General features: G+C 39.8%; 2 long non-coding RNA genes across 2 annotated transcripts; both read left to right on the forward strand.

Annotated features, from left to right (window-relative positions):
- Positions 1-22,729: 22,729 nt before the first annotated feature.
- Positions 22,730-31,306, forward strand: LOC103556738 (uncharacterized). Its single transcript, XR_546279.2, has 3 exons — positions 22,730-23,207; positions 23,856-23,931; positions 30,539-31,306. It is a non-coding gene; the product is annotated as an uncharacterized lncRNA (long non-coding RNA).
- A 15,483-nt stretch (positions 31,307-46,789) lies between these two features.
- On the forward strand, positions 46,790-55,533 carry LOC139080420 (uncharacterized). The gene is made up of 4 exons (XR_011534928.1): positions 46,790-47,016; positions 52,753-52,868; positions 53,519-53,665; positions 54,844-55,533. It is a non-coding gene; the product is annotated as an uncharacterized lncRNA (long non-coding RNA).
- The last annotated feature ends 16,556 nt before the right edge of the window (positions 55,534-72,089 follow it).

Here is a 72,089-nt window from a genome sequence, read left to right on the forward strand (position 1 = left end):
GCTTTGCTTAAGCATTTTAAAGACTCTTGCAGGTCTTTTTCAAGCTGCCAGCTCTAGCCTACGAATTATGGTAATGTGCCACTTCTGAGCCCTCGGCGGGATTTGCAACAGAGAAATCACATCAGCCTATGCTGATTAACAATTCCATTCCATCCAGAGATTTATATAAAAAAACTATCTTACATTTTGCTTTTTAATAAGAATGATCGCTATCTCAAATTGAGTCCCAGCAAATTTTAATAAAGGCCCAAGGTTGAGTGGCATTTTGCATGCTGATTTAGCTGTGATTGCTCGCTTTTGATGAGCACTAGCCTGGCATGTATAGCTCTCCTCAGAGCAGGTTTAAAGACCAGGAGTAAGGAAAAGGATAAAAATAAAAACTTCCAACTAAATTCTAGGTCTTTTCTTTCTGTGATTGATTACTGAATAAATACCAACACGTATCTTTGGATTCAGCCTAAGAGTGAAATTCCCTGCAGCTAAACAGCTGTTTTTTAATGACTTTTAATATACTAACCTGTCAAAATACGTTAACTTTGATGACGACAATTATTATTTAAAAGATATTATCAATCTATTTATCTATCTTCTGCCCTGATATTTCTTACAATATAAATTCTCAAATAGAATGGAGAGCCACAAACCAGTAGCATTTTTGTTTCCTAAGTCAATTGCCAACAAATGAATATCTCTTGGGGGAAGCACTCTTCTTTGTTGAAATAGAAGGCACATTAATTATTCTGAACAATCAAACTAGCTAAGATTTTTCAGCCTGTGCCAAGGGTTGATGACAGAGGTCTCCAAGAGGGCAAAGGTCACATGGGCATAGCACAGATGGATGTTTTAGGGGGTTTCATGTATCTTAAAAAACTAACAAATCAGTATAGTTTTATGGGATGGTGTTACTGGTTGTTGTTAGATGGTGCTTATCCCCATTGTCATTGATTTCATTACCATATAGATCAATGTACTTAATTCCGTGCTACCTTGAAAGTCACTCCAAAAAGTTAAGAGATCATTCCACTCAAGCTTGCCTGCCTCCCAAAGAAAGGTTTGATTGACCAACACAAAGCAGAATTTAAAAAAAAAATAGCTGAAGAATGCAAATGTGATTCAGTTAATCAGCTAAAGATCACCGAATTTCACCAACTAGGTAGGCCATGAGTTTCCAAAACAGAATTTGACCTAGAAAAGCACTGCAGCTAAATCACAGAAATAACTAAATCTCAAAATGCGTAAAAACAGTTTTCAATAGAATTTTGGCAGTAAGAAAGTTTTTTCCAATAGCCAAGTACTTCTTAGATATAGCATTTTCCCCCACAGAAATCCTTGTTTGGTTTCCTTGTTTTTTAAGGGGCAATAAAGAAAGAGTTAATATGATGTCCACTACAAAAGAGAGTAATCATATGAATTATTATACAATAACTTAGCTAGCCAATATTGTTAAGAAATTTTCTAGATAATTGAAGTCTATCCCTTTATATTATTTTAACCACTTGCATCAGAAATTTACTTATAACTATTTTTTATTTTTACACTTGCTTAAAAAATTCTGCACAATTTAACTATTTTTGTTTCAGTTGCTCATATGAACACCTTGTGATATAGCAAATATTATAGTATATTTATAAATAGTAAATAATGATAATATAAACACAAGTATTATATATTATAATTTATTTTTTCAATAAGTATGCATTGAGTTTTTGTGATGGGCCAAACACATTGCCAAGTCCTGGGGATACAATGATAAATAAGACATATTACACAGATAACCGTTTTACATACTATTGTGTATCCTGTTTTTTTCACATAATGTTCTATTGTGAATAGATACCTGAAAGATATTTGGTTAAAATTAATATCTATTTCTGATTTTATATACAAATAGTGGAAAAATTCTTTAATATACCAAATAGTGAAATATTGGAAGAAGTCTCATTGAATGACAGTTATTTAATATTTTTCTGAAAGTTTCAGACAAGTAAATAGGACAAGAAAAATAAATGAGATATGTATATTAAGGAAAGGATAAAATTTTTATCCAGAGATGGATGTTTCTCTACCCAGAATCAACTCAAAAACTGTTAGACCAAATGAAAACACTGAGTAAGAAGAATGGTTAAAAATATGGACCACAAGACAAAACTGTGGAGATGGTAAAAAGATCAGTGGTTGCCACCATGGATGCGGATATGAATAGGCAGAGTATAGAGGACTTTAGGGCAGTGAAGTTACTCTGTATGATACTATAATGATGGATACACGTCATTATGTATTTGTTCAAACCCAAGGCACAACACCAAGAGTGCACCCAAAGGTAAACTATGGACTTGGGGTGATTATGATGTGTCAATGTAGGTAAAAAATGTGCCATTTTGGAGAGTGATGCTGATAATGGGGGAGACTATACATGTGTGGGGGCAGTGGGTATATGGGAAATCTCTGTACCTCCCTATCAATTTTGTTGTAAACCTAAAACTGCTCTAAAAAAGTAAAGTCTTAAAAAAAAAAAAACCCAAAGCCTTCGTGTGGCTTATAAATACCAGTTAGAAAATATAAAGGAAAGAACTTCCCATTCACAACAGCAACCTCAGATACAAAATAGTCATAAATCAATAAATGAAAGATCAATATTCCAATAGAAAAATGGACAAAGAGAATGAGCAGGCAATTTACAAAAGAAAAAACATGAATGCCTAACTTATGTATAATTTTGAACATCACTAATAAAGATATAAAAAAAAATACCAAAATTAGATGCCGTTTTTCTTCTATCCAACTAAAGTATCATTTGGAAATTATAAAAATTTGATAGTTGTCAATGGTGAAAGAGCAAGAGGAAATTAACAATTCTATACATAAGCAATGGTGGTAAAGAGTCATATAACCAGTTCAGAAAGTACTTTTGACAATGTGTTTCAACTATACCTTCTTCACAATAACTATAAATTAAATTTTTAATCAGAAATCAACAAATACCACATAATGCACCTGTCTTTACTTCCAAAAGAATGGATTTTCTCCAATCCTTGAACTCCCGGGTCACTTTTCTCCTTTTAGTATTTATATATAGTCTGGTTTCATGGTGCCTTGCATCTTGTTTTTCTGCTAGATCAGTGTTTTACTTAACTTCCTATGTTCAGCTCCTAGAAAGTACTTTGTACATTGTAGATACTTACTAAATGTTCTTACAATTGAATTTCAAATTATAGAAAATTGGAACAACCTGATATTTACAACTGATAACCAAAGCACATTACAATTGACCTAAGATTTTGATACAGATCACATTTTTCAAATGTCTATAAACTGAGCATTACTATTTCTAACATTTATGTTTAATAGATTTTAGTAACTTAAAAAATATATAATATGAACCAAAAGTTAATATATGATATACAAAAAAGTTGTCATAGAATATATGAGTGTGTATATATTTATGTACCCATACTGGAATTATAATTACCCCACAGGTAACATCATGTGGAAATGATACATTTTCAAGTGATAACTTAGCAGTTAATAAATCACCTTGGTGAATTAAAAATATTCACCCATTCCCTTCCATTGTTGCATCAGATGTGCATATGTTCCATTGGATGTTCAATGTGCTTTCAAGAGATTATGTTGTTTAACATCTTCCCTTTAGGCAAATGAAGTATCAGTGGGCTCATTTCAGTCAATAAAACTGAGAACCAGAGAGGACATGACTTCCCCAAGGTTGCTCAATTAGTTAATGGGAGACTTAGAACTGAAATCAAATTTTCCTAGCTCCAAACAAAATGCTCTTCCTGCTAAACCGTGAAGAATTCGATGCACTCACTTGCCAAGTACAGAAAATAAAAATATAGTTTCTGCTGGTTTCCTTTCCCAAGTCCTGTCATCCAATAAAATATGTTTATGTGTTTATATGTAAGTGTGAGAGAGAAATGCCAGAGACACTGATAAGGAAAAAGAGTGCAATGTAAAGGAAAATGAAAGGAAACTATCAAAGATGATGCCCAAGTTTCAAGTTTGGGTTACTTGAGAATTATAGTTCTGTCTCAATATCCAGAAAACTATTTGGAAAATAGAAAAATGTGAAATGAGAAGTCAGATGTAAAGAATTCTGTAGGAAAAGAGAATAAAGAGGAAATAGGAGAATCCCAGAGACTGAATCTGGGGCAATCCCATAGATGGAGTAAGGGAAAATCAAAGAGTGAAAAGGAAACCAATGGCTCACGCTGTGACTTGGACTTCCCCTCCTCCCCCCCAAAAAAGAAGAAACAAAGAAAAAGCTGAGTGGAATCAATCAGATTGTCTTTCTCAAGAACACGCATTGGGACCCAGAGCAAGAATTACTCAGTCAATAGTGGAATCTGAAGCCAATAGTCATGATGGGACTTTTGTAACTGGCAAATATGAAGAAAGAGAATCCTGGAGAACAGAAGATTGTGAAGGGAGTAGGGAGGAAGAGGGGAAGTGGTAACAATATATAAGATTCTATTAAATCTATGAGCAAAACAGATTGTAGCTATTTCAGTCCCTCTAGGCTTTCCAGTCTATTTCTCATCCACATTTCTTGACAATACACACAGTGAAAACAGACAGACAGACTTACACAAAATTTGCCAGTCTCTATTCTTTGAAAACAAAGAGTCAATATTGACTGAAAACAAATTATGAATAGACTAATAAGTGATGAAACACAGTTTCAAGGGTTCAAGAGAGAATACAATTATGAAATGACAGCCAATCTGCGCTTTCTTCATTATGCTTTCAGCGTTTTCTGATTGTTAGAGTAAACATGCATTATAATTTTTAGAATCAATAAATTCACTCCAAGAAAAGAAGTGGTGAAGAAGACATGGAAACAAATGGAATAAACCAGAAGTTTAACTAGGAAAGTAAGAGAGGAAATGTGAAGAAATAGTAGGCAAGAAGGACACCTGTCGGCAAAGAAGGATCCATAATGGTTTGAAAACAGAAGGGAGGAGCCCAGGGATAAGCGATGAAAGAGAATAGGGACCCTTGCAAGGGGCCAGCTTCCAAAGGATGCAGGAGGGGATAAAAGTGAGGCAAAAGCATCAGGAATGACTCAGAAATAAATGAACAGACACCTCCTGCGCGAAACATGGGGAAGGTAAGAGGATGGATACAAAGAAAGAAAAACTGTAAGAATCGGAGGAGATAATAGACCTTGTCGAGTGGATTTAATTGTCTCTGTGAATAGAAATGTAAGAAGGTAGTGAATCTTGCTCGCTCCATGAACACACATACCTATAGACACGGAGCACAGAGAAAGTTCAATATCAGCAGCGAGTGTTAGCGAATAAACATCAGATGATCATCTGAATGCTCTCAAAGCCCAGTTCAAGTTAATTCGGAACAGGCCAAATCTGTACCTTTCTGTGACTTGACCTCAGGCCTGACATCCATTCATACTTACAGAGCCTACTGCTTATAATACTTTTAGGAGTCCAGGAAAATGTTTCAACTTTTTTTTTTAATTAAAGGGGAAAAAATGAACTTTTAGGGTGAAAGATTATATTCGTCTTTATACAAAAGCAATCATAAAATATGTTTTAATATTTCTTAATGAAGGAAAGGATTCACAAAGGCAAAATCACCCAGAGGCCATGGAATTATGAAGATGCATGCCTTTGGGGCAGCAAATGATAACGTCAGTGGTGGAGACCATCAGGAGATAGAAACAGTATGCAAAAGAAAAGAGGATGGAAGAGTCTAGAATTTCAGTGAGGGTGTCACATAAGTGGCTCATGGTGTGGATTTTGAGACAGGGAAACCTAGTCAAGAGAGAAGAATTGAAAGGGGACAAGGCTGAGAAGAAGTGAGAAAGTGAGTGGGTGCAGAGAAGCACAAGAGATGACAAGTGAAAGGGTGGGTTTGGAGATTGGGAGCATGAAACGCAATGGGAGCATTACTTAGAAAGGTAATTTATGATAACAAGGCTAAAGAAGTTGTGCTGGTGTGAGCCAATGATTCAGGTAATGAGGTTAAGCTAGAGAGGAAAAGGAAGTGTGAAGCGTGGAAGCAACCATTAGATAAACAAAGAATCCAGAAGGTCTCAAAATATGGGGGTTGTGGGGGCAGAGGGGGCACCAAATCAATGATTTCCCAATGAGACTCTTGCACTGATATTGCAACATTAGGTCCTTGTATGGTAACAGGAAGAGTACTGAACTAGGGTGAATGAGATGACTTGGTTCCAGGTTGCTTTATCACTAAGCAGATGTAAATTGGACAGATGATAAACTCTGATATGTGTCATGTCTAGAATTGGTTCTATTAATACTCCATTTGCCTGAAAGCAATAGTCTGGACATTCTTGATCTCTTGATGTATCTCCGAGCTCTAATTTCTGTTGCTCCATAGTTCTACCCTGGGTGCAATATTGATTGCATTATGGTAGTTGTTTGTATCATAGTCACGAGTCCAAAGGGTTAAGAGGTAGACAAAGAATGGATATAAATATACAGGTACAAGAGGAATGGAGAGTCCTTCTTTTGTTTAAGAGGAGAAACCTTTTTGTTATCATTACATCACTTCTCCCTTTTCAATAATAAGCCATGAAAGAATAAGCCTTCACTTCTCCATTTCTCGCCTTTTGAAGTTAATTTCCAATCCTAACTGTAAATCAGAAATGGTGCAATCTTTTGATATGTTACAGAGTAATGAAAATGTAATTTATATAACATCCTCCCTTTTTTAAGTGCCTTGTTCGATTGAAGCAGAAGCAGCTGTGAATGATGGCGAAGTTAAGAATAAAAAGTAACATCAAAGTAATGTGTGTCATTATGATTTCAGACAGCATGTGCCACTTGGAAAGGTTTGGGTAAAATATAAAACAGGATGTGGTCGACCAGCTGAAATAGAATATAGGCATTCAGAAAGTGAGATATCCTGTAAATTTCCGAATTACTCTGCCATAAAAAGTCTAAAGGACAATTTTGAAAATGAACAAGCCCATTGGACATGAAATTCTTGCATGACTACGTGTGTGTGTGTGTTTTAAAGTTGGGGCATCACTGTTCAATTAAAAATGCCTCATATAGATTCTCAGCTTCAACAATAAGTATACTTTTTCATTACTGGAAGCACTGAGCTCAGGAAGGATTCCTGCCCCCATAACCTCCAAAACGCTGAAGTGGTACTAAAGTGCGGGTGGGAGTGAGCTGCAGAGAAAGAAAGTGAAGGCAAGGAGTAGCTAGGACAGGACAGATTGCCCCTCACATGCCGGATCTTCATGCTCCGCAAAGCACCTTGAACTAATGTTAACCTATTGACAGAGGATTTATAAATTCCTAGAATTGATGTTAACTTGGAGAACACTTGATGGAAGTGAGATTTCTGTGGGGATAGTGGGCTTTTATTGGAAGTGAAACTGGGCTATTTGGACAACAGCCCTCAATGCCAATAAGCTCTAAGCGTGGATATGAATAGACTTCTGAGGAGAAGAGGGGGCTCGTTTGCTGCCAGCAGAGTAATTTGTTTAATGTCAAAGGCCTTGTAGAGCACATACAATGAGATTCCTCACATCGCTGGCTTAAGTGGCGAGCCGAGCCTATTCTACCTCAGTGAACCTTGAAAGCCTGGAAGAAGAAAGGACAGCCATCCTCACCTCAGACAGCAGGGAGGCAAGTCCGACCCATGGGCCAACCCAATCCAGTGGCCATGACACCCCAGGACCCTTTGTCAAATTAAACCAGCTTCAGGAGAAGCAGCTCCAGCGCCTGGGTGCTCTTTGACACTGCTGCTCAGAGCCCTGATAAGATGCTACAGCGGGCCCCTGTAAAGACTTCAAGCACTTTAAGCAGATCACTGGGACAATTACCATAAAGAGTGAAAGATATGGGCCTTTACTGATGGGAGATTAAAATTGACCACAAGGCCATTGATTTTTCTCTGCTTCTTATTTCTGATGGTAAATTTGTTCTGTAGCCACCTGAGGTCGGCTGGTTGGTTGGTTTGTCATTGTATCCAAGAGTGAGTGAGAATGTATTGAGATACAATTATTTCAATGCATAATCCTGCTTTTAAATATCTGTGTCCTTTTGCGTATTTATTTTTCTCCCTGAAGTGTTAGCAGACTCTGCGAGCATAAATGGTTATAGCCAAAGATTCTTATATTCCGTATAATAACTATCATTTACTAAGTACCTACTATATTCCAGGCACTGTACTAATATTCAACATAATTCAACTCTCACAAAATTATACCCAAGCAGGTACACTATCCTCGCACTTCAGATGAGGAAACTGATGTCAAGAAAGATTGGGAAACTTGCCTGAGCTCACTCGGATAATTAGTGGTGAAGAGAGAATTGGAACCCAGTATATATTAGTATAGTTCTTTACAATTCCACAAGTAATTTTACATCTATTCCATTAATTATTCAACAATTATTTACAGAAAAGATACTGGAGAAGTAGAATTCAGGATATTCAAGAGTTAATTGTAAGTAAAGACTGTTAAGAAAAAAAAGAAAACAGAAAGATGCCTCTGAAGTTTCTAGCCTGGACCGCTAAGAGGACAAGATGGCTTTAACTGAGAGTCTGGGAAAGAAAGAAAACAAACAAGGAACTAGCAGGAGGTGTGAAATGACGAGCTCAGTTTGGGACAGTTTGTTTTTCATTTTTTTAAATACATTTTTAGGTTATTAAAGTAATGTAATAACAGAAAAGAAAATTGGGAGGAGAAGAGGGGAGGAATAATAAATCATCCATAATGTCACCATTCCAACACAATTATCCCCAATTTTTCTTCTTCCAATATTTTTATGTACATCTTTTTGCTTTTAATTGTAGTGGAAATGCACATCACGAGATGCTTTTTTCTTTTCATGATGTGATATTTCAAAGACATTGCTACCTAATCTTCATACTTATTATTTCTCATGGATGCCTCTGTCCTATCCAGTGGATACACTATAGCTGACTTCACAGTTTCTTTTATTGTTGGGCACTTTGCTTACTTTTGACTTTTTGGTGTTTGAAATCATCTTGTGCTGAATAAATTTAGGTACGCTTCTTAGGATAGATGCTCTGAAATATGATCCTGGGTGGGTCCATTTCTGTTTGGTTTGATGCTGGTGAATTCAAGTAAAACATTGATTAGACCTGAATCGTGAGTCAACCATTCAGGAGGCAAGTCAAGGCTAGAGATACAGATCTGGGAAGAGAGATGCAGATATGGGAGATGGGTGCCGTGGGAGTTTTCAAACATGATCCCTAAATCTTTGACACTTCTTCCAACAAGAGGTGAGATCTATGTTCCCTACCCATGAGTCTGGAAGGACTAGAAATTGCTTTGAAGGAAAGACTTTAATGGCTTGGGGGGAAAGGGGTGGCTCAAATGGCAGGGAGCAGACAACACTATGGAATATCCAAGGCTAAGTCATAAAAGCTTATGCAGCTTCCCCCTGCTTCTCTTGGCATACTCATTCCCTGGATGTCCCCAGCTGCCATGCAGTGAGAAGCCCTAGCCACATAGCGAGGACACATCTAAGTGCTCTGGTTGAGGCTCAGACAAAACCAGCCTTCAAGGCAGCCCAGCCCAAGATCACATGAGTGAAGAAGCCTTCGGATGATCCCAGCCTCCCATTGTTCACATCGTACCTCAGCCATGGACATGTCCCTGATAAGGTAACATGGAACAGAGCCAAGCCATCCTCACCACGTCCTGTTCAAATTCCTGCCCCACACAACCCATGCGCATAATAAAAAGGTTGATGCTTCACAACTCGCAATTTAGGGCAATTTGGTATACAGCGATAACCGGAACAGCATTTGGTACCTAGAAGCGGGCTCTGTTGTAACAAAATTTGAAACTCGTGGCATTGGTTTTGGAGCCCAGTGAGAGACAAAAGCCTAATGGGCCACATGGAGGCTATCAGTGAGGGCTTGAAGAAAAGGAAAGATATAATGAACTCAACGATCAAGGTAAGGGGAATTTTAAGAAGTGTTCAAGGTATCATCTAGCTTTTAATGCCCTCAAATAAAATGAAAGAGTACGAGAGATAAACTAAAGAATGAATTACTGGGGCCAGCCCGGTGGTGCAGCGGTTAAGTTCACATGTTCCACTTCTCAGCAGCCTAGGGTTCGCCGGTTCAGATCTTGGGTGTGGACATGGCACCACTTGGCAAGCCATGCTGTGGTAGATGTCTCACCTATAGAGGAAGATGGGCACGGATGTTAGCTCAGGGCCAGGCTTCCTCAGCAAAAAGAGAAGGATTGGCAGCAGATGTTAGCTCAGAGCTGATCTTCCTCAAAAAAAAAAAAAAAAGAATGAATTACTCTGTTTTTGACTATAATTTGGAGGAAATGTGTACTTTGGAGGGAGTGTACCAGCTAGCAAAGTGACCTCAAAATAAGAAATGGCTTTGGGGCAAGGATCAAATCCTAGGTGCTGTCAGGAAAATGTGGTCTCAGGGTCAAGATAATTCTTAACCTACAGAACCTATGAGAGTAATAAAATGGTGGTTGTCATATGCCACTAAGTTTGGGGAAGATATGTCATAAGAATAATGAGAAGAAACATTCCTTAAAGGAAGAGATTGCTCATTCGTGCTAAATGGAATATAATTTCTTTCAATTTTTGACCTTAAACAGAGAGACAGCCTATTATTTCTGCAGCAAAAATGGGTTCGTTCAGGATCAGCAAAGAATTGCAATTCAGGGTCTGCAACCATGGCAAGCCGCCTGCAAGTCCCCGGCAGCGAAGAGAAGTTTGGGGGGGCTATTGTAAACAAAGAGTTCACTAGAGGAATTGAGAGTTCCACGTATAGTGGCATTTCATTGGCTGAGTTGTGACAGTCTTTGATTGGCTGAACTTCTTGCCCGTCAAAAAGAGGAAGTCTTTCTTCTTCCTGTTGGGTTCTGCTGTTGACATAGCGAGTGGGAGCTCCTCTTTTTGGTCTCCTGACTCCAATTTAATCAAATTTCTGTTTATTAATTTGACACTCTCAGCACAGCTATTTAGAGATTCAGGCATGTTATTTCTCATATTCTATTCTATGGATGTACCACAATTTGGTTATCCATTAATCTTTTGAAAGACATTTGAGTTGTTTCCAGATTTTGGTAATGATAAATAATGCTGCTGTAAACATTCATGTACAGGTTTTTGTGTGAATCTAACTTTTCATTTCTCTAACATAAATTCCTAGTAGTGCAACTGCTGAGTCATATGGGATGCATATGTTTACCTTTGTAAGAAACTCAGACTATTGTCCACAGTAGCCAGGCCATTTTGTGTTCTCACCAGCAATATAAGAGAGTTCCAGTTGCTCCACATCCATCATCACTTGGTGTCATCAGTATTTTTAACTTTAGCAGCTCTAATAGTTGTGTAATGGTATCTCATTGAGGTTTTAATTTGCATGTTTCTCATGATTAATGCTCTTTTCATTTGCTTATTTGTTCACCCTTTATCTTCTTGGTGAAGTCTGTGTTCAAATCTCATGCCCATTTTTAATTGGGTTGTTTGTTCATTTCCTGGTGAGTTACGAGAGTTCATTATTCTGTATATTATGGGGGATCAGAATTGGCCACCCCAAAATGTGTTTCTTTGGCTTGATTATTTTTAAGAACAAAAGACTCAGGAAGAAACGTTGATGTTCCCCCGAACGGCCTAAAAGAATTTAAGATAGAAGGCCTGTTCCAGGAAAGAGATAATACCACAGAAAACTATGGTATAATATGAACTGGGGGTGGTGAACAGGGAGGAACCTACAAAGACCCATTTAATCAAAGTCTTCCCCATGTCCCATTGTCTTTGCAAGGTATGGCAAACATGTGTTTACCAAACATTTGCTTTCCCATCTCCTTGTGAATTTCCTTCTCCCCTTTGAAGTATCAAACCTCTACCCCCAACATCTTCATCTTTAGCTGAAGATGGTATTTAAGGTGGTGGCTTCAGCCATTTTGGGGAGTTACTTAGTTTTCCTGGGTTTATCCTATGTATACATGTTATTAAGTTTGCTTTATTTTCTCCTGTTATTCCATCTCATGTCAGTTTAATTCTTAGACCAGCCAGAAGAACCTAGAGAATAGAGGAATATTCTTCCTCCCCTACAATGTAAAGTTGGTATGGGTTGGTATGTGATTTGCAAATGTTTTCTCCCACTCCATAGCTCATCTTTTCAGTCTCTTAACTGTGTTCTTCAAAGAGCTCAATTTTTTAACTTTGCTGAAATCTAATTTACCAATTTTTCCTTTATTGATAGTGTTTGCCAAACCCAGGGAGGAGGGCTTATGTACAAAGAGTCAGAAGGAGGGAACTCTTTGAGGGTGTTGCCTCTGTTCTGTATCCTGTTTGTCGTGGGAGTTACAAGAATCTATGCACATATTTAGACACATAGAAATATACACCAAAACATGTGAATGTAAATTCTTAAAAAATCTCTTTCACACCTAACTAATATGTCTGGGTAGGAGGGGAGGAATGTAAATGACATGAATCAGAGCTTTCTGATGCATACAATCTTATTTTTATTAAAGAAGATATAAAACCAAATAAAAAAAGTAGCCTTTAACCCTGACATATATCAATAAGCATCAAAGTGGCATAAGTTTATATTCTGATATGCCTCCATTGTTTAGCATAATTTATATGCTAATTATATGGTAATTTCAACCATTGACCAATAGCAAAACATCAGTTCTTTCAGGAATTTTGCCCAGTAGAAAAGGTACTTAAGTATCATGGATGCTGATGCTTCACATACAATCAAGCCTGATGGTACATGGGGAAACCAACTGTGGGTTACCTAACAAGTGAGCTAATGGCAGGGGTCTGAGTGACCCAAGTATTACGACCTTTCAAAACTATTCGGATGATTGACTCCACCTGCAGATAAATGAGATCCAACACTTTGGACTTTTTCTCTACATCTATAGCTGATCAAAGCCCGAATGGCTCAAAAGCACCTTCTAGTTGGTTTCATTGTTTTGTTTATTGTGCCTATCAGAGTGCAGTTAACATTTTCATTTCTAATTGATCATCCTGACATTTCAGTTGGTTGTAAACGAGTTGGTTTTCTATGTTTCAGCATAACAAATGAGTCCATTCTTAGGGAGTAACCTTTAATTACAAGGGGACTGCTTTCTTTTCTTATGGCCTCAGAAGGTATAAATATAGCAGTATGGGTTCATTCACCTGTGAGAAGGTGTATGTTCATTCTCGTGTTCATTCCTGCCATCAGTGATGCAGAAGTGATTCTGGGAGCTAACCAGAGTGGACTGCTTGCATTTTCTTGTTTATGCCCTGCTTTTTCTCTCTTCTATGGCTTTTTTGACATGATTTCCTCCTCTGGAATACCTTCTCGTGCCAGTTTCCATGCCCCTATGAAGCCATTCTTAATTCCACAATATAGAACAAAGCTTCCTCCTCTCTTAAATGCTGCTGCATTGTTGGTATATTACTGTTACTTTAGTATTAATCACATCCTTCTTCATATATAATGTTATGAATTGATCTTGCTCTCCATTCAAGTACAGTTTCTTGTAGAAAAAGATTATGTCTCATTCAATTCTCTCTCTCAAAGTGCCTTAAACATTGAGTCCTTTGTTTGATAGGTGATTTGCAAGTCTTTTCTTCCAGTCTGTGGCTTCCTGTCTTTTCATTCTTCACTGTGTTCTTCAAGGAGCAAACTTTGTAACTTTGATGAAGTCTAATTTATTAATTTTTTTCTTTCATAGACAGTGTTTCTGGTGTCAGATATATCTAAGAATTCTTTGCCAAATCCAGAGATTAATGGGGGCGGGGGGGGCGCATCTATCTTCAAAGGATCGGCATGATGGAATATTTGGGGGGGGGTGTTGGAATGGTTCTGTATCCTGTTTGTAGTGCTAGTTACAAGAATCTAGGCATATGTTAAAATTCATAGACGTGTACACCAAAATATTTATTCAGTACTTTCTAAAGTGCTGAGAGAATATTTGCTTGGTTCAATTGTACCATCAAGGGAATCATCTTTCTAACTTATGTTGAGAACTTATCTTCCCTAACCATAAATCGTATTCTCACACCCCCAGTGAGCTAAAGGAGCTGAGAAAATAGTGTTCTTCAATCAGCAATATAGGGTAAGCATCTACTCTATGCAGAAGTACTTTTTTCCCCTCTTTTTTCGGATTACCTCAAATGGAAACTGGACGTGTCCCCACTGACCTCTGAACTACAGCAGAGTAAAGATATTGTCCAACTTTTGAGGTTCTCCATTTTTCCCCCTACTTTAGAGCATAGAAAAAGTGCCCCATTTATACTGTCTCTCTCCATTATTGTCTCTTTCTGGAAGGAAAAGAGTGATGTGGACACAGAAAAAAAAGGCAGAAAGTGGAGAACTAACTTCTTAGTATTTTCCTGCTCCCCTCTTCAAAGCCTGATTCGGAAAGAACTTGGGATATTTCTTCTCCAAGGCGGTGAGGGTGCAGCAGTATGCTTCAGCTCTGAGCAATCTGCCATGGGCCCCGCCATCTTGGGAACTGGTCTGGCCTACCTTGCAGAGGCCTGATTATCTCCTGGCTTCCTGTACAGCTTTGCAGGATCACAGCTGCGGTGGCCCACTGGAGATGACTGTTGGCATCCACAGAGCAGGAAATGCTGAAGGGCTCCCAGACCTCACACATGAAAAGAAACTTTATTGCTCCTGAACTCAAAGCTTGAAAGCCTTCCACAATAAAGCCTTGTCTCCATTTCCTTGGCTGTGTGCCAATGAGGAAATAGGGCAAGATTTATGAACGTTGCCCAAAACTTGCCACAGCAAGGTTAAAACAATTTTTAAAACAGATGAAAAGGAGAAGAAATTGTCTGGGGTGTGCACAGATTCGCCCTGTGATTCAATCAGTTTTTATTTTAAGTTGAGGTATCTTTCTTGGGAGAGAATAAATGAACCCTTCCTCTAATGACACAGTCACTTTATTTTGACACGATGGCCCAGGTGGATTGGCCAGGATGACTTCCATGCATAATTGATTTATGACATATAGCATACCTTAAGGTCTTTGGGCTCTTGCAGAAAATCTAAACTTACAATAATTAAGCTAAATCCATAATTAGTAGGAAGAATTAGAAATTCAATCCTCAAATCACCTAGAAGAGAATTGAAAGATCTATATAGTTGGCACGAAGACCTTACCCTTAATAAATTATACACAGTTCTTTGCAGCATTGTGTACGCCACCCTTTCCTAAGTGGCGTTCAGTTGTGACCACGTGGCTTTGTGATAATATAGAGCCAATTAGCCTGAGACGGCAGTGAAATGGAATTCCAACTGCAAACTCCTTACAGCTTAGCAAGCCACTCCGAGAGAGCCAATAGAAACTCAGGATAGATTTAGGCCTCTGATGAGCAACAGTTCACACTGCAGAGAGGACCAGACCAATTTCCTTTTCTTGCTCAATCGTGATTTTACATGTCTGAACACTCGTAGAAAAAAGTGCCAGTAACTGCCAAATTGTTTCTAAGGACAGAAAGCTTCCATGGAAAATAAAATTAAAAATAAATAAGATCAAGCCCTCCTAGGATAACATTATATTCTAAGGAGTTTAAAAACACACAAAAAAACAGGTAAATAAGCGAAACTGCCTTTTACAGAAGAATCAACGTTTGCTACTTTTGTTTTCTTAAGAGCATCTGAAATAGTAAAGTTACTTAATATGCTTTACTTTACCAATCTATATAAAAAGAACATCCAATCATAATTTAACTGAAATATATAACTTCTTCAGAGCTTTTATCACTAAAACTTTTTTAAAAACTGAGAAATCCAGAAGTAATAACAATTGAACTCAGTTACGCAACAGTGGCACAGACAGGAAAGTGAATCATTTATTCTAGCTCTTATCAGATCCATTGTATGAAGAAGGATGAAGCATAAGGGAGAAAGTCTTTACAAGGTCAGATAGGATAAAGGCAGAAAATTTACACTGTATTAAGTATCCATTTATTCGATAACTATATATGAAATGCTTTTTCTATGCAGGACTTTTTAAAGCATTGAGATGTAGGAGCGAACAGAGGTAAAAGTACCTGCTCTCAAGGGACTTACATTCTCGTGATCGCAACAGACAATAGACACAGAGAGAGACAAAGTGTCAAGTATAAGATCAAGTAATAAAAAGTGGGATGTAGGGAAAAAACAAGAAAAAGGATAGAAAGCGATTGGGGGAATTATGACAGACAGGAGCACCCCTCTGAAAGGAGATTTCTGAGCAGATGAAGCTAGAAGGGAGTTCCACAAATATAAAAAGATTATACAGAGATTATTCAACAAATTGCCCTGGAAAAAAAGTCCTAATTATTTTGGAGGAGAAAACAGATCTTTATATTACTTTTTAAAGCAAAGTTAAGTCCAGATGGCTTAAATTAGTTCAATGTAAAAATAGACATTCCTTAACTGAAGAAATATAGGTAAACATTTATGTAATCTTAGATTAGGGAAGGATGCGTTAAACATCCAAGCAAGACAGAAACTCTAAAGAAAAGGCAAAATTATACAAAAAATGTAAAATTGCATGCTTGAAAGCCCTGTAAACAAAATAAACGGAGAAATGACAAAATAAGATATTTGAATACATGGATTTAAAATGTCAACATATAAAGAATTTTCAATTAAAAAATATTTTCAGATAATAATGTTATCCAAAATTTCAGATATTATTAAGAAGCAATTCACAAAAGAAGAAATAAAGACAAAAAAAGGTTCAACCTAACGTGCCAAAGAAATGAAAATTAAAACAGTGTTGATATGCCATCATTTGCCTTTCGAGTTGACAAAGAATTTTTTAAAATAATGTAGGGCAGGGGCTGGCCCCGTGGCCGAGTGGTTAAGTTCGCGCGCTCCGCTGCAGGCTGCCCAGTGTTTCGTTGGTTCGAATCCTGGGCGCGGACATGGCACTGCTCATCAAACCACGCCGAGGCAGCGTCCCACATACCACAACTAGAAGAATCCACAACGAAGAATATACAACTATGTACCGGGGGGCTTTGGGGAGAAAAAGGAAAAAATAAAATCTTTAAAATAATGTAGGGCAGAAAATAAACACTTCAAATACCGCTATTGGGCAGGAGAGAGCCCGGTGGGCGAATTGACAACACGAACACATGTGTCCTAAGGAAATCATTATGTATGCAAACTGAGATTCTCAAATGAGGATGTTGAAGTTTTCTTACAATATCTCCAGAGTCACCTAGTTCAAGATGAGGCATGAGAGGAGGAAGGGAGGAGACGGGTAGGAAAGCCTGTGTGAGATTTTAATGCCAATCAGAGCAGATAAACTTGTACTCATTTAATATGTTGACATTCTAAGTAAGATCTGAATTGCAAAGTGGTTTGGCAGCAACGTATGTGCATCTATATCTGAACTATGTGTATGCACATACACATATGGTGTGAATTTACATAAAATGATAAGTAATCCAAATTTTCAATATTAGGAAGTTGATTAAATAATCACTTAACAGCATGCCAAAGCTACTTGCAATCATATCATTCATACTTAATAATTTGGAAAATGGCTGTAATTAATTGCAAACGATATTTTTTAAGTTACAAAATAGTATATAGGGTATAATTCCAATTATGTTTAAGAAAAAAATCCACAATTTATGTATAGAATAACAATAATATGGCTAGAAAAAAACTAAGACTGCATATCTCTATACCAAAATATTAATGTTATCACTGGGTAGAAGGACATAGGTAATAAAGTTAACATATTAACAATGAGTAAATTACAAGTCATGGAGATCTTTGTATATGATGGCCTAAAGATTGTATAGTATATTTAATTAATTAATATATTAATAGATATCAATAAATTATTAAGCATATTATAATATTAACTAAATTATATAATATATAATTTTATCTTAATTATATTATTGAAATAAATTAAATTTAAATTACATATTAAGTATTAATGTTATATAATATACATAATATAACTTCTAGCACATAAGAAAGCAATCTCTTCTCTGAACAGATTCATAACAATGATCCTATTTAGCTCTGATTTTCACTAGATATTTAATTATTACACAAACCGGTAACAGAAATACATCTCTCTTGTTCCCTAATTTTTGCTATAAGTGGATGGTGCTTCTCCATTTCAGGAAGTAATTCCTATACATACTAAAACAGGCCAGAAACGAGAGAAGGAACACGGAGGTAACTGAGAAACGGTAAGAATTACCAACGTGTGTATAGTGCTTTTAGTTTTTACACAGTTTCACGTACACAGTCACATTTAAATTTAATGCCAACTGCATAGTGCAGTTGGGGAGGACCAATGTATGTCACATTTTGTGTAGATGAAAGAACTAGGAAACAAAGAGTTTAGGTGACCGACCCTGGGAGAGGTCTTTGATTCCCCGCCTTCTCTACGATTCCACATTGAGTTGACATATGAGCTTTAGATCAACAATCGCCTGCCTTATAATTACCAAGCCAAGTCTGAGAAAATATTATATTTTAAATATATGCCATACAGAACTTTATTGTTGTACTCAAATGAACTAAAACCAATTTCATTTTGATAGCTTTGAAAACTCTAGCTCAACCCCTTATAGAGGGAAATCCCCTTGGATATTGCAAAATGAAGGGTGAGAGCTCCACCCTGAATAAGAAAATGCCTATATGGCCAAAATATGTATTTTGCATAGAATTCCACAGAAGAAAACACCAGGGCCAAAACCAGTAACCAATAAATTCCAATCTTTTCCCTACTATCCATGTCAATAAAATGTTGGAATATTAAAATATATCCAGAGGTCTGTAGGCCTATAGAGATATGAAACTAATCTTTTTAGAAAGGGCTGGACAACAGGAAAAGTTTACCCCAGAAAATTTTCAAAAATGTCCTGCTAGAGCAAACTCCAGTTTTTCCAATGCCATGGTTAAAAGCAAGGAGTAGCGATGACCTACCACCTGTAGAAATTCCACCAAGTAATCTGATGTGGAAGAAATTTATCCAGTTTGACGTACATATTTCCCACAGGCATCTCAAACTAAAATTGTCCCATTGCAAAGTGGTTATTCTTCCCTTCTTTGAATTTCTCTCTCCTTACATCAGGGATGGCGCTATCTACCTAGAAACCTCAATCAAAACACGGGTGTTATCTTGAACTCTTCCCTCTCCCTTAAACCCTTTATCTTTGGATAAAGCACCCCATATCCATCACCAAATTCTGTCACATTTGATTCCACCTCACAAGCACATATCCGATCCACTCCACCCTATTCCTGCTCACACTCTGGTCCCACTGCCCCTGCCTTAGCCCGCCATCTCTCACCCGTAGGATTGCCATAACTTCCTAATTAACTGTCCTCTTCGCTTTTCTTTTGTTGTTAGTTCATCCCTAAACCCCACCATTTTACCCTTCTCGTACCTTACTCTTCTTGGCACCATTTTTAAAGATTCTAAAATTCTAATCATAAAAGTAATGTATACACTACTGTAGAAAATTTGAGAGTAATACAAGGACATGAAGAAAATTTAAAAATCCCCGAGTTACACCCTCCAAAGATAATCGCTGAATTTTTTAAATCTCTTTAAACCCAACACTATGGAGATGGCTAAATAGTGACTGCAGATGTGACCGATTGTTCTGCAATGTTCTATAACTTGGCTCATCTAATTTAGATTAAAATATAAGTTTGGGACAGAGAGTATTTCATTCTTTCCTGCTGCAGGAATTATAATTTTATGTTAAATTATGCTCCAATTTCTCATCACGTCAATTATGTATATATTCTAAATGTGGTCCTACTTGTTTGAAATAAGAATAACATTGCTTTATAATTTGGGAATAGTTTTAATCTGGAGAGAAGGAAGAAAGTCAAGAAAAATGTTGGTTAAAAGACACTAAGGAGAATAGAATTGAGATTGCTTATTAGGATAATTAAATCAAGGATGTATGCATCAGTAACACATGACCCCAAATCTCAATGGCTTACAACAGAGATTTGCTTCTTCCTGATGTTACACACCTATCAAGGGTCAGCTGCAATTTTGCTCTACATGATTTCATTTCCAGAGTTAGGCTAATGCAGTAGCCTCTGTTTGGAGTATTGATAATTGCTTGAGGAAAGCAAAAAAGAACACGGTCAATCAAATCTGGCTTTTAGAACTTCTTTCAAAAAATGTCTCATATGTCATTGACCAGAACAGTCATATGGTTAACTTGGAATCATTGGAGTGGAAAAGTATAATTCTGGCTAGGGAGAAGCAGCAAATATTTGTCAACATACACACTACCCCAGACGCCTGATGCCACAGTGATCTACTCTGTTATGGAAGTTCTAGACACTGTAGTAAGACAAGAAAAATAAATAAGGAGTGTAAATTTTGGAAAAAGCATACAACTATCATTGTTAACAGATGATTACTACCTGCCTAGATAACCTAAGAGAACCAACTGCAAAATTATTAAGCTTACTAAGAAAGTTTATTAATGTGGCTTGTAATAAAAGATGCAGGAATTAATAGATTTCCTAGATACTAGTAATAGCAAGTTAAAAAAGGAAGATACTGGGCCTGATGTTCCAATTTGAAGTAAGGAATCTGAATTCAAACTCCACATTTATTTTCTTTTTTTTTTGATAATACACAACATTGATTTTAAGCACTTTACAAATGTTAGTTATTTAATTCTCACATTTCTTCTATCCCCATTCTATAGATGAGGAAAGTGAGGCAAAAGAGATTAAGTAAATTGCCAAAGTTCACTGAGCTGGAAACTGGCGAAGACATGATTTACGACTATATACTGTAGCTCCAGGGCCTATCCTCTTTACACAATGCTATGCTGTTTCTCTTATCTACTTAAGAAAACATGTACACAAATGATACAAATATTTCATCGAGTTAAAGAGATTATTGTTTTTAACTTTCTAACACGAGAAAAATGTTACAATACCTTTGATTATTTATGTCTCCAAACAAAATAGTGAACTTGATTAGAATTATATTCTTTATTTTACTCATAAGAATAGTGAGGCAAAGCAAGTTAATCACATTAATATAGGAATAACAGAACTAGAAACAGGCTATATTCGTAATCTACTAAATTATTTGCATTCTTTTAATCAAGAGACTCCGCCATGTATGTATCATCGTGAAGTCCACATCATCACGTGGCATGGGCTTTATTGGGAAAAGAAAAACTTATGAGCCTGGATCAGCAAAGGCAGAGAAGGCCCGAGTCCTCTGGCTGCCATCATCCCGCAGAGAAGCATACTAGGTCCAGAGGGCTTCTGCTCCTGTAGTGTGGGTCTCGGTTCCACCATAGGGCTATTGCGTCCTGCCATTTAAGCTTTTTATAGGGCAAACATGAGAAAGGAGGCTTGTCAATGGGGCCATACACAGGCTACTTGGAAATCAGTAGTTTAGAAATGGGTACCAGCTGTTTACTAGACTTGTCTGGTAATGCCAGCTGCCCAGCACCTGAATTCCATAGGGCAAATAGGATTTTGTAGTACCCTTACTTTGGGAGGCACCTCAGGCCTAGTGGGAAGCTGAACTTGGGTGCACTCGTTCCCCCTAGGAGAGGGAACATCTCCAGGTCTCAGGCAACTATCTAGCAAATCCAGAACAAACACCCAGAGTCACTTTCAGGCAGTTTTGTTCACTGCATCACAGATAGAAAGGGTGCTTGACTTCTTAGGCTGCAGATGTACCAGGTCAGGTTAAAAGATTTGTTTCTGAGCTGGCCTGGTAGCATAGTCATTAAGTTCGCGCACTGTGCTTCAGCGGCCCAGGGTTCACGGGTTCAGATCCCAGGCGTGGACCTACACACTGCTCCTCCAGTCATGCTATGGCAGAGTCCCACATAAAAAATATGGAAGATTGGCACAGATGTTAGCTCAGCGACAGTCTTCCTCAAACAAAAAGAGGAAGATTAGCAACAGATGTTAGCTGAGGGCCAATCTTCCTCACCAAAAAAAACAAAAAAAAAAAAGGCTTTGTCTCTAAGTAAATTCCAATCTAAAGGGAATTTGTAATTTAAGAAAAAATCTAGCTAGTCTTTATTGACGCGGCAGTGCTTCAAACAACACATTAATTGCTTTACATCTATTATTTTATTTTATCCTTCTAATAGCAGCATGACCCAGAGGTTACTCTTTCCTTTTTACAGCTGACTTAAGTTCAGGGAGGCAAAATAACTTTTCCCATTCCACACATCTGGTATGTAACAAAGTGGAGATTTGAATTCAGACTAGAATGAGGCTTAAACCATTTTCCTTAACCATTACTCTGCTTTATCCACCTGAAACTACTGATTACCCTTGTGAAAATATTTATTAGCTGAAGTCACTATATGATTTTTCCATATTTGGTACATATTTTGGTACTAAGGCTTTAATATATGTTTAGTGAGTGAATAAATAATTGACAAAAGGCTGAAAAAAAACTAGGATACTTTAAACTTACTGAATATACTCTGTTCCTGAATGTTTTTGCTTTGATTTTGGTACATGTTGTAAAATTGCTTTACAGTTCGGGCTTAAAAATAGCCCAGAGAAAGCAGAGTTTGTGTCAGGTCAGCTGATATAAAGTAAATTTTACCCAGTGATTTCAATCTCAGAGCAATAGCGCCATGGGTCAAATGTTTCTCTCTATTTATTACAACATGTAAGGTCATAAATGAAGACGGGAGCGGTGGGAACGAGTGTTTTAAGTCCTCTCAGTCAGACCTATTCCAGGAGAATTTATCTGAAACGCAGAGCAACCCAGAGTAAACTTGTCTTATGATCATGAATTTTGGCAAAATATCAAGAAATTTGGAAAGTGATCAAATTCCTTTCACCTTCAAGAAAGAGAAGTATGAGGTCGACTACCTTCATAAAGCTAGAAGAAGTTGCAAAAAATAGCTGAAGACGTCCACAATTTCTTGGATTCTCCACTCAAACAACGAAAAGGAAAGCGTCCTCCGTGGTGGTGTTTCTCTGAAGAACTGGCTGGAGGAACGCCGTTTGAACTGAGACCGTTGGCGCTGCAGATCTCTGTGGCAGATAGAAAGAGAGAACATGGAAGCAAGTGAGGTGTCCAAGGACTTCATCACAAACACCGAATTCCAATCTTTATTACCAGACGAAATTTTTCCTGAGTCATCCAAGGAAGACAAACGTTTGCTGTTGGCTGGTCACGGCTTCCGTCTTGACTGCTTCATCTGCGAATCCGATGAGTCGTAACAATCCGGGTAATGACCCTTTTCTACTTCACAAAGATGCTTTGCAGATTAACCAATTAATGATTATAAAGTGTTACATCCTGTTAAGTTTATTATGATCATTAAGTTCTCGTGATGAAGAGATAAACTTTGAAATCTGATGTTCAGTAGGTGGCGTTCTTCCCTCTGGATCTATAATGAATCCTAGCTAGGTTTGAGGGACCATCTTGACATCTTTTTATCTTGGTTGTTAAAACTACACTATCCACTAGCACTTTCTCCAGCACAGGGAAGAGTTAAGGAGGCTATAGTTATATTTGATTATGATTCGAATATCATTTGCACAAGCTTTGACAATTGGCTCCCTAAATAATATACTATGTCATCAAGTATATATTTTCCAGTATATTTTTTAACATATAAATACTATATTAATAAATAAATAAAATCAATATGTAAATTTATATTTATTATATAAAAATATACAAATAAAATATATTTATGTAAATATATAAATAGAACAAAATATAATAATAGCCAATATGCATGGAGCACTTAGCTAGCTACTATTTAATTGTCTGGTATTATTTCATTAAATCCACTCAACAGTCCTTTTTTTTAATGCCAATAGAAAATTCATTCATTTAGTGCTTTTTTGTTTCTATCTTGTTTCATCAGGTGGATTGAGTTCAACTTTCCTTTTACCTACCTTTGGACCAGTAGATACTCAAAATTGAGCCACCAGACTCCATAGGTAATTTGTTCATGGCATGTTTCATTTCATCAGACCCTCTGAGGGGCCAGCCCCTGGCCAAGTGGTTAAATTCAAGTGCTCTGCTTAGGTGGCCCAGGGTTCACTGGTTCAAATCCTGGGCGCAAACCTACACAAGGCTCATAAAGCCATGTTGTGGCAGCATCCTACATAGAAGAGCTAGAATGACCTACAACTAGGATATACCACTATGTACTGGGGCTTTGGGGAGAAAAAGAAAAAGAAAAAGAAAAAAAGAGGAAGATTGGCAATGGATGTTAGCTCAGGGGCTCAGGGCCAATCTTCCTCACCAAAAAGCATACCTTGAAAACAAAAAAGAAGAACCCTCTGAATAGATCTGCTGGAACAATTTATTGAAAGCTGAATCTCTGTCCAGCTTCTCATTCTTCTTCACTGAATTTGCCAATCCCTGTATCCCAATTTCTTGGGTAACAAGAAGATGCTAGATACAGGCTCTTTGCATCTGCAGTGAACTGTTTGGCTTGGGCACATCTCTAACTGAAGGGCTTTCTAAAATTTCACTTTACACATGGAAAAACGAGGAAAAGAGATATTAAGTAATTTGTCCAAGATCACACAATATGTAAACTGTGGAGCCACATATTTGAACCCAAGTTGTCTGAACCCAAACCCCACCTCTCAATTCCCTAAGCTTTACTCCCTCCTGAACTGCCTTCACATCACCTCGTCACCATGAGAAAACGCTTACCATCATTTTATTTTGAGCACAGAACACACAATTTACAGTTCTTCTATGAAAAAAACCATGGGAAATTTTGATTGCGTGTAAGCAGAAATTTGTTAGGGTGGTGATATCTTGGGATTATTTTCTCTTAAAAAAAAGCTCGAGTTATGTTGTTCGTATAATAATTATTTTGTTTACACACATACGTATCTATTCTACTATTGCTAAACTTCTGAGCGATGTTCTTGTTTTCTTTCCTTATTAATTCAGGGAGTGTCTGTGTGGGGAACAGCTCAGGGAGGGAGGAGGAGTGAGAGATAGATTATTGGCTTTAGAACTCCTGGATGAAGTTTCCTGGAGATAATGACAACACCAAGTCTTTGTACTTTTCTTCCCAGGTGGGGAGTTTGGCCTCAGGACAATTGTTTAGGTGATGGATCTTATTGGCAAGTGAACAGAGAGAAGTGAGCACACACAATTTCAGAATGCCTGTGAATATCACCACTGTACTATCACCTTAAGGATTTTAATCCTTGATAGAACTATTGATCCTATTCACATTTTTGACCATCAACCATGATACGTGATATTTAAATATATCATCGAATTATCTTGTGGCCTCCTCCAATAAGACCAGAACACAAATATTGATTTAGATTTTTTGTTTCCAATGTAGAATAGGATCAATAACCAAGAAAAATAATCTAAAGCTTCTGGACTCTGACCTGTCATTAAAAATCATAGCAATCACCATAAATTGCTTTGTAAAGATAATTTTAGTTATAACTGTAAGCAAAAAGAAAAAGTCCATAAATTGCTAGACTTCATAAAATATGCATCGGAAAAAAGATGCTTCCAGTCTTTATATAAAATTCCATGCAGATTCAACTTAAGAAAACTGGAAGGATAGCACCAATTTTAAAGACAGCAAGGAAAATTTGCTGCTGCTGCTTTTGCTGCTATTCTGTCAACAGTGATGAATGGAATTTTTGCTTTCTGGAAGCTTCCTCTGAAAAAGTCCAGAAGAAGTCTGACTCAAGTCAAGCTTGACTCAGTAGCTCAGAGATGAAGCTCAAAGCTAGTGTCGTGTCCTCCCCTTCTCTTTGCCTTCTGCAGTGCTGGCCAATCTTAAAGCATCCTGAATGGCCCCAATACGCCCACTACATACATCCTTATTTAGCCAACAGGAAAGGGCTCCCTTTTATTTTAGAAATAAAAATAAATAGGACTCTATGGCAAAGGTGGAAAAGATGAGAAAGAAAAGAAAGATACAACAGAAATGCATAAAAAACACAAATTATATAGATAGGTAGAATACGTTGCTTTTCATAAAACGGCCCCAAATATCCTAAGATGCACAGATACGGATAACACGGTTATAATGAGCTACGAAGAAAAAATCAGCGCCATTAGGAGTAGTTGCTCATTCTGGGGGGGTTGATTTTGCAAATACAATCTCTCAGGAAGCATCCCTTTGCTTTGTGTCATCCAGCATGGCAATTCTTGCCACATCTACGATTGGTGACATCGTCTCTGGATATGCTCCTTGTGGTGAGAAAAAACATATGTGGCTCAGCTCTAAAATAATAGGTCTAACATTAATTTTGAAAGTGCATGGTAACTGAACTGTGACAGTTAACTTTCTATAGGGGACATAGGTAAAATAAATCCTAACGTTATATACTTTTTAACATTGTTTTTCAGAATGATCTATCTATATGCCACACCACCACAGTTTTACAAATGCATTTTCTCAAACTTGTGTCAAATTCACCTTAGGCTGTCTTCACATATGAGCTTGATAAAGCATCCTAAAAAGATTGCAAAGGGTCAATCTTTCAATAGCCAAAATAACTCTTGAAAGAGCTTTCTGAAATTATAGAAGCCCATGACAAAAGCTCAATGGTTTCACCCATATTTGTCGTGTACACAAATCACTTGTCTATAAAGCATTTACCTAAAAACATTTATACTTGGGTTGACTTGGGAGAAACATCGTGAAGTCTGTCTTGATTCTCTCATCTATAAAGTAGAGACAATAGGAGCAGCTCTACCCAACTCATTTGCATTAGGAGAGCTTACTTGGAAATTAAAGCACAGAAAAAAGGGAAAAAAAGCTGTGCAAACACTCTTCATTCAAATTCGTCTTTTCTGAATCTGATGAGGCTACCATCCTCAAGCTAGGACCAGTTTCCAGAGGAAGACACCTACTATTGAGAGAGAAGGAAGTGACATATGCCTAGAAGTGAGCAAAATCAGTCAGGTACAACCGTTAACATGGAGGCAGACACTGAATTCAGATTGCTCTCACATGCTCCGGCCTCCAATCGCTAGCACTTTGAAAAGTCTCAAAGTATCATCTATATGCAAAACATTGGGGAAAAAATGTCCCCGTTCTCAAAACTTAAAGTTTCATCCATAGAAGAGGAGATGTTTTATGTCCCACCCATTGCAGATGGTCCTTCCTCTCTACTGAAGTGCTCCAAGAGCCAGGAAATAGTCTAAATAGTTTCATATTCTCTTATTAATCCCTAATCCTTTAGTTTAGTGTGCCAAGACCATTCCTACCTCAGGACCTTTGCACATGCTGTCCCCGCATCTGGAGAGTTGGTCCCCAGATCTTTGCATAGCTTGTATCTTCACTTCCTTCCGGTCCCCTCTCAGATGAAATTATCATGGAGGCCTACCTTGACCACTCACCTGAGGGTACAGATTCCACTTTCCCATCCTTGCGCAGCACTCCTTGCTCACCTTGCCTACTCTGTGGTGATAGAGAAACCTGACTCCCTCAGGTGCTTCCAGATTATTTAATAGTTAGGAATCACTCACCAAATGCCCCCTATGTGTGAGACTCGCTAAGCAATTTCTGCACATTTTATCTCTAAATCTTCACCTAGAAAATCTGTATCATCTCCAGGTACAGATGAGGAAATGACTCCTAAGAGCTTAGGTATCCTGCCTCAAATCACAGGGCAAATCCAGGCGATCCATCACCAACCAACATTTATTAACTGAGCATCTACTATGTGGAAGGCATTGTATTGGCTGAGGATATATAAATGAACATCCTTTGCCTCTACTCTCAAAGAACTTCCAATCTAGTTGAGAAGAAAAGCCAGACCAAGATTGTTTACAACATGCAATAAGAGAAAGGAAGAGAGGAGAACTGTAAGGATGCCCAGGAGGGAGGAATCACAGTAAAATGGAAGCAGGAAGATTTCACAGACGTTATGGACTGAATGTTTGTGTTCCCCCCCAGTTCATACATTGAAGTTCTGACCCACTACATGATAGAATCAGGAGATGAGACCTTTGGGAGGTAATTAGGTTTGGATGAGGTCGTGAGGATGGGGTCTTCAAAATGGAATTAGTGTCCTTGTGAAAAGAGATCAGAGCACTTGCTCTCTCTCTCTCACACTCTCCACCATGTAATGACATAGTGAGAAGGAGGCCATCTGCAAGCCGAGAAGAGAGCCCTGACCAGGCACCAAATCAGCCAGCACCTAGATCATGGACTTCCCGGCCTCCAGAACTGGGAGCAATAAATGCGTGTTGTTTTAGCTGCCTGGCGCATGGTATTTTGTTATTGCACCCTGAGCAGACTAAGACAACAGACAAACTCTATTTTGAGCAAACCTTAAGGAGAAGTAGCCTTTTAATAGATGAAGGGGCATTTTAGGCAGGAGGGGTGTTTCCTTTTAGCAAACATCAGTTCATAGATTTATAGCATATTAAACAAGCTCCAGGTAAAACTGGATTTAAGGGGGGGAAACTTAAGAGAAACAAATAATCTGTGTTTCTTTTTAAAGATATTCAGAATAAACCTACAACATACCTAGATTTAGGGAGGTGGAAATAATGTATCCGTGTAAGCTAGAGAAATGAATGCATGAGATAGGACCAAGTGTAGCCCTCTTTCTGTTATCCTGGAGGAGAATCTTTGTTAAATCCAAGATTTTCCTGGAGTAAACTGGAGTTGCTGACTATGACTTGCAGATGTGTAAATTTCATTTTGTCACAGAGTTTCAGGACGAGTTTTTCTCCAGAGAAGCACCTGTAAATGACATTACATTGTCTCCATGACTTTAGTTCAAAATGGGTTCAGTTTTGCAACTTAAGTCATGAACTTTCCAACTGCCAACAATGCAAACTCAACCTGGGATCTGAAAATCCTGGTGATGTTTTTCGACTTCTTACATCATTATTACCAGCAAGAAAGACTGCGATTAAAAGTTAGCTGACAATTGAGTTCATTACGCCCATGGCAAAAATATCAAGCGGACTCTCCCACAGGTCTGCCCACCTAGACAGGACTAAAGAGTTGTTTGAGATAGTGAAGTTGGAAAGTGTGCCTTAAGACGACCAGGGACTGGCTCAGTGGTTCTTGATTTTGACTGCACGCCATCACCTCAAATCACCTGGGAACCTTTTAAGATTCCTGATGCTCAGAATCTCCAGAAATAGGACTCAGGCATCTATACATTTCTTAAAACTCCCAATATGGTTCCAACATGCGGTTAAGGTCCAGAATCGCTGCTTCCATTTTTCAGGTGGTTTCAATCCTGCATGTACATTAGAATTACCTGGGGCTGCTTTTACAAAACAATGATGCTCAGATGCCATCCACAGAGAGACTGAGTCCATTGGTCTGGGATCAGCAATATTTAAAAACTCCCCAGGACTCTAACAGGTACCCAAGGTTGAGAACTGTTGTTGGTACGAATTCCGTATCTGTCACCATAGTCATGCAGTTCTTTATGAGGAAAATGTTGATTGAAAAATTATAGTCAGACTCTTGTTAATATGAAACCCCAAAACCGAAGTCCTAAAGTTGCCCCCAAGATTGTAAAGGAGAAGAGGAGTTCATCTTTTGACCAGGGCTTTCTGAGTCAAATGTGTTTTTAGAACAATTAGACAAATTATACTACATAAACTAAGACTGAGCACAAATTAGACATTTATGGAGAAACTTTGAGTAAGTTCTCTGTTACTCAGAATTTTCAGGTTCAGAAATAACAAGCATTCAAAAAATTTTCCTTGAAATCTTGCTCAGGCTAGAGGGAAAACAGGATTTTTTGGCCCTCCTTATATTTTTTGCTTCCTGTTTCTCCTCTATGTGGACAGATCCTATTATTGAGCAGCCAGCTGATATTTACGTTCTGATATTCCATCAACCCCTAATATTCAGCATGTCCAATGCTGAAATTGTGCTCTGCTCACACTGAGTCACTTCAAGCTTCCAATTTCACTGGCTCCAGGAGTGGCACCACGATTTCTTTCTCTGCCTGAACTCAAAGCTTGGAGTCCCGTTGAAAGGCTTCCTTCTCTCCTGGGTGGAGTTAGCTGTTGCACGGTGTAAGCTCTTCCCCTCATGGGCCTAATAGTCATCCTTTCCTCTGCATCCCCACGAGCTGCACTATACTAGTCCCTCATTGTCTTCCAGAGATGAACTATCGAATATTGTCGCCCTAACACTCCCACACTTACCCTCTTCACTGTCTTAGACATCACCAACACACTAAACTCATTTGAGTGTAGTTTTCCTCTTGTCACTTTCCCATCCATAAGCCTTCCCTGACTCCCTATTTCCTACCACTTCTAAACTAAACCTTTTTTTTCAAGACACATCATCCATCAATCTATGCTGCTCTTCAAATCTTACATTCCTGACCACATCCATAAGCATTTCTTCCTTTATTTCTTCATTGGTGCCTTGAATTTCTCCACTCTCTGCTTGCCCAAATCCTACCCATGCTTAAATGCCAATAAGGTCAATATAAAAGCCACTGTCACAAAGTGCCCTTGTTTTGTAGTTCAGTGCAAGAACTGAAATAGGCTGAAGTTACTGTTTAGATGACTAGTCCCGTCAAGGAAATTATAAACTTCATTTTCTGTTTGAGACAGATTGAGCATCCACGAAGGCAAACTGGATTTGACACCCATGGCCACTGGAACCACCTACGTATGTCCAGTTCTGCTCACCCAGATTCAGTGAGTCTCATGGACTTCAAAGGCTGTTCATTCCAAGGAAATTCAGAGGAGCAGGAAATGAGAGCGAGCAATGCTCCAGAATAATTGAGCCGTGGAAAGGCAGTTCCTCCTGAAAATACAGTGAAAAAAAAAAAAGACTGAAAATTAAAGAAGAGTGCATCTCCCTCGAGTGGAGCTCCATCCCAGCAAAGACAGTCAAGACCCACGAAGCATATAATATCATGAAGCATATGACTTGAGCACTTTGTGATTTGAACATCTATAGGGAAAACAGAAATTATTAGTTGTTTGGGATTCATTTTACAGATCATTACCATTACATGAAGTCATTCTGGACTGCCCCTCCTAGGATGAAGAAGTTTCCAGAATGGCAGTTTCCACTGAGTTTCTGCAGAAAGCAGAAAGACTCCAGCAGAGATGGTACACCGCATGGCATGCGATGCCTAGCAATATGAAATTATTCCATGGCCCAGTGCCTTACGAAAAAGGCATGGATCGCCCTCCCAAGGGTTGTGTGTCAGTGTTTTCATTTTCAATTTGGGGCCTGTCAGGGTGTGCAGGCCAGGGCAAATTATTATCTTCTAGTGATGTCCGATCTTTGTAGGATTTTTGTTTCTTTTTGATATTGAATCACCCAGGGTTGTATGTGGCCATTTCTATTAATAAAATGTGTTTTGCTGAGGTTGGGGATATATTTCTTTTCATTATTTTCAAAAGAAACATTGAATTGCTTTTCTGGAGCACGATTTTCAATCCCTTCTGTGTTTTTCCCCCGTGTACACTATTGTCATTGAGGTTACAGAGCTTGAGAGAAAAAAAGAATTCAAGAATAGAAGGGGAAGTCATGTTATGAATAAAATTTATGGGGTGAGTTTTTTCACGCACAGAAACCAGCCTTCCTGACACCTTCCGCGTTGGAGAGCAAATCCTCTGAGCTGTGTCTGCACCGTGCTTGATCCAATCATTGCATCTGTGATGCTGCACTGTCATTTTTGTCCTTGCCTGGCTCGTTCCCACTAGACGTGCATCTCCTTTAGGACAGGAACTGTCTCATTCATCTCTGTATTTCCATTGCCTAGGACACTACTCAATAAATGTCGGTGGAATGAGCAAGAGATGTGATTATGTGCTTTTCGACGTACAGGCATTGAAACACATATTTATATAAAGATGAAAGACAAAACGAAACTATGGTAAAATAGAAAGATGCTGGAATAAAAACTAGTCCCTGAGGGGTAAAATATTAGAAATGGTTATAGGAAAATGTGAGATAATTATTTCTTTTACTTCTCAGAAGCAGGGAAGAACCATGTAAAAATAACTAACAAGAGAGAGATGCTCTGTGAGACCAGGCTCAGATCAGGGGCTTACCAACTTCTACACATGCTTAGGGGCCTTCCTCTGGGGACACTGTGGGGACAAAAGGAAAGGGACCTGAGTTTCTCCAGTAAAGGGATGGATTGTCATAGGGAGTGAACCAATGAGAAAAATTGAAAAGGTTAAAAGTAGAAGCGTGAGGATTTTTATTGGAATATAATGTATGTACTAAAGTTTGTCTATGCACAAATTTTGGATTTTACTGAAATCAAATAAAACAGACAGAACTTAATGATCTTTTGGTACCAGATATAAATACTGTGGTGGCATTTGCAAATAGATATGCCAGGACCTCCACAAATGGAAACAGTGAGGTTCGTCACAAGAGCTATATTGGAAGTCCCCCTAAGAATGCAGGATTGAAAGTTCCCTAAGATGCTGTTTTATATAGTTTGTGATGAGTACAGACTCTGGGAATCAGGCAACCCACATTCAAATCGCAGGTCTGCCACTTTCTAGTGAATGACTTTGCAAAAGTCTCTTAATTTCTCTGTCCCCGGTCAATTCAGATGAAATATGTGCTCCTCTCTCATTTGATTTTTGTGAGGATCCAGCACGATGACATATAGTAAGCAGTCAACAAATACAGTTCTTATTGTAATAATTGGCCAGCCCTGGTGGTCTAGTGGTTAAGATTTGGTGGCCACGTTCGTTTCCCAATCAGGGACCGACACCAGCCATCTGTGGGTCATCGTCCTGTGGTGGCTGCATGTTGCTGTGATGCTCTGCCAGCAGCACAGTCACCCATGGTGGGCAGGTTTCAGCAGAGCCCCCAGATTAAGACAGACTGGGAAGAAGGACCTGGCCACCCACTTCCAAGAACATTGGCCATGAAAACTCTAAATAGCAGAGAAGCATTGGCTGATACAGGACTGGAAGGTGAGAGGATGGTGCAAAGAGGCTGGGCAGGGCTCAGCTCTACTGTCCACAGGGTTGCTGGGAGTCGGAATTGACTCAAAGGCACTAACAACAACAAACTAGTAACCATCCTATTTAGTGTTGCTGCAATTTATGTTCTATAGAAGACCATTAGATGCTATTCAATGGTTCCTCAATGAGACTCTTGAGGAAGCTGAGAAAATCCCTGTGTATCATTGGCTCTTTAAGAGTGACACTGGACTAGAGGAGTCAGGTCTTCTCAAAGAGGTCCTTCCAGGGCCAGCCCAGTGGCGTAGGGGTTAAGTTTGCATGCTCTGCTTCAACAGCCTGGCATTTGCGGGTTTGGGTCCCAGGTGTAGACCTACACACCACTCTTCAAGCCACGCTGTGGCAGTGCCCCAAATACAAAATAGAAGAAGATTGGCACAGATGTTAGCGACAATCTTCCTCAAGCAAAAAGAGGGAGATTGGCAAGGTATGTTAGTTCAGGGCCAATCTTCCTCACACACACACACACAAAAAGATGTCCTTCCATATTCAAAAGGTGACAGGTTTGATGGAGCATGAATCTGATTAATCTTCTGATGTTGAACTGAGTTTATTAACAACTCATATTGTTCTATACAAAATTTAAAATTTCAAAACAATAAAAGAAGATAAAGAATTAAAAGGTAGTAAACCAAATTAACTGATGTTATCTCTGGGTGAAAAAATATGTGATTTTTGCTTCCTTCTTTATACATTTTATATATTCCATATTTTTTATCAAAATAAGATCCTGAGGGACTGAAAAAGGACTTAATTTCAGATCATCTGGCTTATCTCAACAAAAGTTTGATTTTTTCTTCATTTATTATGTCTTTTCCATTACTTACTAGATTTTAAGACTGTTCTCTATAGGAATGAATCCTCATACTTTATCTATCAAACCTTAAAATTCTCTAACAATAAAATTGCCAATTTGATAACCAAGACCTACTTAGAATACTCTTAGGAAATGTCCCTAGTGTGTTCATTGACTCACCTAGAAAAACCATTGAGTTTCTCTACACAAACTTGGAGCAGGTTGTGATATTCTTTCTGGTAACTACCATTATCACTTTTATATTTTATTGGTGCTTTATAGGAAGGAACATATCTGAGATAGTCGATTAGAAGCAGAGAAATTCAGAGTGTATGTATTAGACTCAAAAACGTCATGAGAACTTTTAAAGACCTGGTAAAACCTATTCAATCTTTTCATAAAGGTATTGACAGCATAATCTTATGTTTTCATGTTATAGCTACTAAAGACCCTTTTGATAGTCCTATTACCCAAGTAATTTGATCTATAAAGTGACAGCCCTCCCGCTAGAGGACCGTCAAGGTCCTCCAATGCTCCTTTGTCTTGTCTCTTACAAGATTCATGTTTATAAGTGTGATTATATCATTTTATTGATATGAATTAATAACATACCTTTACCCTGAATAAAAAATAAGATGTTTTTCACTTACAACTTGATGCCGTTTGTTCCATTGATTCTAGGCACATTTTCCCCCATGGAAAGTATGAGAGGGTGTGTGTGAGTCCAAGATGAACTATGGGAAGGAAAGGAAAATGCATGAGGACTGTTGACTTCGATGGAATCCCTATTTGAAGAGTTCATTCGTCCGTGATAGTGTGGTGCTGAAGAGTAGCCAAAGATACACTGTTTCAACTAACAGTTTCTCTACATTAGGGTGGTGGTACCAGCACTAGCACTACACGCATCTCCTCCCAGCTCTGCCTTAATGCCACAGGCCCCCGCCCAGTACCCAAGGTGAGTTGGGAATTTAAGATGAAACTCATTTGCTCTCCCTTGTCTTCATGATTATGACTAACCAGGCCATTGTGAAGTTCGCATTTCACTCTTGAATGAAAAACACTGAAACATGCAAAAAACTCAAAGCCTAAAATATCCTAAAATATCCTTTGACTCACAGATCCCAGTGATTCCCTCTTGAACTGTGTAAACCTTTGACTGGTTGTCCAGTCTCCCCGCTGAAGTAGCTAAATTGAAGGATATACCAACATTAATATGATTTGGAACAAAGAATAAAAGGTCATGGGAAAATGTACAAAGGGAAGAAGAATTGGTCTGTTAATAGACTAAGTGCCGTATGTTCATGAAATGACAGAAAATGCCAAAATGGAGGCAAAAGTCAACTTGAATGACAACATGAAGGGTTCAGAATTCAAAGTGACTTAAATGGGATAAAGTGTTTGTTGAAAGGAAGTGTAAAAGAAGCACGCTGATATTGTGGCATGACTATTAAATGATCGTTAAGATACCAGGACTCTAGGGTGTATGAGGAATCAGGAGACCTGGACTGCAGTCCCAGCCTGATCCTTCTCTAACTGCGTTTGTTTGTTGTTTTTTGCCCAAGTCATGTAACTCTCTGCTCCTCTGTGGCCGTATGCTTCGTAGGGGGGGAAACCTGCAGGGTGTAAGTTAAGGGAGCCCACAGGTGTTAGTGAATCTAGCAATGCCTTAATTAATGAAACCCCTCTACAATAGATTTAGCCTCATAAAATAAGACCTCATAAATCATGTCAAGTATGGAGGGGGTGTGGATATGCTATAGATTAGGGGAAATAGTCCTACTAAGACCTCTATACGTGTGCAGCTGGACAGCAATATACTTCCACATGCAGCTTCCATTTGAAAAGCACAAAGAATTGACTCCAGGCAAAACTGTTACACTGTTACCGGACTTTTCCTTCCTCACTGTCTCAGCCACTTTTTCTCCTTCTCCACCTTGGCTTACCTGCCACTCTGAGTCAACAGAGAAAAGAGTTATCAATTATTTAAGTGTATTACTTCATTCACTCATTCATTCCCTCATGGGTTCATTATGCTTCAGCATGGATGAGTGTCAAAGAACTCTCTCTCCGCCAGATGTTTGCCTCCAATTTCTAAGTGTGGAATTAAAAGGTTTTATGCTCCATCAAAGGCATTTCTGACAACCAGCAGATAGACAGACACCAGGAGTGGATCTGAGGAACTCCTAACACAACAGTTACCATAAGTCTAACTCTTAAGGTGAACTGATTTGCCTTTTGTTAGGGGATATGCAGGAGATGGAAACCAGAAAGAACGGCCTACAATCTCTTCTCTTTCCTCCTAATGAAGACACCCCACCTGATTGGCCCCAGTAAGCCAAATCCCAAAAGTTTTCCAGGTAGAAAGTGTGTCTGGCTCACCTGGTATACCCTCCAGAACAACCTTCTCAATTCTATCTTTTTTTACGATATACTTTCTTGACTTTTACATCCTTTCTCTGTCATCAGCTTTCCAGAAAATTATTCTGTTTTCTATCACAATTAATGTTTCCAGTTTGCATTAAATTATAATTTTTTTACCATAATCCTTCCCTTTTCTGATACTCTATAACAATCCCTATGACATTTCTATTTTTCCCACTTCTATAGTTAAAACTTTGGGTATCAGAGAAAATCAGTAAAATACATCCTCTATATTATTAGAGGCATTCCCATTTTTATCTCTACTAATTGAGTGTCCATTGAGAAACTTTTTATCCTCATTACTAAGAAGGAAATGAAATAATTATGTCATCCATTCTACCATCAAGGAGTTGAAACATTAACTGACTAAGACTTAGTATGAACCAACACAAACATAAAAAACTATATATCACCACCCATTTCCTCTTTATAATTGAAACTGGAGCTAATTAATTATTGACAGTAACAGATCTTGAACATAGCTTATGTCATGACTTTAGGCCAACAGCCCAGTGCAAAAGGACACAACACGCTAAGAGGAGACTTGTGAAAATCACCCAAAGCCAAAGCAGAAAATATACCAAGTGCGGACTTTGAATGAGACTTATTCAGTACTCTACTCCGACATTTCGTCAGAAATTTATCAAATGACTTTTTGGATGTTTCTCTTCTTAGTGCGCTAGTCATCAAAAGTCGAGGTAGGTTTCGGGGTTTTGTTTGGTGTTTGATGGGGGAAGGGGTCTAGGAGCAGAGGAAGCAATGATTTTAAGACAACTCTGGGAATTCTTCTTTACAATAAATATTGTTAATAAGGCAAGTGTTATTGGTAAGATATTAAAAAAAGAAAGCCCAATGACTTGGTGGCGGAGGGGTTCCTCCAGACATTAGAACACTGTTGGGAATACTCAAGGCCTCTAAGAGTCAGTCCAAATGTGGACCCACTAGGTAGGAAGTGTCTTTAAATCTACAGGCATTGGATGAAATTTAAGAAACCTGTAATAAAGTGAAAGAAAATAAGATTGAAAGGAGTCTCCAAAATGCATCTGATCCACTCTCCTGTCTTGAGGAATGCTGCCCTTACTCTGTTCTGGAGCGTTGGAATCTACACTGTGGCTAAGTCTCCTAAGGTGGCTGCATCATTTCCACTCCACCAGCAACACGTGCTAGTAATTAGAGCCACTTACTGCTCATGTTGGTTTATAGCTAATTTTAATTCTCCCTTTAAGCAAAGCAAATTTAATTTAAGCAAATTTTTTTACGTGTCTTCAGTGGAGAAAACAGACTTTTGTCCGCCATTCTCTACACTGCAACTTGCCTTAAGTTCAGCGGAGCTAAGCCCCTTCTCAACAGTCTTTTCTTTGATGTAAACAGTTCCCATTCATTTCACTTTTATTTAATAATCCAATTTTCCAACACATGTAACGTTGCTACCTCGCTCCTTTAACATTTTTTCTCCAACTTTGGCTTCCTTTTAAATTGAGGAGTCCAAAGTGTGACAGTTTTAGGAGCTTATTATTACAACCTTAGTTTTGATATGTACCAAATTCTATGGGCAGATTCCTGGGGTCACGTTGAAAGTTGACAATGAATATTTGGGTTCTGGATTGCTAAAGTGGTCAGATATTATGTTGGCCCATAAAGTCGAACATTCTCAGAAAGGGAGGCTTAAATACGTCCTGAAATTTCTGGGGTCCACAATACTTAAGGTATTTAGGGGAACACAGAGTTTAAGACAAAGTCTATACCTTCATGAAATTCATAATCTATCAGGAAAGGACTGGCAAACAACTAATACAAGATATAATTCTACAAGTGTTAAGGGAAGGGATTGCACAAGTGGTTCAGAGAAGGAATAAATTATTTTATATCAAAAGAGATGAGGGGAAAAAAGAGGGAAGAAGTAATCTCATATCTCAGACATGGCTGAGCATGCTCGGTTCCCTATGGCATGGCAGGGTAGCCTGTGATCAGCCAAGACCCAGAATTGGACATGCCAGCTGGGGTGGAGCAGCTACTGGGAAAGCAGAGTCAGAATCAGGTGCTGGAAGAAAGTCTGGTCTAACAGGCAGAACATGATGTGTGGAGAGAATCGGAAATAACCACAGGTGTTAATCCAGACTGCCATTCTTGGGGGTATGGAAGTAAGAGAGAGAGGTGGCGTATGAAGAGAATGGGCAGGGCTTTACCAAAGAAAGGGGAAACGGACATACAGATAGAGAACAACAGCAAGGGAGAGACAACAGATGATATTTGGAGGCACCGATTTGAAAAGCCACTGGAATTGGGAGCAAGTAGCAAAGCCGTTAAGGTTCATAGCTACCATGCGAAATCTAAAGAGTGGGAATAATAGCAAACATTTCTTTCAATGTGTATCAGGGGTAAGTGTCTCATGTATATAAGCTCACTCAACCCTCCCAGCAATGTTACTGAGTAGGTAATCACCATTTTGCACTTTAGAAAAAACCAAGGTTCAGAGAGTTTGAGTGATGTGCCTGAGGTTACACTGCTGGCTAATGGCAGAGTCAGGCTGCAAAGCCAGCATTCTGGTTTCAGAGTCATGCTCTTGGCCACTTCACTGCATTTACTGACTGGGGCTTTAATGTAGCCTGAATATTTGTGGAATATTTTCAAGAGAAATATTTTCCTAGGAGCAGGTGCCTCCTCTGCAATCCTGCTCTCATCTCAGCAGGAAACAATCAGGTAGGTTTCCCCTTTTTAAGCTGTATTGAAAGGCACACCACAGTTCCAGAACTGCATTTTGTTTCCAATATTTCAGGCATATATAGGAAAGATGGAAGCGTAAGTAAAAGAAGGGATTGGAAGAAACATCATCTTGTTTCCAATATGTCCTCTATGAGTAAGATATTTTGTCTAAATAAAAAGAAAAACAGAAAGAAGACAACAAAAACAACAGGCGATATCGAAATGCCAGTTTCTCTGGGTGAAGCTAAAATGAAAATAAAGAAGCCAAGTTAATTCAAGAAGAGAAGCAGCAGCTTGAAGCCCTCAGAACATAGCCACCTACCAAAGTTACGAACAGCTTTAACCGCTGAAGAAACCTCCTCTTTGCCAGTAGGGGAAAAGAAAACGACCCAAACCAGGAAGTTAGAGAGAGAGGGAAAAAACCAAAACCAAAACCAAAAAAACTCCTGGCTTTCAAAGGAAAACGAAAAGTCAAGAGTGGTCTTTGAGTCGGCCAGGTAAAGTGGAAGACAGTGCTAGACTGACTTCAAGGAAAATTGAACAAGAAAAAGGTGCTGAACTGGTTGCACGTATGTCAAATCCACCACAACACCAGTCATCATTTTACTATAGGAAAACCACAGTTTAGATTCAAACGTGTTGATATGAATTTCAGTTTTACCAGATTGGGAAAAAAATAACTGTCCTCTCTACATCATGCCTATTTGCCTTTTTCCTTTTCTTTCTTTTACTGGTGAAAACATTACTTCCTATATAGAATTTAGGATTGAAATCTGTGGAATAACTTTCTAATTTTTTCAGCTATTTTACTGTTTATAAAACACTTTCTTGGTAGAAATGTACCAAGGGCTCCAGTATATCAGATACATTATTATTAATATACTTTATTAGTTTATATTTATATAATTATATATAATAATTAGTGTTATATAATTATATATAAAACATAAAATGTTATTATGTTATTAATTATATATAATATAATAAATATATAAATGATATAAAATATTATGTATTAATTAATATTATATATATTCAGAGATTTGAAACTCTAACTGAATTTTTGGACAGTGTCCCAGGTGGACCAGCAGTTTCAGCCATTTTAGGGATCCATGCAGATCACCATGGATCAATCCTACAATGGCAATCAGAATCAATCATCAAGGTAGACAAGTGATCCTATCTGTTGTGTGGCAATCTGTTGAGGAAGTAAAAGATATTGACAGGATATTTCACAAAGAATTGTATATTGGTTCCTTTATAATTTAGAAATACGGAGCACAAGAATAAACATAGAGTTCACAGAATATACAAAGTACCATATTCAGTCAGCCCAAGGATCCATCCAACCCAGGATTCAACAGTTGCACACGTTCTAAAATATGTTAGGGGGATGTGCTTTCCCTCAAAACCCCATCCGTAGCTAGCTGCACACCACCACCACCTCCGCCCCAATTAAGAAGAACTGAGATGCCCCCCAAACCTTGGCCCCCCCATCCCAGACTTGCCTACCTAGATGGCAGATTATCAAAACACCCCTCAGCTGTAAACTGGGTTTTCTCACTTCAGATGGCTGGATGCTTTCTCGGGACCTGGAGCTGTTACCCTCAAGCAGAGCTGTTATCAGCACATGTGCTGGACATGAAAGCTACGTGTATGCTTTACCCCAAGTCTTTGAGGTCTATTTTCCTGGACAGTTGTGTTAGTCTCCTAATGTGTTCCAAGCCTTTACTTTCCCCACTCCTCCCCACTGTACCACTAATCCTCCACACGCACACCAAAGTGGCCTTCTGAAATCTAAATCGGATTGCCTCACTCCTCTGCAGAAATGAGGGGTCTGCTGGCTTGGGTGGCCTACTGGAAAATGGGCCCTGTGCTCGACAAAGCTGACGGCCTATCAATTTGTCATCGCAGTCTATGTCACGATTTGCTTTGAACATTCCTCCCCATGTACCAGCAAAGAAACACACCTCCTTCCATCTCTTGCAGTATTAAAAGTCCAGCTTATCAGTCATCTTTTCTTTGAAGTCTTTAGTCTTCAGACAAAAATAATCATAGGGTCCTCTATGTTCCCCTCGTACCTCGACCATTGATTTATTCATGCATTTAACAATTATTAATTGAACATCTGCCATGGGCCACGCACTGTTCTAAGCACTGAGGATACAGCATTCAACAAAATTAGCAAAGTCCCTACCTTTAGGGAGCTTGCATTTGAGTAGAAAACAAATAATAAACAAATATGTAAGAAAATATATATCAGAGGGCAGTAAGTATTATAGGGAAAAGTTAAGTCATGTAAGGGAGGTAAGGAGAGCACAGGGGTAGAATGGGGGCATTGTGGTTTAAACTAGGCTGATGTGGGAGCCTTCATGAAGAGGTGAGACTGAGCAGAGACTTGAAGGAAGCGAGAGTGAATCATATAAGACATCTGATAAACAGCTTTCCAGAAAGAGGAAAACTTCATGCAAAGGCCCTGAGGTGAGAACTTCCTTGACATGTTCAAAAGCCCTCCAGGAAGGCAGTGGCTGAGTGGAGTGAGCAAGGGAGAAAGTGATAGGAGATGAGGTTAGAAAGGAAATGGTGGGGGGAGGAGGTGAAGATAAGGTAGGGGCTTACAAAACAGGCAGAGGACCTGAGCTTTTCCTTTCTGCGAGATGAAAAGCCTTTGGAGCTCTTTGAGCAGAAGAGTGACGTGATCAGATTTATATAAAAGAATTACTCTACAGAGAACGGATGGAAGAGAAGACATTGGCAGATGCATGGTTGCCAGTTGAGAAGAAAGTTACTCCAATTACACAGATGAGGCATGCTGGTGGCTTAAATAAAGGAGGGAAGAATGGAGATGATGAAAAGCGCCAGAATCAAGATAGATGTAAGTGAAAGAAACAGAGGAGAACACATGACTCCAAGAGTCTTTGCTCCATTAACATGGAGAGTGAAGGGCTCAGTCCCTGAGATGATGAAGACTGGGAGAAGCAGGTTGGCATGGGAGGAGGAGGGGAAAATCAGTTCCTTTCTGTACACGATATATTTGAAGTATCTGTTAGACATCCTAGTGGACAGAAGAACTAGGTAGTTGGATATTCAAGTTTGGAGTCTAAGGGAGACGTCTACTTGAAAGATATAAATGTGGGGGTTGTCAGGTTATATAGGCATTTAAAGCTGTAATACTGAATGACATCACTTAGGCAGTGAGTATACAGAGAGGAGAAATCAAAGGACCAAGCCCTGGGACACTCCAAAATTTAAAGTTGGGTTAATAAAGAGGAACTGAAGGTGGTCTCCAAGACCGCATGAAGCAAGAAGGCAGATCAACTGTGTCAAATGGGCCAAGAGCTGTCAAGTAAAAGGAGAACTGAGAATTAACCACTGGATTTAGTTCCATGAAGGTCATCGACAACCTTGAGAACACATTTTGGTCCAGTGGTGGAGGCAAATCCTGCCTAGAAGTGAATCAAGAAGGAATAAGAGACAATGATTGTAAAAGATGTTTTCAAAGACTGTTGCTATAAAGGAATGCAGGGAAATGGAGAGGAGTGAATGGAAGGAATTGTTTAGATGAGATATTCGGCAAGTTTGATGATGATGGAAAAGATCCTTCAGAAGAGAGAAAAATTTGATAATGCAGGAGAGATGCTCAAGTGGTGTCCTGGAGTAGGTTGGACAGAATGGGATGTAGAGCATGAAAGAGAGATTGGCCTTAGCTTGAGAAAGAAACAGTTCACTCATCTTGTCCAGACGAAGGTGCTTGTGGTACGGTAGCAATTGTGCTGGTGGTGACACTGGGAAGTGCTTTTATGATTGTTTTTATTTTCTTAATGATTTAGGAAGCCAGATTACTAGCCAAGGTGTTGAGTCAAAGAGGAGAAGGTGTGAAATAATAGTGATCTAAGAGAGTGGGAAAGTGAAGGAACTAAAGAAATGGAGCAGGGCTCCCTGGCGCGCCCCCTTGAGGTTGTGAAGTTAAAGGGAAACCAGTGAGCTTGGTTCATGCTCCAGTCTCCCAACCCTTCACACACACACACACACACACACAAACTGTATTCAGGTTAGGTGTTCATCTTACCTCCTTCACTGCATCTTAGACTCTTAAAATACACATCTCTTAATCATTTTCAAACTTCCAGCACCTAGCAAAAACGCCTGATAAATATTTGTGGAATAGTGATGACGTGAAGCACTGAACACACAGAAACAGGGCAGATTCCTGCCCCTCCCATCTTGAGGCCACATAAATCAGACTTACAAGCATCTCGTAGTTACGGCAGTGTTGAATAGCATCCTACCTCTAGGCACACTGAGCACAGAGGCTCATACCTAGTAGCACTAAATAGATATTTGGCTAATAAGAAATGACCGAGGGAAGCCTTTTAGGCTCCATTATGCATTCTTGTGTATTTGGAGACTCAAGTCCCCAGCCTGGTCAGGAAAATAGCCTGTCCTTATGCTTTATAAGAACAATAGATTTTTTCATTTTGAGATCTGCAAGCCACACCAAGACAAGCTTCAAACAAAGAACCTGTTCTCACAACCTATGATCATCCGCCACCCCAGGTTCCAGAAAGGTAACCTGAGGCATCTGAGGTCCTACAAATCCGAAGGTCATGCTCTGTCTGGAAACAGTCAAATATAATCTGTGATATGCCAGCCATCAGCTTGCTTCGGACAAAGGATAAAGAAGGTCAGCATATAAAATACAATTTATTGCTATAATTGGACCTCCCTAAACAGAAATAACACTTTCCCCCAACTTCCCTGTACACATAGTATATTTTATTTATACTCTGCCTCATTCCATAAAGAATTTGAGGTAGCTTATAGTTTGATATTTTCCACAAATAGAAAAAAAAAGAAATAGTCAAATCTTGCAAGCCCTGAAAATCTTCCACAGGGTCCTGATGCCGTGCAGATTTGTCCATCTTGCTGTGTTCATCCCGTATAACCATGTTTAAAATGATCAAAATCTCCCTTTTCACCTTTTCTCTGCAGAAGTCAAGTTTCCATCCTAACTCTCCCCAAACAGGTGAGGGAAGAGGCATGAAGGAAGTCCCACAGCCACACCAGGAGACATAATCAGAGCCAGATGCCAAGCTTTCTGAATCAAGTGGACTCACATGCCATAAAAATGAGTGGTTTATTATAGGCCTCTAATTAACAAAATATGGTTTTTACATACAGCCAACAGAGTGTACCCCACTGTGTGCCCATAAAACACGCTTGGCAAATTGGAAATAACAGAATGGCCATTTTCACCACATTAAGAAGACTGAGCTCGAGTTTTGTATTACGTCTACCTTGCATCAACCCTACAAGGAGCAAAGTCAAATAGTCAGTCAATATTTAGTACATCATTCACTTAATAAAATCTTTTGAGTGTTTACTGTAAGCAAAACTAACATACGCAGAATCGTTGGAAGTAAAAACTTGACTCCATCTATAGCCCAAATTTCAGGCATGCCTTTAAATTACAACTATTTTGTTTAAAATTTTGTCAAATGGCCATTTTGTAAATTAACTTACTAAAATGACCGTTCAGGGACAGAGGACAGACAGGATCATCTGGGGCCATATTATTCCTCCATTGTCCCTTTAGAGAGCCTGTTCAACTGTCACAAAACAAGGCAGTATAAATGTGGCTCCAGTGCTCATCAACTCTTTCTTAATACTGCTCTCATTATATTAATACTCAAGGACAGCGATGATGGTCGTGACAAGCGTCATAAATGATGAAGTACTGCATCTTCGCGAGGTAATTGATTGAGGCACATTCAGGCTATTGAGCTTTCCACAATTGGCAGGTGTGTCTTTTATAAAATCCCAGATCAAGGGCCAGCCTGGGTAGCCCAGTGGTTAAGTTCAGCACGCTCTGCTTTTTTTGGTGGCTCGGGTTCAGTTCCTGGGCGCAGACCTACACCACTCTGTTAGTGGCCATGCTGTGCTGGCAGCCCACATACTAAAAAGTAGAGGAAGATTGGCACTGATGTTCACTCAGGGTGAATCTTCCATAAGAAAATTAAAAAATAAAAATAATTTTAAAAACCCCAAGTCTAAAGAAAGAGAGAAAGGTCTTCACTGGCCTCCGTGGTCCACAGCTCCTCTATATACAGTGTGAGAAGGACAGCTCTGGGACCAGGCGAGGCTCTCTATGGCTCTGTTCCTTAGGAGTGGGGGCAGCAGCTGCATCACTTACACGCATGGTGGCATTCCACTGCCAGCATCTGCCAGCCACTGCTGAACTGCGCTAACTGAGAAGTAAAACTCCTTGCCAGTGAGTGCACTGATTGGCGTGCCGAGAGCCGACTCCCAGCAGTAGAGAGGCCTGCAGCCAGAGGACAATCGATGACGATGAACAGGTCAAATAAAAGCATGTTCCTGGGGTCCAACTTGGTTTTGAAAGCTGAAGTGTCCTGATCGTATCCAGTTAACCACATGTAGGGCTGCTGTATTTTCTCTGCTCTGAAAACGCAGGTGTTACCACACCAGGAAGTTGGCTGCGTTAGGAGGTTCTCGAAAGCGCTGCTTCTGGTACTAAGGTCCCACTTATTGGTAGCCCCACGCCCCTCGCATCCCTTCTCACAGTCTCTCAAGCCCCATGTGGAGTATGGAATTGAATAAGCAAGGTTCCATCCAGAGAAGACCAAGTCCTCCTTATGCGTATTCATTCCTGGAGAGTGCTAAGCATCTCTTCTGAGACGGACTGAGAATGCCCTGTAAGAAACCATGTCTGAAAGCAGAGCACAGTCTCTGGGAGGAGCTTCCTGGTGCTGGAAACAACAAGGGTATGATTTCTATTAATCTGCGAAAATGCACTCGTTCAAATGAGAGAAGTGGATGGATAAAAAACTCATCAGGGTATGTTGATGCCACACTCCTACTCCTTTAGGTATTGTCTTGTAGATTTCAACCAACAATCAAGTATCAACACTAAGCATCAATCAATAATCTAGTAATCATCAAGTATCAATTGATCAACATTTATTATCTATTCTTTGCTAGAAAGGGATGTAAGATAAAAACAAGACATTTTCCCTACCCTTTTTATATTTAAGGCATACGTAATTCGCTTAATAAAAACTTTTAAGTATATACTCTAGGCAAAACTAACATACATAGAATCATTGGAAATAAAAGCTGGACTCTATCTGTAGCCCAAATTTCAGACATGCTTTTAAATCTCCAAACAAATTTAAACTTTTTTTTCCATATAGAGAACATTCAAATATTTAAAGATAATATACATATTGTCTTCTTTGTTCCAGGCTAAAATTTTTTTAACTGTTTCTCATATGATAAGATTTTTTAAATCATGCCCCATCTTAATTATCTCTAAATACTCTCCCATTTTAAGCATCATTCTTAATATGATCTGGCTCTATGCCTTCACTCTATGAAACTCTACCTTCTTATCTGTGAAATGGCAGAGTTAGGCTAGATTAATAAGATTGTATCCTCCTATCATTAAAAAAACTGATTTGAACAAACTTCCGCTCCCATAGGTCTACGCATCTATGCAATATCCTCCGAGAGCACTGTCTTCACATCAGACATGTTGAAAAGAGATTAGGATTGCGTGGCAACCACCGTAAAGGATGTGGTTTCTAGAGAATTTGTCAGGAACAGAGGTCGTATGTTGTCTAGTGTGACAGATGGACGGATTCATTTACAAGGTCACCAGATGCGTGACCTACAAAGGCTCTTAGCTCTTCGGGTCCAACTCACTCTTTTTACTGAGTGGAAAAGAGATCCAGGTGCCAAGTCACTTGTTCACGAGCAACACTGTGTGTAGCATACTTATTTTCCAAAAACGTTAGCAGCACGATTTCTGATCCCACCTGGTCTTAGAGACCCTTGCCACACCTCCATCAAGAAGTAGGGTCTGTCTCCCCTCTCCTGGTGACAGCTTCCAGGAAGAGAATGCAGCAGAAGTGATGCTGTGTGAGTTCCGAGGCTAGATCATAATAGGCCACGTGGCACATGGCTCCCTCTCTCTGTCTCATTCATCTCTCTGCACATCTTTGGAGCCCTGAACCACCACATAAGAATTCTGGTTTTCCAGAAGCCAACAAACTAGAGAGACCACGTAGAGAGACCAAAGAGAGGCATCGGAGAGCCCCGCTGGCCAGCCTCCAGCTGTTTGCATCTTCCCAGCTCAGGAGTCAAAGACGTAAGTGACAGAGCTTTCATGAGAGATTCCCTGAAGGAGAACTTCCTAGTAGAACCCAGAACCATGAGAGATAATAATAAAATGTAGTTATTTATTTTTAAGCCATTAAGTTTGGAGTTGGTTTGTCACCAGCAATAGATAACTGGAACACTGTGTTCTTCAAGGGGGCCTGGGGGAAGCAAGGAGGCCTCTTTCTTCAAAGTCCTTCCATTCTGTAGATGCTCTTTCATTTTCTTTCCCTAGAAGTGCCCTGATGTGTGATGATAACAGAACTTGGTCAGACCGAGACTCCAAATGAGAAATTCACCGTGGGGAGTGGTCAGATCCAAAGTCTGGGCCCTTCATCACATCCTTCTACCTGTCCCTTCTCCTTCCCTGACTGTGTTTTCACAGCACCCTCCTTTAGTGGACCCTAGAAGTCAGTGCCCCACGCTATAAAGGATGGCACACACAATCACGCACCAAGTGGTCCTTCATGATGAAAATGGTGGTGACCACGAAGGAGCAATGGGCTGTTGAACAGAGCACATTGAAACAGAGACCAGTGCAGGCTCTCTGTCTAGTTACATGGTCTTGGCAATTGTTCACAGCTTTCCGAGCCTCAGTCTTTGTGCCTGAAGATGGGAATCATGCTTACGATTGGCTCTAAAAACGAGTGCAAAGAATCGAAGTAAAAACTTGCCACACAGCAGGTGCTCAACAAACATACTTGCTTATATTATTGCTGTAACTGATTTGTATTATCACACTGCTTTCATTCATTTCCAATAATAAAATGAGCATCACAAAAAATAGATTCGGACATCACACCTGGACATTGAACTCATAATTTCGTGGAAAGAGCAAGTAGAGTAATCGTTAGGTGTTCATTAGAAAAAAAAAAAAAAGTTATATTCTGGAGAAATTATCCTATGTAGTCCTGGAAAATAAAATTAAGTCTGGGATTTCCAGGGAAACAAATGTTCAAGACTGCACAGCTAGAAATTGTACAGATTTGATCAAATAACCTTGCCATCCTATTATTTACTCAAGCCTAGGTGAAATCAAGCAAAATGTCTGAAGAAATTTGAGCAAAAATAATGTTCTGCGATTTTTGTTTTCTTGTATTGATTGGATTTTCTTGGAATTTTTGTTCATAGGGAGAGCAAGACACAGGCAATAGATGCAGGTGGAATATTCTCTTAACAACCCAAGTGGATTTTGAGAGCTGTACACGGTAGTCTGAGGGCAGAAGAAGTGAGAGAAGAGGAGAACGCAGTCTCCAGAGAAAATTATTACAGTCCTGACAGTTCTCAAGGGAGAAATGCCGAGGGAGAAAGAGTAAAAAATAATTCTGGGAAAATAGGAACGTAACAATGGAGCTTATTACAAGTTATTTTTTAACTGATTGCTGTTAAATTCTGTACCGGAAAATTGGGAGAGGCAATGTCTGATTTAATAAATGAATGGATATCCTTGCCCCCTCGAATCTGGCACTAAGAAGATAATACACCAGTGAGGAGTGGTGTTCTGGGGTCAGAAAGGCGAGTCCTTCAAAAGCAGCCCCAGGCTCTAAGCACCAGAACCCACGTCCCTCTCTTGAAAGATGACTTGCAGGTTTTATACATTTTGTTTGCAAAGGGGAATGAGCTGCACAGACTTACCAGTGGAATTGTTCCCTGGCTACCAGACACATGAGTTTCTGCCTCTCACTGAGAAAAAGATGATGATTATGCAGAAAAAAAGTCAGGAGATCTAGTTCTAGTGTGTGCCACGACAACACTCGCTGTGCGACTCTGAGCTAGTTTTTCTGATTCATTACATGAAAATGTCCGCATCAGGCTTAAAGACTCTCCAGTCATTTCTGGCTCTGGAGCAACCGCTTCCATGACACACGTCAAGATGTCTTTCCTTATTCTTTCCCAGCCATTTTCCTCCAATGTAAAGTTAGATTAGAAGCACCCAAAGCTCTGAAAGGAATATCCTCCCCTCCCTCTTTTTTGTTGTTGAGGAAGATTGGCCCTGATCTAACCTCTGTTGCCAATCTTGCTCTTTTTGCTTGAGGAAGATTGTCGCTGAGCTAACATCTGTGCCAATCTCCCTCTATTTTATATGTGAGACACTGCCACAGCATGGCTTGATGAACAGTGTGTAGGTCCGCGCCTGGGATCCAAACCCACAAACCCTGGGCTGCCGAAGTGGAGAGCTCAAACTTAACCACTACACCCTGGGCCAGTCCCAGAAATATTCCTTTTAAATCAAAGAAGAGTACCTGCTGGCTCCTGCTCTTCCGAGAACTCACTCCCCTTTGGCAGCTCTGGGTCCCTTTCCCACACATGAGTTACAAGTGCCATCAGTGGCTTCCATGCACACTCTGGGCCCGGTGCCATGGCCTTGGCCAAGCGGGCTGCCTATGTGTGCACTTGACCCCATCAGTGATGTAGCGTGCCTGATCCTCGCCCCATGGCAGGCCAAGCAGGATGGCAGCCAAGAGTTGGACTTGAGATTGGAATCCACTGGGAGGCTGGGGAATTAACCAGCTCAGGAAGGGGTGACTCTCCCCAACATGAAACCTCACTCAAGTTCCAGGAGCTGTCACCACACAGGTCCAGGACAGAGGAGGAAAGGCACTTGGAAGCTGAAGAAGGAGAGTCCAGGCTGTCACAGAAGAGAGGAGGGGGAGGCTTATGATAGTACTTTTAGAAGGGTGCAAAGAAGATTTGCCTGTGGTGAGGGGTGGATGGGAAGGAGGCTAGCAGAAAAGAAAAAGTCAGAGAGTGATAATGAGGCAGAAAATCATGAGAAGAAAGAAGTGACTGCGATCAGGGAAGTGAAACTGAAATAGTAGAAGAATGAATGAATGTGATGGGAAGAGACAGAGAGAGAGAAAGGGAGGGGGAGGGGAAAAGACAGACAGACAGACAGGCAGACAGACAGAGACAGTCTAGACTGGTGTTTGACCAAGCAACTCGCTCCATAGCCGAGTAGAGCTGACACAAAAAATTATGAAATTGCCCAAAACAGAGCAGGGACCCCAGAGAGCATTCATCTGCTCTGGCTCCTCATGTTCTCTCTCTGTCTGTCTCTGTCTCTGTCTCCCTCTCTTTCTTTTTTTTTTTTTTTTTTTTAGATGTAATTAACATTTAAACTAGTAGACTTTGAGGAAAGAAGATTATCCTCCAAAATGTGGGTGGGCATCATCTAATCTGTTGAAAGCCATAAGACCAAAGACACAGGTCTCCCCCAGAAGAAAGAATTCTGCCTCAAGATTGCAGCATAGAAACCCTGCCTCAGTTTCCATTTCTAGCCCACCAGCCCTACAAATTTCAGACTTGCCGGCCCGTACAGTCAAATAAGCCAATTCCCTAAAATAAATCTCTCTCTGTTTATATATATACCTCCTATTGGTCCTATTTCTCTGGAGAATCCTGACTAATCCAGTATTTGAAGTACTGTTCACAACTGCCCAGCAAGGAAGGTGTCGCTGACCCCATCTTCTAGATAAGAAAGCTTTGCAGTGTTTACCATCCCTGGTGACCTCCTGGTGACTTCCTCACTAACTCCCCCCAGGTCTCTCATTTATTCAAATCTAGGTCTTTCTTACCTCCAAATCCACTGTGTGCTTCGACAAGCCATTTAGGCCCATTTGAGGCATTCAAAGCTTTTTAGGAATGTCATGGGGCAACATTTGACTGGAGGGGCAAACAGAATTTCCAGAATTCTGAGGCTGTGGCAATTATGTGGTCCTGTTTCTAGAGTGGCCTAGCCCATGTTGTTTAGGAAGGAGCACTGGACACAAAGGCACTCAATGACTTCACAAATGCCAAGACCTAGAAAAAATACCATTCCAAACGATGGCTTAACCACACTCAGGCAATTCTCAGGCTAAAGGTCTGAGCCCATTTCCCCCTCCACTTCATTCACCCTTCCCTTCTCCAGTTGCTATGAATTCCTACATTTGGCCCATCTTCAGCATTTCATATTCAGGGGTAAGCCTTATTCTCATGCATAGCTGAGTCCTAAATTATACAAGAGACTGAAACGATCTTACCATGAATTTTGTTCTTTCCTCAACTCACCAGCCTGGCCCAGACTATAGACACCATGTACAGTATTAATGAGCTTGAACACATTTAGAGCTCATAGTATCAGTCAGGTGTCTCACAGGAACCTGAAGAAGGCAGGGGTTAACCACCAACGGAAGCTCCCCTTCAACAGTCTTTATTAACTCTGCAAGTGATTCTAACCACTACCTTCAGGATACAGCAATGGGACCTGGTTTCCCTCGCCTCTTGAGTACCGCAGAGCTGATATGTAGGAAGGAAAAGCTGTTAGCACACCTGTATATGTCTCATGTGGCTTTTGCTACCTACCAATGAAATCAATGTCATCACTTTTTTCTTGATTTTTTTTTCTGCCAGGGGTAAGTGATTTCTCCTGCTCAGAGCTCTTTCTGTTTCTTTCAGGAGTCAATACTGAATATTGTAACTATCAAATTATCAACCAGCATTTTCCTTAGACCTCCAGAATGAGGATTGTAGAATTTGATGATGTAAACCAGCTGGTACCCTGAAAAGATCATGGACCTGGGAGCCAGAGGCAACTCACTACCTCACTCACTCAACCTCTTTGGGTTCCATTCAATTGGCTAATATATATTGACTCTTTCATACGGACTGAGCATTGTGTTGAGTGCTAGAGACACAAAGACAAATAAGCCACTACCTTGCCTTCAAAGAAGCTAAGGTCCACTATGGGAGACAGCCATGTACAAAAACAATTGTGATACTGGATGCCCAGACCTCAACAGAAGGATGTACAGTGCACTGGGAAGTGCCAGATGGAATGGCTCATTCCATCCAGGATGGGTTTTAGGGAATTTTTCTTAAGGAAGGTGAAACCTCGCAGAGCCTCATATGAGGAACGAAGAGGCTAAAGTAAAAGATGTCATGTCTCTTCCAGCCTTCTTACAGCTCTGAAATTCAGTAGCTTTATGGATAAACCCAAGAAATCCTGAAAACCAGGAACATCCAGAGTCAAGAGGTTTCTGAGGGGACTGGGGGCTTGTGGGATTGGGAAGCTACACAAATTAATGGCAAGCTGCTGGGCAGAGCCTCAAAGACAGGTAACTGTCCCACCCAGTCTCTCTCGAACTCTTGTCATGTGCATGACAACATTTTGACAAGTGAAGAAATCAACTCCCAGAGTCCTCCATGTGCTCGGAGGAGAAGACAGGGTACCATGCTATTTGCCCTTGAGAAGCCCCCAGCCAGAAAGAGACGAAAGGGCAAAGAGGAGACCGGGCAGCTCTGACTACAAACCCAGGCACAATACAGAGGCCCTAGGGACAGGGGCAAGGAAGGAGTTAATTAAAGGGAGGGAAATGTCTGCTTCCAAAGGAATCAAAAAAAGTCTCCATGACATACAAGCTTCCAACTGAAAAGACTATCAAATGGCAAAGAGATAACACAAAAAAAGGAAGAACATTCTGGGAGAACAAATGACGTGAGCAAAGGTGGAGAAATAAAGGCATTTTAGGAAATCATAATGAAACCAGAGCTATGTAATATAATAATACTTATTGTTAATGTTTTTATAAATATTACTCATTGAGTGCCTACTTAGGGTGCCAAGAATTCAAACATCCTCTTTCCCTTTACCGCCAACTGGGGTACGGGTATCATTCCCATTTTTCAGATGAGAAAACTGGCTTAACTGGCCAAGCTGGGATTTTAACACAGGTGTTTCTGATTCCAGAGTCTACATTCTTAACACCATGTGGTATTGGATGCCCTGCTGGGGAATGGATGCCTAACCGAAGAGGCAATAGAAAAAACGTTGTTTTTAAAGAGAGGACTAATATAATACAGTGGGTAAGTCTGGCAGCAGTAGGGAAAATGATCTGGAGCAGGGAGAGACCGCAGATAGGGAGATCTTTGATGTGAATGCTCTGTAATGATGTATATGCAAGAGTAATAAGAGGTTCTGGACTGAAGCAATAGCAGTCGAAAAAGAAAGGAAAGAAAGATGCATGGGAAAAAACATTCTGGAGACTGAATCATTAGGACCTGGTGTGCGATCGCTTATGGTGAAAAAGGTGAGAATAAGGAGCTTGGAGATAGTGTGTTTGGCCCCTGGGGACCACTGCTAAGCCAGTGTCATTTGCCTCCATCCAGCTTCCCAGACCCATACACAAGCGAAAGAGAGTTTTCTGAATTTTTTCTTTGCTCCAAAGTATAAATCTTACAAATTCATATTCCTCTTGGACCCTAGAATGTGGATAGCAATCAACTATTATTTCTATAAGGTTAAGGAAATTCAGAGTAAGAAAGTTTATTATGTGGAATGTCGATAGGCAAAACTGTCCTTTATAGAAAGTCTGCTCCAATCACTTGTTTTTGGAGAACACTGCACATAAGAGGTACTTAATTAACATATTTTAAATGAATAAGTAAATAAACTACAGTACCTTTAACTTCTTTCTCTTTGTGGGGATTTTCTTCATATGTTTCTTTCTAATCAGAACTCCAGGATCAGGAGTTAAGAAAAGAAATAAAGGACGTGAGGACATTGAATTAGAATATAGAAATGCAGGATATACAATCACAGACTTGGAGAGAGATCTTAACTAAGTCTGCCTTCTGACATTTGGTGTGACTCCTGACACATGGTAAGACCTCAATAAGTATTTGTTGAATGAGTAAATGAATGAATGAATCAGATCATCTAAATTGGAAGATCTTAGAAGCACATATTTGAATGGGGGAGTTTGTGCAGCCACCAGTCCCATTAACTTAACACACCACAGTGATTAATGTTGCTTTTTCCAAAAGTCTTGGCCTGAAAAACTCAACACTGAACGCCTGAAGAAAAAAAAAATCCCATTGGCAAAGCTTGCTTTTCACAGTGGGAGACTCCCGGCAACGTTGCCAATATCCCGGGGGCCCAATACCTTTCTGACTTTGCAATAACTCCCAAGTTAAACAAATTGCCAAAGAGTTATAAGCTTCTTATTAGTTGGATGGATTCCTCCAATTGCTCTGTTGGCTTCACTTTCTCTGCACACATGTTGGTGAGTTCCATCAATAATTCGTGTGCCTGCAAGTTCACTCTGCGACTGAGGAACGCTGGCGTTCCTGGGTTAGCATCTGCTCTGTGATCTATGATCTACGATCTCCACTCCCTCTTGCCTTCACTTTGAACTGAAGTGCTGTGTTAAGCAACCCCACTACCCACCACCGAACAAGCTGAGACGTGCGTCTTCATTAGTGTTACAACACTTGCATTTTATCCCAGGCTAACCAGTAACACCAGTATTCAAACTGCAGTGTGATGATAACCACAATGACCTGGATAAAACGGCCATGATGTCAAGAATCAAGCGCGGCACCAGAAATAGCTAGAACACAGATTACAGAAAGTTTAAACAGGAGAGGCACTTGAGACCATGAAAAGTTAAAACAGAGAATTAGCGTTAGATTGTAGCCCTTAACTTACGTAACAGAAACTAAAATGGAGAACTGGTAGAGATAGAGTACATTTCACCTGAGGAAAGACCAATTTGATCCTTTGGGACAACAAGCCACTTTAGAAATTAAATTGTCCATTTCAGTTAACAGCCCTAATTCATAAGTTAATGTCTAATCCTCTATTTCATTTTGAGTTGAGCAAAATTTAGCCACCATACCAACTTTTGTTTCTCCACTGATTTCTATATTATGTAAGATCTGTGTAATGATTTCATTATATGACATGAAATGAGAATGTTCTGTAAAAATTTGTTCCTCAGTGAAAGCTCCTTGAAAGGAATTATAAGCTAAGTTTGCTGTTTTGTTTTTCTTTGAAAAGCACAAATGTCTACAGGATGCTGGTTCTACTCTTCTCTTGGAGTGAGACAAGGTTTATGACAAGGGACCACATGGTTAGTGTCTGTGCACTATTTCTATTGATTTAAGCCTCCTACCTGGGATTAGAAGGAACAATCATTTTATTAACTACAGTCAAAGGGTTATAAAGAAAATCTGAGTCCACCAGATATCCATAATTCCATCTTTCCTCCTTCTTGGCGTTATCTTATTCCATCTAGAGTTTTTCCTAAGTGCACAAATGAGATCTTTCAGAGGGTGGACTGAGGAGTGGAAAGACGAAAGAGAAGGAGAGAAACAGGAGGAACAATGCACCGGTACAAGGTGTGCATGAGCAAGCAAATTGCAGACAACCTCTGCCGCTCTGATCTCTGGTGCTCAATCTGAAATAGGGAGAGGACTCGGATGGAAATTGATCATGGTCATGACCCAAATGCTTCCTGAGACCCTCACTCTCCTTGTCCTAAAAAGCAGTATAATTTGGTAAAAGAAGACAGTTCCTCAGTCACTGCCATCTGTCACCTGCCTGAGCCCTTATATCTGCAACTTCAAGAAGACAGAGAAATGAATGACCTCCTTGCAGTCTATCTGCAGCAGAGAGGCCTTTTCCAGTTCAGTCTTCTCTATTCCTTGTAATCACTTTATTTTGTTAATAAAATAAATCTGCCACTCAGGGTTCTCTAGAGGCTTCATTATTTATACTTCCACATCCAGAAATAGATCTTGATAAAGCAATCTTATTTATAACTACTGTGTACCAGACATTAGCCAAAGCTTTACCCACCTCTCGTGGCTTCTTTCTCTAACAAGTCTTTTAAATCATTTTATGGAAAGGAGTTCTCTTAAATCCATCCAACCATTTACTAGTCTTAGCAATGTACATTTGATGCAAGAAGGCAACCTGAAATAAACCAGCTAGGGTCACACTGAAGAAAACCGCGAAGATTTTCAGAATGCAGAGATGGCCTCATGCATAAATATTACCCCAGATCTAAAGCAGGAGAAGAGACTGAGGTATAGTCGGATCCCTGAATGTCACACTTCATTCAGAAAGTCATCTCCCTTGCATATCTCAGGTTGCTCATCTGAGAGTAAGTTTGAAAACAAAGTTTTGCTTCTTAAAATGAAGAACAGAACAAACCCCTGTGGGATCTTATTAAACAGTTGGCAGACTACTATGCATCTTAGTTTTCCTAAGCATTACTGGTATCAGTAGGCAATTCTGTGGTTTCCCTCAGAGTGAAAAGGAAAACGAGCTCTTAAAATGGGGTGGGGCTTCCAAAGCAACGGCAGATGTTAACATTAGGGGAAACTGGCTGAGGGGTAGACCAGAACCCTGCATTATCTTTTCAACTTCTCTCTACATCAAAAACGCTTTCACAATAAAAATAGATTTAAAAGAAATAGGGTGGGGCTGGAAGGGAAGAATAAACTTGGGGCTGCCGGAGGATCAAAGAGTGGGTTTAAAACCGTGGTCTTACATGGCAGATCACAACCAGAGGAAGCCCCACCTGAGATGCACAGAGGACCTGTCCCTTCGGTAACTTAGACCAACAAGCTCTAGATTGTTCTTACTTCTAGGGAACAGAATCCCCAACACCTCTGCTGGGCAAGGCAGGCTTTCATCATTTTGCATATGGCACCACGTGTCTCCAGCCTCTTCAAGGTCTCTTCTCTGAGGGTCATTTCATTGGGACATCAGGTCCTTTCCTGAGCTCTTTCTCTCCATTTATACCTGGTGTTTTGACAAGCCGTTCTTTTCCTTCTACAAACACAGCTTGCGTGTGGAATCACGTCCCAGAAGTTACAGTGAGCAAAGACACATGGTATCTATGAATCTCTTCTGTGTGTGTACGTGTGTGTGTGTTTTAATCTGTTCCTTAAATTGTAAGGCTTACTGGGGAGATGAAAAAGAGGCTGGAGGAGCTAAAGGCAGTTATATCAGTTCTGTACAAAGAAAGTGAACGGGGCTTGGTGCAAGCCAAGATTGAATGTGATTGAGTGCTTCTGTATGAGGAAAAAAACGCAGCCCGAAAAACAGACACGGGGCCCGTGAGTCCTTCGCCAGGCTTCTTAAAATAACTACCATTGTGTTGGATTAAAAGGCATTTGCTGAAGAGTTTGTGAAGAATTAAGCTTATTTGTTATTCTTTTAAAACATAAACGAGAATAAAAGAAAAGCAGTTACTCAACATTGTCTTAGAAGATAAAGCTTTCAAGATAACACGTTATCTGGGTCAGTGGGAAGCTTCTGCGAAGCTGCTCTTCATTGGCAGCTCTTCAGAATTTCAGCTGCAAACTGAACGCTTCCCCTCCTACCCCCAATTCAGGGGCTCATCAGACTCGGTCTCTGGGAAGTGGTCTGTTCCAGTGTCCTGTGGATGAGTGGTGTCATCCCACTAAGAGTTAAACTATAACCTCACCAGTAGAGAACTTGGGGGCAGGGAGAAAAAGAAAAAAGTAGAATTTGGCAGGTAGAGAGAAAGGAACTCCAAAGTATCTCAAGAGCTCGTGATTGTTTTGATGCTGTATCTGCTGCTTCTTCTTCCATTCCTCCAGGATATAAAAAGGAGAAGCAAAACAAAATGATCCCAGGATGCTTTCCCATGGAAGAGCCCCCTGACCAAAACCCCAATGTCAGCAGCCTGCTTGGGCAGAAGCCAGGGCTCCTGCAGCAGTTGAAGCTCTGGGAAAGCAGCTTTTACAATGAACAAGTCTCGCTGGTGCTCAGCACAGAGCTGTCAACAGTGTCTCCTTGAGACAGACAGAAGGGAGGAGGGAAGAGTAGATACAGCTATACTACTATCGATTGCATTAATTCTGCCCCGTGATTAGGATTTAGGTAGCCTGAGAGCACTTTCCTCAAAGGCCAGATAGATTTAATTCAGACAGTACAAGTCTGTGCTTTCAATTGGCACTTTACATCAAAATAATTCCAGCGTACACAACTCTCTTGATCAGTGGTTCTCAAGACGGGTGACTTTGCCCCCCAGGGGTCATTTGGCAATGTCTGGAAACATTTCTGTTATCACAACTGCTATTGGCATGTGGTGGCTAGAGCCCGGGGATAAATTGCTACAATGCACTAAACTCTTAAATTCCTACAATGCACAGACACCCCTCTACAACCAGGAATTACCTAGCCCTAACGGCAATATTGCCAAGGTTGAGAAACTCTGCCCTGGAGGATGGAATGAAAATTAAAGTTTCTACTTTTTCCTAGAAGTCATTTTTTTTTTTCGGTTTTTAAAACTCTGCAAGAGAATGTCCCAGCATTTGAACTCTTCTTTCTGTCATCCTACCCTGTACACCAGTACCTAAACCAGCTGCTCAAACAAAAAAGACTAGCCAATAAGCACCACTGGCAGAAATCGGATATTTTGAATATATGCTTCAACTTCTTTCTCTAGATTCTTCTCCAATGAACCCACCAACAAACATGGTAGATGCCTACCTCATGTTCCATGCAGTGCTTGCTACAGTAGAGAGTATAAAGAGATCTAGCCAGGAGTTAGAGTCAAAATAGAAAGAGAAACACACGGAAAATTAAAATACAGTATAGAAAACATTAACAAGAAAATCTAATTAAACATTCATTTAGCTAAATATTAAAATTAGCAAGTTAATATTTATGTTATATGTCACCATTTTAAGGAAATGAAAAGTTTAGTGACAAGTAACAAGTTTAATAACTGCTTATGAATTTGCTTTGGGGGGGGTATTAAACCAGTGAATGCCTGACAGGATTATTTGTAATTTTCAAATTCAATAAATAGGATTTTTTCAAAGCTACTAGAAGGCCACCGAGAGATTGAATTGGCCCAGGTTTACCTAAAAGCAAAGTGATAGTTCCAGGACAATACTCAGAAAAGGAATTTATCAAACTTAGGGTAAATTGACACGTCATTCTTCAAAAAATTAAAGATCTGTAATTATACTAGAAAATACTGTCGAAATGGGTGACAAAAGGGAAGTCTTTCACTGTAGAAATACAACCCCTCTTTTTAGCTTAATTTTGCTCAAAATGAAAAAGAAACATTAAAATCATCTGAATTTAAAATAGTGAAAGAACTCAAAAGTAAAAATTAGACCAAAAGGAGAAAATCCATTTGAGTGAAAAAGAATTTCGCATGGCCTAACAAACGTATTGAACATACTAAACACTTGCCTAGACAGCATTTAGCAATTTGCACCTGACTCCTTGCTTGCATTACTAAACCTAGACCTTACAATTGCTCAACACGGGCAAAGGAAGGATTTTACAGCAGGTCGAGCTTCAGTCAGGTGAAATGAAGCTGCAGGCTTCCCTTGGAAAAGGCTCTGACTCAGCAAAGCCAAGCCCGGCTGCCCAAGAGAAGACCCGGCTCCTCGGATGGCAGGTTGTAGAATTGGAAGAGAGAATGGTTTGTGGCTTCCCCTTTGCTTCGACACTGGCAGTTAAGTGCAAGATTATAAGCCAAATCCAAGAAGTTCTAGGAGCCATGCAACAGTGTTGGAGTGAAGAAAGGGTTTTTTCCATCTACCATTCGTGTTTCCCCATCTATCGGGCAGGAGAAGAATAAAGTCTTGAGATGGCAGATCTGTGGGGAGGAAGCCCTTTGCCCTCCGTCAGCTCCCATCCTTTTGTCGACTTGTCTGCAGCTGATTCAGGTTGGAAGGGTCAGCTTTACATTTTGCGTCCCTGCCCCAGTGGCGTCTCCCAGGTGCATGTCAGCATGTCAGTGCTGCCTGGCCCAAAGTCACTTCTTGTTTGCACAGTTATACTGTACTTGAAAACAGGAACAACACCTGGCATGACAGCAAACACTTACAGTAGCAGAACTCAGCAATTGCCATCTTTCGGCTAGACTGGAAAAAGGAACAGCTACAAAAGAGGCTGGACATCTGGTATACCACGGGTCTGCAGAGGACTACCCCAGACAGCACCAGTCTTGCAAAGAAGACTGCTGTCACAAGAGGTTAGGAACTCAGGAACTCGTCAGCTTTATCAGACCATATCTCACAGGAGTGAGCAAATTCAAATAAGAGTAGTAGAGTTCAAGTTAAAAAAAATTATATAGAGAGGACTAGCAGACATTTTCTTTGACTTTGAAACAAAACAAATACACATATATACGCATATATAGTCCTTTTTAAAATTTGACAATTATAAAAATAACTACAAAAAAATTACGTTTTGATTTTTTGAAGGTACTTACAGCTAGCTGACTTCTAAGACTGCAAGAGTTTATTTATTTATTTTTGAGGAAGATTAGCCCTGAGCTAACATCTGCTTTTTTGCTGAGGTCACATCCGTGCCCATCTTCCTCTATTTTATATGTGGGATGCCTGCCACAGCATGGCTTGCCAAGAGGTGCCATGACCGCATCCGGGATTTGAACCGGCAAACCCCGGGCCACCAAAGCGGAACATGTGAACTTAACTGCTGCACCACCAGGCCAGCCCCTGCAAGAGTTTAATAGCAATAAAATAAATAAATATTAACTAGTTATATAAATATTCCATGACCAAATGGGTATCCTTCATTGGCTGGAACCCAGAGGAGATCCCAACTTTGTGAAGGCACGGCCTAGGAAGAGTTCATGGAAGAAGCTGGAGTTGAGCTGAGTTTGAAAAACTGACAGCAAAAAATTACCCGTTTCATTGTTTTTTATTGATCATGATATTGTCAAAAGCCACCAGCATTTCCATCCTACCGTAGAGAGTTTGGCAAAGTCTTTGGCCTCAGATTTCCCATGTATGCCGTGTCAGCTTGTTTTTGGTTCATTTTGGTTTTAGCTGTGGGGAGACATTTGTACTGTTGACGCTCCTATCTGGTCCATTTTGGTACCAACAGCAGCATGCTTCGCCAAAATCACCTATTAGGTACAAAGGGCACAGGTGCCGGCCTTAAAAAGACCTTTAACTAGTTACCTTTCCACTTACCAAAATTTTATATCCTGTAGATCAGTTAATCTGCACAGAGAAGAGGGAAATGCTCTGACCCACATAGAGAATCAGATATGGAAACCCCGATCTCCTCAAGTCGAACCTCTAACCCCCAAAGCCAACCAGCTACCACCTCCGGACCACTATTACCCCTTGTTTAAGACTGATAAATATCATGATATTCCTTGTAACATATCAAATGTGCTAACTAGAGAGTGCACTGTGTTTTTCTCTGGAAGGACTCTAGATATGCGACCTAAAAACACTAGACTGTCGGTCCCAGAGTCAAGATTATTACACAACCACAGAGACAAGTAGTCTACTTCAACCTACATAGAAGCATAAGAGTCTTAGAAAAGGAAGCCACTGGAGAGGCCATTGAACCACCCTCTATGGAATATATGAATTCTCTTTACAACATCCCAAATTAGCGGCCTGACAGTCCACTAGATGCAATGATGGGGACCTCATAACGTCACAGTGTAACCTGTTCTATATGTAGACAGTGCTGATATTTATAAAGATTTCTATTGTCAAGCTGAAACACACCTCCCTGATAGTTCTTCTTCTTAATCATAGTTTTGGTCTCTGGACACCCTCAGGGTCCTGGGCTTCAGGTGGAAGTTCTGGCGACAGGATCTCCATGTACTGCTACACCTGCTATCAATACATGTCCACTGGGAACAAGGAGTTTCTTTGGATCCCAGTCCTACCGGGAGCAAACTCTTGTTGAAACCTGTAAAGAATTACTCTTCAAAGCAAATCAGAGTCAGTTACAACTTATAAGCAATAGTTTGTTTAGCGATAAGAACAAAGATGAGTGCGGGCAACAGCATTTAAAAAAAGAAGAAAAAATAGACTGATTACATATAATCACATATGTTGAACTATTTCTACCCTAGATATAATCTTAATATAATGACTATTGTTACAAGAGATAAAGATAATAATAATCATAATAATTTTATTTATAATCCATTTTCCAGCCAATGTGCTTGGGGCATTGCATGATCATATACAAGGATTAAATCACTATTAAAAACATCAAACAAGGGGCCGGCCCAGTAGCATAGTAAAGTTTCTGTGCTCCGCTTCGGCAGCCCGGGGTTCACAGGTTCATATCCTGGGCATGGACCTACATGCTGCTTGTCAAGCCAGGCTGTGGTGGCATCCCACATACAAAGTGGAGGAAGATTGGCAACAGATGTTAGCACAGGGACAATCTTCCTCACCAAAAAAAAAAAGAACAAAAAAACGAATAAAACACAAGCTATTCTTCAAATATAAAATTAAGTAATGCTAAAAGAATAAGGGACTAACAGTAGAAGCACAGAAAAATGATATTAGCTAATAGGAAAATCACAGAATGATCTTTTCTCATGCTTTTTCCACTCTAGCTACTCTGAAAAAGATATTTTAAATTCTTTTGACCATGTCTTCTAGTGTATTTCTTTCCTAAGAATCTGCTTCTTCTCTGGTTCCCATTCACTATATTAAATTTTCTCTCCTTCCTGAGATCAAGATCTGGTTTTTATGTCCGTCCAATCAAATTTGCATGACAACTGGGTCTTTCTAAAAAACAAACAAAAACGGAAGAGTGATCAAGCCATTTCTTTAATATTGAAGTTTTCTTGTGCTCATTATGTATTTTGGCTACATAACTAACAACACTGAAAAAAGAAAACATGGTCAATGCCTGAGCGTAAAGCCCATACAACTGTAACTTCCAACCTTTTAGCCATCGTGATGTCCTTTCACCCTGCATTTTGCAATAACCACTAACTCACTCCTTCCTCCCTTCGAAAAGGATGAGGATGGTGTGAAAAACACTGTTGGTTACCTACACCACAACCATTTCCTTCCCCCCCACCTTTCTTCCTTGCTAACAGAACACTATTTTTGTTCAAGTATCAAGTGTTGTGGAACCTGGTCCCCTCCCCAGCTCCAGCAAGAAAAGTGTTGAATCTAAGACACCAACATCAATTCCACTTCCCCTTTGCCAGCAGCATGCTTGCACCCAGGTATGAAACGCAACTCTGGCCAAGAGACATAAGAGAAAGTCTGAGAGGAGCTTTCCAGGAGACGTCTTCCTCCCCGACATACCCCAGACTATGTGTAGATGTGAACTTTAGAACCAGAGCAGCTCTCCTGGGACCATGAGTTGCAGAACCACAGGACCGAGCTAACACACGGGTTCAATGGAATGAAAGGAAGGAAAGATACTGGGACCCTGAGGAATTTATCAAGCCAAACCTGCAACCAGCCTACAGTGCATCTCTTGTTATATAAGAGAATTTTTCTTCCTTGTTTAAATCAGTTTGATTGAGCATTCTTACACTTGCAGCTAAAAGCATCCTAACCAACTCAAAAGGCATCTCTTTTTATATCATTGAAATGAATGACATGCTTTGGAGATTCATCTCTTTAGGAACCGAAAGCACCTGGACTCTTTTAAGCCAATTTGAATATCACTCAGGTAACATTTGAGTGCCTACTATCCACCAAGCACATTAACATACATTATATTTTTTAATTCCTATAATTCCATGTAAGATAGGTATCATTCCCTTTAATAGATAAGGAGAACCAGAGAGATCAAGTGATTTGCTTAAGATCATACAATTTGGAAGTATTAAAGCCAGGATTTGAAGTTAGATTTTTCTGAGCTGAAGTCCAGATCTCTTTCCACTGGACCATGCAACATTTGCTGGATTCTTATTCTTAGCTATGTTCCCAGACTGGCTATTGACAATGATCTTAATCTACTTTAGGTTACTGTTGACTGTCTGTGAAGTCATATTGAAACCTTGGTGGAAATACTTATATGAAGTTTTTTACTTAGTAGAGTCTCGAAAAAAAGAATCTAGTTCAGCAGCATGTTTGATGAACTGTATGGTTCTATAAGAATATGGGTTCAGGAGCCGGCCGGTGGCATGGCAGTTAAGTTTGCACATTCCACTTCAGCGGCCCAGGCTTCACTGGTTCAGATCCCAGGTGTGGACCTAGCACTGCTTGCCAAGCCATGCCGTGGGAGGCTTATAAAACCACATATAAAATAGAGGAAGATGGGCACAGATGTTAGCTTAGGGCCAATCTTTCTCAGCAAAAAGTGGAGGATTGGCGGCAGATGTTAGCTCAGGGCTGATCTTCGTCAAAAACAAAAAAAAAGAATTGGGGTTCAATTTTTAATGACAAAAGCCAAAAATATGCTGCCCACAGTTGATACATTTTTCATTAACCAATAAAATTTAAAAGATAACTAAAGAATGTGAGAGTTGTTCAGTCAGTTTTTTTTCCTTCTTGGCTGATAATTTTTAGGCTCGCACGTTGGTCTTTATCCCGTGGCATAACTCTAGTGAAAAGGAATCACTGGATCCTTTGATAAGCAAATATGCTGTGCTACTCAATAAATAAAAACATTTTAAAATTTTTCACTAGTTTAGCTTAAGTGTTTTTTGGTTTGTTGACTTTGGGATGGCACAAAATTGATTTATATTCATTTATTCATTCAACGAATATTTATTGAGTATCTAGGGACTTTACTAGGTACTGAGGATGCTGAGGGTCAGTCAACAACATGGAGACAATCCCTGCTGTCATGAAGTTTCTATGATTCTAAAGTAAGTAGACAATGAACAAGTAGGCAAATAAATAATGGTTTCAGATGGGAACGACACAATTAAGAAAACAAAACAGGAGAAAGAAGGACCAACATTATCTAGGGTGATTTGGAAAGACTCCTCACTTCAAAAAAGCTGAGATTTGAACTGTAACACATTTGGAGCAGTTGCCTCTGAAGATAGAGAAGAAAAAACGTGTGACTCAGAGGGAACAAGAACATGTTTTGGAATGAGTGTTGGCTGTCGTTAGTCCTTAACTCCAGCCTGCTCTATCCTGCTGCTCCTCCACACGTCCACTAGATGTCTAAGATATTTCAAACTTCTCGTGTCAGAACCTGAACTCCTTGCTTCTACTCCCCTACCCCAAAATCTGCTCCTCTGCAATCGCTCGTATCCCAGATCATGGCAACTCCATTCTTGCTCGGGCTAAAACTCTGGGAGTCATCCCTGAGGCCTCTCTTTCTCTCACCCACCTCATGTAATCAAGCAGGAAACCATGACTCTACTTTGCTAGTGAGTCCAGAATGGGATCTCTCTCACCACCTCCAGTGCAAACAACTGTTATCTCTAACCCAGATTGTCACAAAGGGCGAGGCTGAAGTAAGGTCCACTCATAGGATACAAAATTTAAGGAGGTACTTAGGTTCAGGGTCACTTACACGGCCCTGAGTGAGCACCTCCTTAAATTTTGCACCCTAGGGGCCCATCTTACTTCACCCTAGCCCTGGCACTGTTATTGCAATAACCTCAGAACTCTGCCCCTCTACAGTCTATTCTCAACACAGCAATTAGAGGGACTCTCTTTAAATGTAAAGCAAATCATATCGCTCTCCTGTTCAATACCCTTCCATAGTTGCCCATCTCACAAAGAGCAAATGCTAAGATCCTTACCAGAGCCTACACTTATTTCTTTCCAGGCCACTGATTCCTGAACACAACCGACACACGTTCCAACCTTAGGACCTGTGGCCTACCAGGAACCACCCTGCTGCCTGCCTCAAGACCCTCCCCTTGGCACCTTGAGCCCCCTTACCTAACTCAGCTTTTTCTTTTTTTCCATAACACTTATCATTTTCTCTGAACTTGTAGGCCATCATAGGAATTTGGAGATTTAAACTAAGTAGGTCATTGTGCTTACTATCTTTGGTGGGTTTGAAACAGCGAAATGATGTAATCTGATTTATACTTTAAAGTCATTTGCCTGTTATGTGGGGATGGATGAAAGAGAAAAGTGGATGTTGGGGAGATTAGTACTTAGTCTAAGCAATATATAATGTACTTGGAAAAGATGATAGCAGGAAAAGTTAGGAGAAATGGATGGATATTTAAAAGTTGAGCCTTAAAGAGAGGAATGTTGATATGATAAAAAATGGCAGAAAGTTTGTGGAGTGCAGGGGTAGACAAGTTTTGAAAGAAGGTGGAGCAAAATATTTGTTTTTAAAATGTAAATTTTGAGATGCCTTTAAGATATCCTAGTAGACACGTATAAGAAGGCCGTTGAAGAAGCCTAGTGCACAGGGGAGAGGCCAAAGCTGGAGATAAGAAGGGCTGAGTCATAGCGTATGGTACCGTAGGCCTAGATGAGATCACCTAAGAAAATGTACACACGGAGAAGAGAGACGAAGAGGGCGCAGGACTGAAGGTCAGAAACGGAAATGTCAACATCTGGAAATCTTTCCTCATGGAGGTGTACCTCTCCTTGAAATCTTTGGATTTCACCTATTTTCAGACATCTGCATTTCTCCAGCATCCTTCTGTGTATTTGCAGTCATTTTTTATTTCCTTCCTTGACCATTATTTCCTGCAAAGCATTTGCTGATCCTCAGACTTGGCTTTCCATACCTAAAACCATTTTCAAAAGTCTTCAAACTCAGTCAATTTGTTACGATATATAGATTTTAAAAATTACGTAAATTAAAATAGGTTTTATTTCCTAAACTCAAAGTTATTTTTTATCTATTTTGCTTTCTGATTGTATACAGTGGTATTTGCACAGGGAGAGATGAAGACAATCATCACCAGTTAACACTTTCCAAAAATATCCTGGGTGCTTGGTATTTCACGGGCACACAGTCTGTATTTTAACCTCACATCACGGAGGTGGCCCAGGATCCTATTCTTTGAACAACCAAACAGTGTTTTGGTGACCTTTGAGTAGTTTGTTTTAAACCAAGAGTAGGGAGATGGAGGTGGGAAGGAAGGTGTGGGACTCTAAGGGGAAGATGGAATGGTTAACTGAGGATACCCCTAGAGACTCTTTCTAATGACTTGACCTAACTCTCTGGATGAGGTCACCCATCCTAGCTAGAACATGGAAATCATGGTTTGAAACTGAATCACAGGCTAAGAAATTATATTTCACTTTATCCATTAAACATACCACTCACAGCAACTATTGCCGGTCAAGCCTAAAACTCTGCCCTAAACACAGTTCTAAGCCCCTGAACCCAAATACTGTATCTCTAGGGACGACCCATGGTGGACAGCCTCCTGTCTAGTTGCGTGCCTCCCACAGCTAATAGTAGGTCATCCGCTTCTAAAGGGTCTTTCCACTGTTTGTTTTCTCTTGCTCTTATCACAGAGGCGAATGGTATTAGATATGTTTCTTTTTAGCAAGTATGAGGTAAGCAGAGGTCAACCCAGTGTCAAACAGAGATGTAGAAAAGCAGATATAGTTACAGTGCAAACCCGCCAGCCTAAAGTAAAAACAAAAGAATTCTTTGAGCGACACTTCAAAACCAATTGAAACCATAGTGATGATCTGTGAGCCACTTTCTCGACAGAAGTCAGGCCAAACCATGCTTAAGGGCTCTTCTGTACTCAGCTGACAGAGGTAAACAGACGACCACTTCATGCCCCTATCTCAAACCCAGTTAGGGGTGTCATTCCAGTACCTTCTTCACGAAGCAATTAAATTGGAGAGAGATTGGAAAGAAAACTCTACGGTGTCCACTCTTTAATCCTCTGTTGCTGGATCTATTCCAATCCCTAAGGTGAAAGAAAGGCAGCCCTCATCTTCAGAGCTACTATTTACTCAAGGCAAGAGAGGAATGAAGGAACATAGGTATGTTGCTATGCTTTTATCTCTTCAACTATAAGCTTCAAGGTGGCACTTACCTGACCTTTCTTATCGTCATTCAATTTCCAGGGTTCTGCACAGAGTAAGAATTCAATAAATATTCCTGGAATAAATTCCCTGTCTGTTAAGTCTCAGCATCTCAAAGTCCTTGTATTTTCAAATTACAGTTAACAAGTCACCTAGACCCAAAAGAATCTCTCATTTTATTCTCATTCTGCTTTCCACACCACTTTCTTTTGGCTAAACCTAGTTTCACTAATTATCCTTTTTCTTTCTTCCATTTTTTTCACAAGCCCTAAATCCTTTAAATGGTCCTTTTGCCCCCCTTAAGACCCCAACGTGCTCATTTCGTCTTTTTGCCCACCCACCATCTTTTCCCCTGATGATTCTTCCTCCTCTGTCATATATTTTGCTTTGCTGTCACCCTCACTGCCTGTCTTCATGTCCCTGCTTCTTTGTCTTAGCAAGGTGACCTGTGAAGAAATCAAATCATCCATCAGCCTTTGAGTCATAACATGATAAAAAGTGCTGCATTAGGTACTCTAAGAAACAGTGTAATCCAACAACTGCTCAGGGGCTCTTTCCATTCTGTTTCAAGTTTTTACTGGTCTACAACACTTTAGCACCAACAGCACTCACTCCCCGTGCTCTAAGAATTTGCTAAACTCAATGTTGACAGACTGAATTACAGCTTCACTTGATACAATCAGCATGATGTGTTCTTTACTTCTCTGTTGCAATAAATGGATGAAAATCCGTAAACAAAATTAACTGAATTATTTTCTAGATACTTTTTATAAACCTCTAGACATTTCAGATAGCTTACTGCTTGAGTTGAGTGATGCTGGTCCAATCAAAAGAGCATTAACCAGCTGTGTAACTTTGGGCACATCAGTTAATATCCTGGGTCCTAAGTAGTAGATATAAAGAAAGTCATGATAACAATATTTTCACCTGAGACTCCTATTTGTCTTTCTAATTTGTCCCTAAGTTAAATCACTTCCAAGACGAAAGCCTGTTTGATAAGATGCCTGCAAATCCAACCTAATTTCATGGCCCATAAATGTTGACTAAATCGATAAACCCCAATGTCTCATTATTTTTGTGCAGATCAAAAGCACTAAGAAATGTAGAAACCCCTTGTAATCTATAAAACAATAAGCAAATGTAATGGGTTATTATTAAGGGACACTAAGATCTTAGAGTTTGCCAGAAGGATAAGAGGAGAAAGGCCTTCTAAAGAAGAAGCAGAGAAGTATCTGTTCTGGCAGGCACTGTGTGATTCTCTTTATATACATGTATGCAATTTAATTTCCACAAACTCATGACTGTTTTCATTATTGTCAGTGCCAGTCAAGTTACTCAGATAGGTAATTTGTCTAGGTGTCTACAAAGAATCAGTGGCAGAGCCTGGACTCCAACTCACTTCTTTAGACCTTCCCTCCGATGCTCTGTCAGTCTATTCTACTGTCACTCAGTCATGGCACCACCTCATTCATTGCCACATGAGAAACCTAGGAGGAGGTACTCTGCCACAGCCTTCAGTGTGGTCTTCCTTCTATTTTTGCTCATCTCCAAGGAATATTTTTTAAATTATTTTCGTATGAATTAGATGGGGTTGGTCACCAATGTAAAACACTCCAGACTTCCCAATGCATTTAGAATAAATTCCAGCTCCTTCACCTGGCCCACGAGGCCCCTCCTGGATGCCCCGCTTTGCTTCTCCAGGCCCCTTTTGCACTCTCCTCCTCCACCCCTTGTTCTCTATGATCAGGCCACCCTTGCTCTGTTTCAGGTCCCAAATGCCCCAAAGCCTTTACTGGTCTGGGCGCTTGGAATGCCCTTTCTCCTTTCCTTGGTTTGCTGACCTCATTCTTGAGATTTCAACTGAAATGTCACTTCCTTAGGGACTTTTCCTGATTATCTAAATCTGAAGTATGCCCTGCCTCTCCACACCCTATAATTTTCTCCATAGCACCCTATTCTTTTCCTTCATAGGACTTTTCACAATTTTTAATTATATATCTGGATACAGTGTTATGCCAATTTCCACCACTACACTGTAGCAATATGAAGGACAAGGGACTCACGTCTTTTATTCTCCACCGAACGTCCATTACACACCACCAAACACAGCACATAGTACACGCTCAAGCAATGTTTGCTAAGCAAGGTTTAAAATAATTTAAGTTAAAAAATAAATTTTAAATAAAAATATTTAAATGTTTACATATTAAGGAATCTAGATGGTTGTTATAAACCCAAAGAAATGAGTTACCTAAAATTTTATCCTTCATTGATTTATACAAAGTGTTAACTGAGCACCTATTTAAGGATCTGACTCCTGCCCTCCAAAAGCTTTATTCTACCATTTGGATCAGATCCTCTTTCAATATGCGTATGTGTCTTGAGCTCACAATCCCATTTAGGAGATTTTGTTTTCTTTCTCAGTGTCCTTCACGCTGAGGGAGTTACATGAGTAATTTCCTAAATCAAATGAGGATTTCAAGATGGGTGGGGAATTAAACTCTACCCCTTCTCTGAAATTCTACTTCTCCACTCGTGATTAGTCGAACACGCCTACCAGGAGAATTGGAATCATGGTAATAGAATTTTGGAGTACAGAAGAAATCTTTTGAGTCCAATCATGATAAAACTCACTGGACTATATGACCAGGGATGAAAAAAAATCAGGCTAGGAGAGAAAGAAAGTCATGACAGAAAGCCTGAAAGAAATAAAATATGCCCCGCTTGTGTCTCTTCTGTCCCATTCTGAATTGTGTTTCACAAGAATTATTTTGAAACTGGGGGACGTAAGCAGGAAATTCATGACTGCCCTAGGTTGGTCAGAGGTTAAAGTACGAATATAGTAGACGTGAGTCAAAGGCTGCAATGAAGAGATTCAGGACAAAATCAACACTTCAAGATTTCTGGGTCTGGACCACCATTTGCAAGACCCATCCCATTTCATAGATTATCATTCATCCCTCCCTTTATTCAATAACTCCTTTATTCGTGGATTCATTCAAAAATTATTTTACTTAATTCTATACTCACACTTTTCTGAGAAGTATGACAAAAATTAATGTATCTGGCTATTCTAATGGAAATAACTTTCTTAAAATCTTGGAAACCAAAGTTTAAAAAAAAAGTTGTTGGTGAAGGATGTTATCTAGACTTGTTGAGATCATTTCACAACATACACAAATATCAATCATTATGTTGCACACCTAAAACTAATATAACGTTATATATCTCAAAAGAAGAAAAGTTGAGTAAATCCCCAAGTGAATGTCCATTTACCTCTGGCTCAGCCCTGTGTCTGATCAGCTTTAGAACCCTCTCTCACAGGAGACCTGTTGTACCCAGATTTTAGACCTGGGGAAGTGGAATATTTAACTCAATTATTACTGTGAGAGCAGAGATAAGAAATTCCCCTCCTTGCTCAGGAGACAAACACCTTCAGGCACTCACCTCTCAGGGGCCAACATGCTCTTCAGCTGGAATTCACAGGCACCCACCCACAATGGCTCCAGCAGGCCTGTTTGTCTTAAGGATTCTGTTTGTAAACTCAGCCTTCCTTGAAAGAACACACAGTCTTCATTTACATGAGCCTTTGCCTGGCATTTATTTGCAGGACCGCAGGACAAACAAACATCACACAGGGAAAGAAGGAAAAAAAGATAAAGCTCCTTATATGATCCCCCAAGATTTGGCCCCATTTTGACAGAAAATTGCATCCTCCCACCTTGTCTCCTCTGCCAGATGCAAACACATGCCGTGTTCTAACCCCAGGATTGGGGTTAGATCTTAGGTTTAGATGGAAGATCTAAACTGATAGCATTGGCTGCGTCTGCCTCTGGGGCAGCTTAGAAGAGGTACTGGTGGGTTGTTAAATCGTTGACAATTTTACTACCAACTGTGCTATTGACTAAACAAGGAGTAATTGCTACAGCTACTTCTAGTTAAAGTTGTTAAAAATCACCCCGTCTTTTAGTTGCAGCTATCATTGTTAAGGGTGGGGCTTTGAGCTTTAAATTAATACATGCCATTCTAGAAATTAAAAATCACCTCAGAGCAAAGAGTGAGTACTTCACAAATAGAAACAATTCCTGAAGCTAGAGTAATGACCTAATGCTTTGCCTCAAGTCGTACAGCGCCAAAATCTTTGTTCTGGAAAAGACCATAGAAATGATCTACTCCAAGCCTTGATGTTATAAATGAGCAAACTGAAACTCAGAGAAGCAATAAACCCCCAAGGCCACGCAGCTTGTGAGTGGCAGGACTGGCTTTCCTAGCTCTTTCCCGGGGCTGAGTGAACACGGCCTTAATTTAAGATCAGGATACGGTTCTAATATATTCAAGAGTACATATAGAGATGATGTTTGCGATCAGGATTGTCCCAGACATCCTAGGTCACCAAAACCAGGCCTTACACTGTGCTCCACAGTGACTCTGAGCCAAGCCCAGAACAGAAATCCCCTTCAGGAAGCTCCTTCTCCTGTTGGACACACAGCTGTGTTCCACGGCCAGACTCTCTTCTCACACAACACACTGATCCCTGATCCTGTTCTTGCTCCTCAGCCACATAGCAATCCCAGA

The sequence above is a fragment of the Equus przewalskii genome, chromosome 30 (assembly GCF_037783145.1).
Source record: "Equus przewalskii isolate Varuska chromosome 30, EquPr2, whole genome shotgun sequence".
NCBI lineage: Eukaryota > Metazoa > Chordata > Mammalia > Perissodactyla > Equidae > Equus > Equus przewalskii.